General features: G+C 43.9%; 1 protein-coding gene across 1 annotated transcript; it reads right to left on the bottom strand.

The window, feature by feature from the left end:
* Window positions 1-3,381: 3,381 nt before the first annotated feature.
* LOC126418531 (serine protease inhibitor I/II-like) lies at window positions 3,382-17,067 on the bottom strand. Its single transcript, XM_050085340.1, has 5 exons — window positions 16,910-17,067; window positions 12,765-12,866; window positions 8,665-8,814; window positions 5,534-5,653; window positions 3,382-3,569 (listed from the first exon to the last, which is right to left on the bottom strand). Exons 1-4 carry the CDS (start codon window positions 16,980-16,982, stop codon window positions 5,538-5,540), a joined length of 441 nt encoding a protein of 146 aa, XP_049941297.1. The 5' UTR covers window positions 16,983-17,067; the 3' UTR covers window positions 3,382-3,569; window positions 5,534-5,537.
* Window positions 17,068-72,089: the final 55,022 nt, after the last annotated feature.

Below are 72,089 nucleotides of genomic sequence, written 5' to 3' on the forward strand. Positions count from 1 at the left end.
GTGAATAGCCGTTTGTCATCTGCATTTCTTCTTGGTGTAGCAATTTTAATGCCCAGTAGTGTATATCACATCTTTAGTTATCAGGACATTTTTTTTCCATGAAGAGCGTGCTAATTCAAGCACTGACAGTGAGGACGCACGTATGTGACACCTTACTTTTTATACGGGCATTCTGAAAATACTCTCCGCCCGAAACGGTTCAATATATAAGTAAATTTTTGAATAACGTGACCAGGTGATTTATAGAGAACCTTGTAGTTCAGACATGAGAAGTACTCTCAGTCTGAGTGTGATAACATACAATTACACGTTGACAAAATGTCGGTCCCATAGAAAGACGAAAAGTGCAAGTTTCAGCTTGTAACTGCACAGTTTATAACTAGTCAGTCATGCGAAGCAAACACCAGGAAGCAACAGTGTTTAGAGAACTTGAGTCCAACGATCGCACAAGACCAACTTCAGACAAAAAAAGTGGCATCGTTCATTAGGTAGTGGGATACAGTGCAACTATGGTTAGGGCACAACAGAGATTATTCACGTAATAATGCTGTAGAATTTTTTTGGGCCTTTGTCACGTCAGACTACCAGGGGACATCGAGTATCCACAAAGAACGACAGATTTCACATGCAGTAGTGACAAATGTAGAATAATCGTTATTTACTGGTTGGGCATTTACAAAGGCATTCATTACATAATGTGTTATCTAAAATATTCTAATAGCTCTATACTGAGTTAGAATATTCCTTACATGTTTTATTATAATATTATAAAATATTACGAACGTTCTTGAGCCACTCTGTGACTCACCCAGAGAGCCTGTGTCTGTCTTCCAGATCACCATCATGGCCGTGCACTTCACACAAGTAAATGGTCCACTGATTGTGTATCCCACACTCACATTCAGGTCTGTCCGATAGGCACCATTTGTTGGGTTCAAACGGATCTGAGCACTATGGGACTTACCTTGTGAGGTCATCAGTCCCATAGAACTTAGAACCACTTAAACCTAACTAACCTAAGGACATCACACACATCCATGCCGGGGGCAGGATTCGAACCTGCGACCGTAGCGGTCGCGCGGTTCCAGACTGTAGAGCCTAGAACCGCTTGACCACTCCGGCCAGCCCCCATTTGTTCATCAATTTCTTACACCTAACAACACTCTTCATGACACGGTTCAAAGTTGTCCGTAATTTCCTTGGGAGGTTGAATACATGGATCTTCTTGTGGAGTCGTCCCTCAAGTTTCGATTCTTATGTCGACTTACAGCCCACAGTTCTTTCCAAACTGTCTTCGAGTCGAAGCCTTGCAATTCTTCGTTGATTTTGAATAAAGGTGGCCTGGATTTAAGTCGGTTTAGAGGTGTGAGATCTCTGGATTGTCCAGGAATTTTCTATATGATCTTGTGGCTAACTATGTTCGAATAGATTTGATGGGGCTCTATGTTTGCTAGGATAGGCAGCCGGGCACGCGAGGTAACCCGAAGTGTTCTGGAGATTATCCACATTGTTTCCTTAAGTTGTACGTCCACGTAGGCTATGAATGCACTTCTCATCATGACTGGCGAGCAATACTCAGCCACGCTGTAGGCAAGCGATAGTGGTGAAGTCCTCAATGTGCTGCCTTCGCAGCCGCATGTCGTTCCAGTTAGTTCCGACAGGCTATCATTACGGCATTTCTGTTTTGTACCTCGTAGATGTGCCGTATAAGCTAGAGTGCAATCTAATTTCATTCCCAAGTACTTAGGCTTATCCTCATGCCTGATACTTTGCCCATTCATAGAGCGTTGTCGTTTTCTACTTCTGTCCTTATTGTTAGGGTGCACTATGGTGCTGGTGGTATTGTTAGGGTTTGGATGCAAAAGCCACTTGAGGTAGTAGGTGTTCAGTAGTTCCATGTCTGCATTAAATATTTTGTCGTGGTCGTTAATATGTTTATCTCCATACGCGATGGCCAGGTCGTCCACATATGTAAAATTACGTATTTTGTATCTGGCATGTCGGCAATATACAGAATGAAAAGAATAGGCGCTAGTGCCGAACCCTGTGGCAGTCCATTATTCAGAACCATGTCGTTGGTACTGAGACATGAATTGGAGGAAAACCAGAACAGAAAGAATCGAAGCCATTGAAATGTGGTGTTACAGACAAATGTTGACAGTTAGGTAGACTAATAAGGTAAGGAAGGAAATTTTCCTCAGAATGGACGAGGACGGCAACATATGGCAAGCACTGCCAAGGGGAGGGTACAGGACGGTAGGACATGTGTCAAGACAATAGGGAATAAGGAATTACTGCCATCGTACTAGAGACTGCAGAAAAGCTTTGCAGGAAGGCAAGGATTGGAATACAGCCAGAAAATAGTTGAGTACGTAGGCTGAGTTGCTACTGTCCAATGGAGAGAGACGTAGGTGTACGTTTTGTGCACCATTCATCCAATACGTGATCATCGGACAACCGTGAACACGAACAGTTACGAATAGCTTGCGGTATAATTGTTAAAAGATGGCATAAAAATATAGTCGATCGGTTTATGGTTGTGTGTGTGTGTGTGTGTGTGTGTGTGTGTGTGTGTGCGCTACTTTTGTTTATTTAAAAACTAGTTTGCTAACTTCAATTACAGATAATTTCTCGGCACTCTACTTAATGACGTGTTATCGTTAATGTCAGTGTAATTTGGTGTATTAAGTTACTTATCAATTTGTGGAAGGGAAGCGCTACCTGTTTTGGTGTACCCAGGAGCCAATAAAATAATATTACGAAAAGTAATGTTCAGAGTAATGCCGAGAGTCCAGTTCACTACTCATTATCATTTACAGTTGTTCATCACCCTTTCGATTTATTTAATACTATTTAAGCATTATGTTTGTCCTCTTAAGATGTATTGGCCATAGCCACTACATAATGCAATACTGTCCACTTTAGGTGGATACATTTCATCAGGACAAGAATCACCTTATCCTAAGATGGAATGAAAAGTCTTGTATACCATCTGACGACGAATAGTACAAATTTTGATTTATTTGGATCCATGATGTAACTGTTCATACTACTGAGACAAAGATAGTGAGGAAGCTCTACAAATGTGAAATACTGCAAACATATCATTCACTCTCTGTTTCACTCGATACGTCTTGGTGTGTAGTACAATGGATGCAAATTAGGTGTCCAACACTACTGCTGACGCAAGTAGCAGAAGGGTGTGGAAGTCGTCGAGCATATGTATTAGCATACATAACTACATCATTGTGTTAGTTCATGATTGTAAAAAGAAACATAATAACTTTACGAGGAAGTGAACAGAAAAAGAAAATTAAAACACAGAAATACTAAATTTAAATGAAATGTAGGTAAAGTGGAGTATGTGAAACAAACTCTATATTTGATGGATTACAACCATTGCGTTTATTTTTTATGCTTGAAGACGATAAGGAAATTACAAATGACGAATTGGAAGTAGATGAAAATAATTCGCCGCCGAGATTAAAGACGGAGGTCCACATCACAGAAATGGCGTTGTTTCTCTTGACTGCAGAGAACTTATCACACGTCACCTTCACGAAGGAACGCTGAAAAGAAAAATCAAAACATTCACATGCCAGTATGAGTATTTAATTTAGATAAAGTAAACAATACTTCGAGTTTCTCATGTTAGGATCTGTTAGTAATTTTCACCAATACTATTAATATCTACACTACATGAAAAATAAAGGTAGTGGGGGGAGGACGGACAGGGAAGGGAAGTGATTACTAATGTCAGCTGCATTGGCACATAACGCGGAATCAGCGACGACGAGTGAAAATGTCTTCCAGACCGTGATTAGAATCCGGGATCTCGTACTTACTAGGAAGTGCGTTAACCCCTGCGCCATCCGGGACGCAATGTTAATGCTACTGCGCAGACTATCTCTGCACGTCTCACGGCCGACCCCCGTTCCCAGCGAACGCAACCTACCCGCAGTCCCTGTCCATTCCCTGCACCCTCGCTGCTCTGAGATTTACAAATGAGGCGACGTTATATTTAAGTAGGGAAGTACAGCACAGTGTCATGTTTGTGAAAGTATCAACTATTTAAAAAGGCATTAAATAAACTAATAAAGATTGAGGAGTGCACAGAAGGAATCGTTATGATGTTAGTGAGACATCCTCTCAGTAGCTGAATTTTTAAAGCCTTTTTCACAATAGTGACACCCACAACGATGTTTATTGAGTTTAGACGTCATTAGTTTCATCTTCCACGGCTTCTAAACCGGAAATAACAGTCAAGGTTTTACAGTTGTTAATGCATAGTTCTAACATTTAAAAAAGTTACACTTGTTATTACAATGGATTTGAAAATATCAGTATGAAGAACGAACAACTAAGATGTTTAATAGATTTATCTTTCCTCTGTTGCTGTGATTGTGCAGTGATTTTGAGGCAAAGATGCATCTACGACTGAATAAATGGAATTTATATTTTGCCATTTTCAGTTTGTCACAGTATGGTTAGGAACATCTCCTTTGTCCTTAAAAATACACACAAGTACAATATGAGACTATCAAAATGAAATGTGCTGTATGTGAGTATAAATACATATTTCTATATTTTAGACCACTGTAAATTCTTATTAATAATTTGAGGTGAATGGTCTAAGACAATATTTAAATTGCTTACTTACTCTCACTCACTCATTCACACCCACACTCACACACTCACTCACTCAGTCATTCATACCCACACTCACACACACTCACTCATTCATATCCACACTCGCACACTCACTCACTCACTCATTCACACCACACTTACTCGCTCACTCATGTACTCTCACTCTCTCTCTCTCTCTCTCTCTCTCTCTCTCTCTCTCTTTCTCTCACTCTCTCTTTCTCTCTCTCTCTCTCTCTCTCTCTCTCTCTGTCACACACACACACACACACACACACACACACACACACACCACACACACACACACACACACACACTTATTCTACAGTTACTTGGTATTTAGAGTTTTTGTCGTTAAAACAGGGGCCTCAGAACTTGCTGCACTGTAAGTAGCCCAGCGTTTTCTACAGAAATTTCCAGCATAAAAAAAAACCGTTGAAACATCATGATTCAGAGGACATGGTCGATGTATAAAACTGTGTATTAACGTTCTATCCCCATCTGAGGGAGGTATATTCAGAGACAAAAATTTCTCAAGGTGCTCCGAGATTATAAATGTACTACGAGTTGTGTGTAACCCACAACCATACATCATGTGACGCCTAATGGTTGATTATCTTTGGCTGTTGATATCATTGCCAGTTAAAAGTAAATCAATCGCTATTCTCTTACTGAAAATTCAGCATTTATATTTCACCTCGATTAACTCGAATCTCCCATAGATGGATATGAAGCATCAGTAGTCTCATATACCGACCGCGGCATCTCAGTCTGGAAGATGTGCTGACATAAACATTGGACATGAAGCGCTCACTGCAGCATTAAAACAAAACTTGTTCAGATCTGAAATTCACAAAGCCGAACGTCAAACAGAGTGGATACATACCTGGTTAATACGTGCCAGGAGGACACGCCTTCAATGTGCAGCTGGCACTCCTACCGTTGGAACCGCAGCGGCAAGTGTTACACTTGTTCTTGAAGGTCGTTCCAGGAGTGCAGTTTACCTCTGCAACACAATATCAAAAGAGACTCAGATAATCGGCCGCGATCTTTTGAAAGGAAACCATCCCAGATTTAGTCTTAAGATGACGCAGATAACCATCAAAAAACATAAACTTTCCTGGCCAGACGTGTCTTTGGAAATAACTATTCAAGAATGCAAGTCTATACTACAGAAATAATTCTTGATAAATTCTTTGGATTAAATACTCGTCGTATTCCTCCACTTTCACTGTTGAAGCGGTTTAGTATCCTGGAGGTAGGGAATGCAGGTGAACCACCTACGGTGACTCAGCTGGTTATTCTACAATCTGGCTCACGCATTTTCCCCTCTTTCCCTCTTTCTGTCCATTCCCTTCACCCCATCACTTTGTCCACCTCATCTATCCATTTCCGCCTGACCATAGTCAAGCTCGTTGGCATGTATAGCACCTGCTGTACAGGTCAATAAAGCAAGCTAATACTACTCCCACGACATGCATTTCGTACAGGGCAGGCTCATATCAGGGGCTTGAAAATAATGTATTTGTCCTTGATGTACAGGCTGCTGTGCAACGCAGGTCGATAAAACAGGCCAATACAACTCAACACAATAGGGCAGCCTACACGTTGGGACCCAGAAAACTGTTTCTTGCCCCTGACATGTACACTGTCCTGCAAAGCAAGTTGGATTGGCTGTCTGATACTGTTCCCACACAATTGGCCTTTCATGCAGGGAGTCTATACTCCAGGGGCTGAAAAAATCACGTTTTTGCCTGTATCTCCACTACCATCAGAGCTAGGATATTATAAACCACATCACACTGATATTCTGGTGCCTTGTGTTTTTCGGCCACATTTGGTCGAAATCGATCAAGTCGGTTTGAAGGAGATAACTGAGATACTCATGTACACTCTGATTACACAACAATTTTGTTCGTGAACAACAGCCGGCCGGAGTAGCCGAGCGGTTCTAGGCGGTACAGTCTGGAACCGCGCGACCGCAACGGTCGCAGGTTCGAATCCTGCCTCGGGCATGAATGTGTGTGATGTCCTTAGGTTAGTTAGGTTTAAGTAGTTCTACGTTCTAGGGGACTGATGACCACAGCAGTTAAGTCCCATAGTGCTCAGAGCCATTTGAACCATTTGTACGTGAACACTACTATGTTTACACTTAAAAAATTTGTGGCTTCTGATTTGTTTCACTTCCGTTTTCACTGTTTGTTTGCAAATGACTATGCAATTTACAAAACAGCATGAGTGTTACTACTCACACAAAAGATCACTGCAGGTGTGATCTACATTTCCTTGCACATTCGCTTACACTGCCAGATATTGCCAGATATTGACTGTATTACATGTTTTACAGTTGAACTTCTGTTTCCATTTCAAACTATGCTAATCCTGTCAAATCGCTTCTGCTGGAGCTTGGATATTTATAGGCAATTTTCTTGGTCACCATTCATTTAACTCAAAAATACTCAAGATAGCGTAAACCTACAAAGTTCCAGTCTCCGTTAGTTTCAGAATCAAATCAAGGCAACAGCAGTGCAGAGGGACACTAACCATAACCTTGTTCACAGAGAGCTGGCGCCACCTCAGAACCATCAACTGCCCCTCTGCAGAAGGCCTAAGCGACGAATTTCATCTCTGGCCACAGTTAAGGTGGCTACAGTGACCTCTCGCTATCGCGGGAAGCACACGGCTGTGCAGCTTTCGAGGTTACTGCTGAGAGACGACGTCTTGGCCTCCGTTCGCTGCTGCTCATGGTAGGCATCACTCTGTGACTACCACTAGTGTTGTGGTTGCTGACTTTTTCACGATACAATTTCGTTCACCAGAATGAGATTTTCACTCTGCAGCGGAGTGTGCGCTGATATGATCTTCCAGGCAATTTCGTTCACCTTTTGTCAGGACATTCGAAATAAAATGTTCATAGCACATTCATCCACGGTTAAGCTGCAAATACACCACGAGGAAGTAGTTGCATGGAATCAAAATTACTAGGGAGGTGACTTTCTCTTTGGATTACAAATTATCAAGCACGTGGAGCCCTGCACGGTTCAAATTGTGGGCTGGCAAAATCCCACTCTATGTAACGAGACTGCCTCGCATTTTTGTGCTCCATTGTGAATATATGAAGTTTAATTAATATTGCCCGTCTGGTACTGGTCTATAGTCTACCCCTAGTCCTTTCATTAAGCAGTTTATTTTCCTCGGCAACTGAGCCCCTGCTGTAGGAGAACAGATCCACTACCTCCATGGCCCAGGGGAAATATGATTTTCAGCTGAGGTCACTTTAATCTGTTAGTAGAGAAAACAATGGCAGACAGAATTTATTTATTGCTTGCGGTTCAATTCTACCAAGTTCGGCGGTCAACAACGTTGCTAAAAAAAAAAAAAAATTAAAAAAAAGACAATAAATTGTTCAGATGGCTCTAAGCAGTGTGGGACTTAACATCTGAGGTCATCAGTCTCCTAGACTTAGAACTACTTAAACCTAACTAACCTAATGACATCACACACCTCCATGCCTGAGGCAGGATTCGAACCTGCGACCGTAGCAGCAGCGCGGTTCCGGACTGAAGCGCCTAGAACCGCACGGCCACAGTGGCCGGAACAACGTTGCGAATTATTTACTTTTGAGTCGCTCTACATTCCTGTCGTCTGCGGAGTGCTGTTCAACTACACAGCTGTAGATTCGCAATCCACCAGTTATCACGCTACGTCGTTAATTAGTTTCATTTGACCTGCTCTGTGAGGGTTGTGTCTTAGGTCAGAATTCTGAATAAGCGGAAGCAACAAAAGCTAGTGAAAGTCTGCTTGTTATTTCTTCTGATGACATTGGAAACAAAAGTACGTGAATGTACGGCAGCACAGTTATCGTTGCTACACTGATGTGTAAAACTCAGGGACGGAAGTAAAATTCGCTTGATGTGTCACTGCCAAGTAGCACAGTTCAGTGAAGAACTGCTATAACTCAAAGAAATACGCAGTGAGACGAACAGAAATGAGAGATAGAGAGAGAGATGGACTCACGTCTACGGCCGCGGCTGAGACATCCCAGCTGGGTGCAGATGGCGGACGTTCCACTGCTGTTACACGTGCACGTGTTGCAGTCCTTCTTGAAGGTCGAGTTGGGTGTACAGCTCTGGGCTTCCCGTTTCACGATGGGCGACTCCTCTGCCTCTGTGAAGCGACAATACATTAAGCTCATGTTCAGGGAACCGGGAAGCCTCTACCAAATGTGGCTGAATACTTCGACAGACAAGCCACTCAGTTTTCCTTCTTCATTAACATTATCCTATATTTACGATACACAATTTCTTCTTTAATTTACCTGTATTTCTTTCCAGTTTGTACTGAAACTATGTGCAAGAGACCTACAAAAAGAAATTTTACCTGGGACAAACAGAATGAAAATATACGTACAAGGAAACATATGTCGCGACAAAATGGTTTAAATGGCTCTGAGCACTATGGGACTTTAGCTTCTGAGGTCATCAGTCCCCTAGAATTTAGAACTACTTAAACCTAACTAACCTAAGGACATCACACACATCCATGCCCGAGGCAGGATTCGAACCTGCGACCGTAGCAGTTGCGCGGTTCCGGACTAAAGCGCCTAGAACCGCTCGGCCACCACGGCCGGCCTATGTCGCGACAGATCCAACACTCTTCGTGTTATCAAATTTACCAGTTGCGTTCTTTTAGCTTAACAGTATTCAGAAAATTTAGAGAACCAGCATTTGCAGCTGACTGGATAGTGATTCCAGTGCCGCCTTCGTACATTTAGTGAAGAGAGCATAAGGAGCCATAGAGGCCGTCGATTTTTCCTTGCTTTATTTTCGAAAGGAAGAGGAATGGAAGTGACTAGCAGTGGTAAAAAGTACCCTCTGCAATGCACCATACGATGGCTAGCGAGTAAATAAGCAGATGTAGACATAGATGATTGAGACGCTCTTGATGCTGGCGGATCAACTTCCTCTGTTATAGAAGTAGCCCGCCTGAGACTAGAACCCGTGTTTGAGAGCTGCCTATACCCGTTCGTTATTTTCAAAATACTGATCACAGAATAACTTCTTAAGTGTAAAACACTCAGAAGTGGGAACAGTATCGGTACTGTAGGATGTGTGTCGTCGTCCACAGAACCGGCTGCCAAATAGAGGTTGGCACCTCGCAGCGAAAGCACAGAAATCGGTAGTCGCAGGACGCCACACCGACAAATGAAAACGCAGGCGTACCCATGCGTCCCAGTGCTTCGCTAGACTACCGTAGTCGCTGGTCTAGTGACGGGTGTGCAGAGAAACGTTTCCCAGTTCGCAGTCAACGATCAAGACGACAGCACTGTCTTAGATATGCCGCCGGTTTATTAAATGCATTAGGCAGACCTTAATGTGATCTTTGTGTCAGTAATACTTCAAGTAAAAGAGTCTTGTAAAATTGTCGGATTCAAGTGATACCTTAATATTCAAAGAGTTGTAAATACTCAGAACATTCCTGTGGAGATGGACTATACCAAGATAAGTAAATCTTCTTGTAATAAAATGAACTAATACGAGTGTTTTGAGTGTTAAAGGTTATCAGTGTTGAAGTTCCACTCGATTTCTTCTCGGAGCAAACCGAAGAACCCACCGTTCCACGGGCGAGTGTGTTATCGTCCGGAACAACAGGGTGGATGGGCAAACTCCCAACTTCTAGTGGTGAAAGGAAACACAGCTGACATATAGGGAAGGCCCTACAGAAAAGACGATGTCATCGTTTTTTTACATTCTCTGTTCCGAAAAACGTTGAGGGGTGTTTGAAGGTGCGACTTGGTGGAAAAAATCAAGTTGGCCTGGAAAATATTTACGACATGGCTGACGTGAAACTGACCCTTCCTAACGAAGGTCACACAAGGTGCTGGAAATGGCCACCGCTGCCTTCGATTCAGCGCTGAGCTTGATTTTTATCTAACTATGAGCCAGGCATGCCAGATCTTCGTCACGCAGCAATAGCGTCTTCAGTGTCTTGCTGTAGCTCTTTCAGGGCTTTCTGTGATTTTCCAAAATCGCTTCAGCCAAATGCCGAGATGGTTCATTTGAAAAGGCACGGCCGATTTGCCTATACATGCTTCCCCACTCCGAGTTTGTGATCCGTTTCTAATGACCTCTGTCTCGACGAGACGTTAAATACTAATATTCTCCGTCTCCCTCTCCTGCTCCGCCTCTTTAAGGGTATATGAATACACCTGACCCTTCCATTATCCCTAGAGGTAAAAATCACAGGGAGGGAGAGATAAGGCGATTTACGTAACGAGGAGACTCCACTGCCTCTGCTAATAATGCTCTCCTCGCCTAGCATCGTGCATCGCACCTCGCGTGCACTCGTAGTACCGTTGTCAATGCGGTGTTTTTTGTTGCCCCATATTGTTGGAAATATCCATGCAGCTTTCCAGCTTCTGTGAGTATAGTCAGATATAGGTTCTATAGTTTCTGGAAATAACGATTAACATTAACAGCTCGGGGAACGCGTCTTGTTACGATGCGAATATTAGACTTTTGTACCAAACTGCCAAACATGTGATTATGCAGCTGCTCTTCATAGTTCTGTGATCCGTAATGGCACATATTCTGTGAGTTCCCATACACTGACAAGCTGAAAATGGCCTTACGTGAAGAAATGAAAACTGAGGGTCTAAAAGTTTCTTCACTCAGGAACCACCAGCAGAACCAAAACTCGAAAATTCGTCTGGCTCCAAAACTTGGAAGAATACAGTTGCAGCTCCTTTTTGATACTGTTTCGACACGACGATTGGTTAGTTCCCACTTGCACAGATAAACGGCGATGAGATTAAGTCGGACTTGGTTACAGGTTTCCCTTCTTCTGAGCAATGTTTTTTGGTGTTCGAATTCTTTTCGGATCGTTACAGCTTTTATTCGCTAGGTAGCCTGTTTCACGCCATTTTATCACTACACTTTGCATTTCTGACTTTGCTGGAGGTTTTGCAAAACACCTCCTCTCTTAAACTCTTCCTGGAAGACTTTCAGCCGGCCGCGGTGGTCTCGCGGTTCTAGGCGCTCAGTCCGGAGCCGCGCGACTGCTACGGTCAAATGGTTCAAATGGCTCTGAGCACTATGGGACTTAACTTCTGTGGTCATCAGTCCCCTAGAACTTAAAACTACTTAAACCTAACTAACCTAAGGACATCACACACATCCATGCCCGGGGCAGGATTCGAACCTGCGACCGTAGCAGTCGCGCGGTTCCGGACTGAGCGCCTTAACCACGAGACCACCGCGGCCGGCTTGCTACGGTCGCAGTTTCGAATCCTGCCTCGGGCATGGATGTGTGTGATGTCATTAGGTTAGTTAGGTTTAAGTAGTTCTAAGTTCTAGGAGACTGATGATCTGAGATGTTAAGTCCCATAGTGCTCAGAGCCATTTTTTTGAAGACTTTCACATAGGTTTTCCACAAATTGTGCTTTGCATAACACTCGACAATTAACATGCGTCGTTTTATAACGAGTACCGTTTATGTTCATATGGTCAGTAAGCGTGTCTGCTCCTCTCACCCAGTCATACTTGACGACAGTGTCAAGTACTCGCGACAGAGCATGGGGGAGATGCGCATTCGCAGACGTGTGACAGCAACTGACTGGCGTACCTAAATAGCGTTTCCAGAATCCTCTGTGTTGGGCACAGAGGCATTAAGAACCGTCAGTTGAGCGTTAGTCTTAGAAATATTTTCAGCGTCAGTTTCATTTTGCTCACCCTGTATTTGAAAAAAAGTATTAATAAAATCCCGTGTGTGGAAGTGTCATTCAATGACACTACAGACCGCTGAAAATGTAGGGACCAGTAGTTATCTATGCAGCATTCACCTGTGTTTTATCCATTTTACTTTGTGGTAGTCATTCGTCAACATTAAATAACAAGCAACAGTTCTACTGTTACTCAAGAGACCCTCTGCAACCCTTTGATGTTTGTCCGTATCGTTTCATTACTTCTTGGATACTACACTATATGTTTTATTACACCTCGCATACTACACTATAATAGACGAAAAATTATTGAACAGTGTCAACATATTTTTTTCTCGACATCAGTATTTTGTGAAAGTACAAAGGAAACTCTGAAATGAAGCAGACAGCCTCTTACCTCTCTTCGTAACACACCCTTTGCGCGTGCAGACCCAGACGCCTGTTGGAGTGCACCTACAAGTGTTGCAGTCTTCCTTTTTCGTGGTTCCTGGAGTACACTCTAGAACAAAAACCAACGAGCAAATGAAAATGTGTTTACTGTCTCAGTCGGAGTTTATTTTAACTTTTTTTGTCATCACTAAGCGTTCCGTGTGTTCGTCTTAAACATTACATTATGAAACTTCCTGGCAGATTAAAACGAAGTGCCGGACCGAGACTCGAACTCGGGACCTTTACCTTTCGCGAGCAAGTGATCTACCAACTGAGCTACCCAAGCACGACTCACGCCCCGTCCTCACAGCTTTAATTCCGCCAGTACCTCGTCTCCTACCTTCCAAACTTCACAGAAGCTCTCCTGCGAACCTTGCAGAACTCCGCTGTAGAATGAAAATTTCATTCTGTCATTGCATTATGTTTCCTTACTAACGTTTTATAGAGCAATATGACACTTTCGGTCATGCGTATGCATTCGGCATGCAACTATTCAGACAAAGAAACTTGGTGAGAAATCCGCCACCGGTAGCTGAGTGGTCAGCGCGACGGAATGTCTATCGTAAAGGCCCGGGTTCGATTCCCGGCTGGGTCGGAGATTTTCTCCGCTCAGGGACTGGGAGTTGTGTTGTCCTAATCATCATCATCATTTCATCTCCATCGACGCGCAAGTCGCCGAAGTGGCGCCAAATCTAAAGACTTGCATCCAGCGAACGGTCTACCCGACGGGAGACCTTAGTCACACGACATTTACTTGGTGAGAACCACTGTAAATATCTCTACTGAAGAACATGCTTCATTTATAACTGAATATTACGATCAAATGTTATTCTAACGACTGGGGTTTACATAAATCCAAACATTTTTTCGTAAGTAGGTGTTTTTTAATTATTTCTGTAATATGTTAACACGAAGTAAGTGATAATTATTCCTACGAAATTGGGCCCAAAAGAGTTTATTAAAACGTTAACTTAATTTTTGTACATTATCGGATATTGGTACTTTGTCATCTGCAATAAAATGATGTTCCCGTGAATTTGGTTGACGACTTAATAAGTCAATCTACAGACGCTCCTACATAAACCAATAACGTAGAAAAATTAGGGTAACGACAGTGACAGACCTGTTCTTAGGCATGATTTCGTTAGAATAATTACTACTTAAAATGTGTTTATATTTTACAGAAATGAATAAATAACACCCAACAACGACGTAGCAAAGGCCGTGCAAAGTGCCTGGGTGTATATAAAAAGCAACAAGTGGACCAGATATTTATTAATTTCGTCAGCATGCATTGCATATGCAAGAAGCGCAAAATCAAACGATCAATGACCTCTCATTTAGCTTAGCAATTATACATGAAAACGGCTCTTTGGGGAACAGATGACCATCGAACTTTTCATTTTGGTATCAGTACAGGATTTAAGCATCAGGAATACGAATTTCCAAAAAAAAAAAAAAAATACGAATACAGTAATTGGATTTCCATGCACATGAACGTACATTCACAGACTTGTCTCCATAAATAAGATCAAGATAAAAAATGTTTAAGTTGACTAGTTGTAAAATATACTGTACAAATAAATTAGCGCTGGATAAGTACGTGGATTCCCGTACTGCCTTACTCGACGTTTCTTGAACTACTCGTCTTAGCCCGACTGGTAACATTTCCACTGATGTAGCAAATGAGACCTCTCTAAATACAGAGGTGGTACGTAACAGAAATGAGTATCTTTTTTAAATCCATTTATCGTGAACACTGTTTTGAAAATATTGTAGACGTATATAATACGGAATGATTTCTTTGACCATCACCTGTAGCGAGCACTCGGTTCTTTGGTGGCGGTTTTGCCGAACGAAGTGGTACGCAGTGAACTTTGCTTCGAGTGTAGCGTTGGTTGATTTCTTGTTATAATGACGCTCCATGCTAATTAGTTCATATCAGTTTCAGTGTCATTCGCACGCAGCATGGCAGTACGAATCTGTGTTACGACCTCTGATTTAAAAAAATAAAAACAAAAAAGAAGCGTTAAGCTTCCTACTAATGCTACATTTAGTCACTCTCCTTTTAAATCTTTGACTACACGACGACCTGATCAACAAAACATTTGGGAACAATATTTAGAGTCTACAGGCCACTCGGGTAAGATGAAAAGTTGTAAGAGCATCTACGTAAAAGGCCATTCGCAAATATCCTGACTCATCCTTTTTTGCTGCGTAAAATATTACCGAGACAAGAGATAGGGGAGTTTGCTGTACGTTCCCGTTTGGTTCTTGTGTGTACCGCATACCAAAGAAATATAAGAAAAGAATGATCCCTGGATGTTTGTCTGATGATTTTGTTTCTTCGGAAAACATTTTAAGAATCGTTCATTTTCTCGCACATGTTATGGAGAAAGTAGTCGTGTTTGTAGTGTTACACGATGACCTAGAATCCACGCATTAAGTGCGGAAATTCCAGATTACTTAAGAACTACCATTACTTCTGTTAGGAAATCCCGAAATGTACCACGAAGAATGAGTAAAAACGTAAAATATTTCCTATAACAAGAAAGATTTCATGGCATTCTAAACTGATGACATTTAAATCACATGGGGGCGTGTAACTTCAGCGGAAACGGTCCTATAGGATTTCATAACGCTCTAATGTGAGCAATACCCTCTAGCGGTGGTTTTTAAAATGCATCCCAAACAGCACGTCACCTTTATCGTTACGTTCGAATAGCATGTTACAATTATCGTTACGTTATGTAAGATTTTGTTATGTGTATTTTCGAATCCGTCATTTCAATTAAAGGTGTCTTATTTGCGTTTCCTACATAATCTTGGACCCTGGATGATACCATAAAAAGTAGAAGCATATACGCATATTCCACTTATACTTGGAGGTATGAAAATTTTTTCATCTTAGTTTCTGCGAAGCACGTCTTATCTACTGAATAAGCGCTCACAGTTCGTTGGGTATGCCCTTTAGAGCACTTGTTTACCGGACATATTATTTCTTGTTTAGGTTCCTACTACCGCCTCCCAAAATATGGAAAGCGAAGAGCCTGTGGTAGACGAGGTTTCGCACCATCGAAGAGGAAGAAGTGCGCATAGCTCTAAAGGTATGCATTCTAGACTCAACGTTTATTAGCCATTTTTCTAATTTTTGTTAATACTATCATCTCTGAAAGTTTTTCGGTGGAATTCTGATTCTTCCTACTTGTGCCGTGGGATATGAATTTTGAATCAACCTGTACAGTCGCGATGAAATATCAAACGTAAGAGTACACGCATATAAGAAAAATGCATAACACGCATACAGTACGAATTCGTCGCACAGAAATATGGAGCTCCTAAGTTATCGACGTATTTCATGTTTTTGTGGTTTTAATCATCATTTCATGAGTATTTGTGTGAAAGTTAAAAAGACAAAATCTCTCTTAAGTTTACCAAATTATGAACGAAATTTTTTTGTTTATCTTAGTGCTTCAGCCGAGTAACGAGTACAAAACAAGGACCCTGCAGGAAAGGAAACATATCTGTGAGAGGCATCTGAACATGAATTTACAATAAATCCTATACTGGTAACCGCCTGATTTAAATTAATTTATTTAAACCATATTTATGGCTTGTTGTGTTTCGAATTATGAATTTTATGATCTTCTTAACAACTTCATAAAAATAGTTTGAGAAGGAAAAATACTGGGTAATGAGTATCAAAAGGCAGGCCCAGACCATCCATCTATGAACTGTTATGAGTGGAATGAACCGCAACAGTTACAGCCAAATATTAAAGTTGGCGAGGGAGAGGTGGATCGCTACATTGCCAAGGCGTTGCTGTAGTGTGATGATGATGAGATGTTGTTTTTGGACCCAATCCGGGCCCTTCATAAACTGATTTATGAAGAGGTGAAGCGTGGTTTTAATCAGGATACGCAGAAGCTCTACTGCTTCAGTCATTGCCCACCTCTCTTAGTGAGATACGACTATACAGCGGGAGGTGTCGTTCGCATCTGTTTCTCTGTGGAAACAGCAGGAGCAGCACTGCTTAAATTGTATCAGAATGGAAATACTGAATGATTAATTGTCCTGGCGGCTCCGAAATGCCACAATCGCAGTGAGACTCACCCGATGCGGCGTCCACTGTGGTTGCCATGGCGACGAACAAGGCCGCCGCTGCTATCGCTAGTGTGACCTTCATCTCTGCTGGTGCTGCTTCTGCCTGCTGCCGCTAATGCTGTGCGAATATGACTGCCGACCGGACGTCCCACGCGTGTTTATATACCACTCCAGTCCACTCCCTGGTCCCCACCACCCGAACCCCTACGCTTATTTTTCGCGAGCCAGCGGGGTTTCAGTTCTGGGAATTCCAGCGTCCTGTTGCGCTGGTCAGCTTCCGAGAATGATCACCGAGCACTGTACTCCTTCATATTATCTGTATTGAGTGCGAGACAGTCAGGAGTGGTGGTTCCCCGCATCAGCTTGACGTCAGAAACTTTCCACGTTTCAAAAAGGTAATGGGAATATTTGTGTACTATTCGACAAAGGCCCTATTCCAATTAATGCTCTTAATTCTGTGTTTTACCAGTGAAGTGATTCGGTCCATGAATTCTGTTTAAGAGACGATGATATAAATCTCCGACATACTTGCAAAGATTTAAAGATCAGTAATGCAGCCAGTTTCAGTTAGAAAATAGAAGTTTTGCAGGTACCTATAAATAAAAGAAAAATGTTATTCCTAGAAAAATTTATGCAGTAGGTACAAGACGTATGTATCAGTCATAATAACCAACTAGCACAAAGTTAATACATGCAGAGAGACCTTTGTGTCCACACATGATACATGAAGCTAAATATTCTGTTGATAATGTTGCATAGGATAAACTCTCTTGAAAGTCTGGAGGTGTCAGGAGTAAAAAATAGGGAGGGGAATGTTCTCTACAACTTGCACAGAAACCAGACAAGTTATATGAGTCGAAAGTCATCGAAGGGAAACGTTAGTTGAGATGGGAGTAAGACAGGATTGCAACTTATACCCGACCTTCTTTAACCTCAGCACTGAGCAAGCATTAAAGGAAACTAAAGAAACATTCTGGAGTGAAATTACTGTTCAGGGAGAAGAAATAAAATTTTTAATATTTGGTGAAGTCATTATAACATAAATCTTTCTTGTCAGGACATACGCAACTCTTTATATCATCATCAGTCATAAGATTCGCTATAATCGTAAACTTTACTATTTCCTAATAAAAATTTCCTTTAAAGAAATAAAAAAAATTGCTACTATAGCAGGTCTTACAACAATGATGAATTTCATTACAGTTTTGACACAAGCAGTGTGCTTAGATAATATGAACAGAGTCTTGAAAAAGATAAATGCTAATAAAAATAAAATACTGGTAATGGGTTGTAGTCGAATTAAATCAGGTTATGTTAAGAGAATTAGGTTAAAAAACTGTGATATGAGTCGCTGAAGATAGTAGCTGAGTTTTGCTATTTGATGTGCAAAATAATTAATCATGGCTGAATTAAAGCGGATATAAAATATAGATTGGCAACACGAAGAGAAGTGTTTCTAAGATATGAGAAATACACTCCTGGAAATGGAAAAAAGAACACATTGACACCGGTGTGTCAGACCCACCATACTTGCTCCGGACACTGCGAGAGGGCTGTACAAGCAATGATCACACGCACGGCACAGCGGAGACACCAGGAACCGCGGTGTTGGCCGTCGAATGGCGCTAGCTGCGCAGCATTTGTGCACCGCCGCCGTCAGTGTCAGCCAGTTTTCCGTGGCATACGGAGCTCCATCGCAGTCTTTAACACTGGTAGCATGCCGCGACAGCGTGGACGTGAACCGTATGTGCAGTTGACGGACTTTGAGCGAGGGCGTATAGTGGGCATGCGAGAGGCCGGGTTGACGTACCGCCGAATTGCTCAACACGTGGGGCGTGAGGTCTCGACAGTACATCGATGTTGTCGCCAGTGGTCGGCGGAAGGTGCACGTGCCCGTCGACCTGGGACCGGACCGCAGCGACGCACGGATGCACGCCAAGACCGTAGGATCCTACGCAGTGCCGTAGGGGACCGCACCGCCACTTCCCAGCAAATTAGGGACACTGTTGCTCCTGGGGTATCGGCGAGGACCATTCGCAACCGTCTCCATGAAGCTGGGCTACGGTCCCGCACACCGTTAGGCCGTCTTCCGCTCACGCCCCAACATCGTGCAGCCCGCCTCCAGTGGTGTCGCGACAGGCGTGAATGGAGGGACGAATGGAGACGTGTCGTCTTCAGCGATGAGAGTCGCTTCTGCCTTGGTGCCAATGATGGTCGTATGCGTGTTTGGCGCCGTGCAGGTGAGCGCCACAATTAGGACTGCATACGACCGAGGCACACAGGGCCAACACCCGGCATCATGGTGTGGGGAGCGATCTCCTACACTGGCCGTACACCACTGGTGATCGTCGAGGGGACACTGAATAGTGCACGGTACATCCAAACCGTCATCGAACCCATCGTTCTACCATTCCTAGACTGGCAAGGGAACTTGCTGTTCCAGCAGGACAATGCACGTCCGCATGTATCCCGTGCCACCCAACGTGCTCTAGAAGGTGTAAGTCAACTACCCTGGCCAGCAAGATCTCCGGATCTGTCCCCCATTGAGCATGTTTGGGACTGGATGAAGCGTCGTCTCACGCGGTCTGCACGTCCAGCACGAACGCTGGTCCAACTGAGGCGCCAGGTGGAAATGGCATGGCAAGCCGTTCCACAGGACTACATCCAGCATCTCTACGATCGTCTCCATGGGAGAATAGCAGCCTGCATTGCTGCGAAAGGTGGATATACACTGTACTAGTGCCGACATTGTGCATGCTCTGTTGCCTGTGCCTATGCGCCTGTGGTTCTGTCAGTGTGATCATGTGATGTATCTGACCCCAGGAATGTGTCAATAAAGTTTCCCCTTCCTGGGACAATGAATTCACGGTGTTCTTATTTCAATTTCCAGGAGTGTATTTTAACGTGTAATATAAAATGAAACGTTAGGTAAGTATTTGCCTGGACAGTTTCGTAAACACAGGTGCTACACAGTGCAGATAAGGAGAGAAATACAATCTTCTGAAAACTGGTGCTACATAAGAATGCGGGAGACTGGACAGGTAGATCGGATAACCAAAGAAGAGGTACTGAATCAAACTGAGGCGAAAAGAAAATTACGGTACTAAACGAAGATATCGATCGATAGAACATATCCTGAACCATGAAAGAATAGTGTATTTGGTAATGGAGGGTCGTGTAACAACCCACACATTGAGGAAATTCAAGGACTGTCTAAAGAAAGCGGGTTCAACAGGAGGTGGATTACAGAAGTTAACGTGGAGATGCCTATATAGGGGAGCGTAGTTTGGAAAGGCGTGTCTCATCAGTCTTCGGATTGAAGACCACAACAGCATTGTGATTCTCGTTCCAAATACCAGACATCTACTAAACTAGGTTATACAAGCCATCTGCAGAAATAAACACGAAAATATAAAATATGACGTCAAATACTAAGCAATTATAACTGTGCGGGCAAATACAGCATTTTCTGGTAAACCTTCTGGGATGTAAGGTCGTGGTCCATGAAACTTTTCAGCTCCTAACGTTTCGTCCAGAGCTGCGCTGGACATCTTCAGAGGGGTGTTTCTCCTCCGGTGAGTCTTGCCGGAAATGTTAGGAGCTGAAGAGTTTCATGGACCACGACCTTACATCCCGGAAGTTTTACCGGAAGATATGTCATCCGGTCGTGAAAGCCTTCATACTATAAATACAGCATTACTGCTGATAACATTCTCCCAAGAGATTTAAATTGGTCGTAAAATATCAGTTTCAATGTTTCACATACGATACACGAATCGGATTCTGTAAATGTTTACGAGGGCATTCTTTTTGCGTGAAATGTCTTAAAGCTTTTTAAGTAGAGGGAACGTTATTAACATTCTACGTCTTTATTCTTCGTAACTATATATTTATTTCTGAATATAGTCACCCTGGCCCCGAACACATTTCTCCCAACGAGAGACGGGTTGGTTAACACCGTCACTGTAGAATGAGTGAAGTACGAGGTGCATTCAAGTTCTAAGGCCTCCGATTTTTTTCTCCGGACTGGAAAGAGATAGAAACATGCGCATTGTTTTAAAATGAGGCTGCGTTGTTTGTCAATACGTCCCAGAGATGGCAGCACCGTATGGCAGATGGAATTTTACCGCCAGCGGCGAGAATGAGAACTGTTTTAAATACTTAAAATGGCGACGTTTTCCTTACTTGAACAGCGTGCAATCATTCGTTTTCTGAATTTGCGTGGTGTGAAACCAATTGAAATTCATCGACAGTTGAAGGAGACATGTGGAGATGGAGTTATGGATGTGTCGAAAGTGCGTTCGTGGGTGCGACAGCTTAATGAAGGCAGAACATCGTGTGACAACAAACCGAAACAACCTCGGGCTCGCACAAGCCGGTCTGACGACATGATCGAAAAAGTGGAGAGAATTGTTTTGGGGGATCGCCGAATGACTGTTGAACAGATCGCCTCCAGAGTTAGCATTTTTGTGGGTTCTGTGCACACAATCCTGCATGACGACCTGAAAATGCGAAAGTGTCATCCAGGTGGGTGCCACGAATGCTGACGGACGACCACATGGCTGCCCGTGTGGCATGTTGCCAAGCAATGTTGACGCGCAACGACAGCATGAATGGGACTTTCTTTTCGTCGGTTGTGACAATGGATGAGACGTGGATGCCATTTTTCAATCCAGAAACAAAGCACCAGTCAGCTCAATGGAAGCACACAGATTCACCGCCACCAAAAAAATTTCGGGTAACCGCCAGTGCTGAAAAAATGATGGTGTCCATGTTCTGGGACAGCGAGGGCGTAATCCTTACCCATTGCGTTCCAAAAGGCACTATGGTAACAGGTGCATCCTACGAAAATGTTTTGAAGCGCAAATTCCTTCCTGCACTGCAACAAAAACGTCTGGGAAGGGCTGCGCGTGTGCTGTTTCACCAAGACAACGCACCCGCACATCGAGCTAACGTTACGCAACATTTTCTTCGTGATAACAACTTTGAAGTGATTCCTCATGCTCCCTACTCACCTGACCTGGCTCCTAGTGACTTTTGGCTTTTTCCAACAATGAAAGACACTCTCCGTGGCCGCACATTCACCAGCCGTGCTGCTATTGCCTCAGCGATTTTCCAGTGGTCAAAACAGACTCCTAAACAAGCCTTCGCCGCTGCCATGGAATCATGGCGTCAGCGTTGTGAAAAATGTGTACGACTGCAGGGCGATTACGTCGAGAAGTAACGCCAGTTTCATCGATTTCGGGTGAGTAGTTAATTAGAAAAAAAATCGGAGGCCTTAGAACTTGAATGCACCTCGTAATTGCCGAAGCCACGTCTATTTGCAACACTTCGTAGTTATCAGAATGAAACCCTCGAAGATATTCTGTTTTGGAAAGAGATGAAGGAATGGGCCGAGTCGACACTGTATGGAGGATGACCGATGACATTGAATCCAAGACGTAGGACTGTTGCAGATGACACAGCGCTCGTGTGGGGTCTGGCATTATCATACTGAAGGAGAGGATGCCGCATGTGTTGACGAACTGTTCGAATTCGAACAGCACGCTGTTTCTCACGCACCGACAGAGTTACGTTACACACCGACATGTTACACTATACAATTCTGTGTCCTCTATTGGCAGAGGGCTGCAAATATGTAGACATGAAGAATAAAGATGTAGAATGTTAATAACTTTTGTTTTATATAAAAAGAAGTAGTTGTATTTCATTGTTCTTTTGTTTGAGTCTAGCAAAATATAAAAATTAAAAAAAAAACCGACGATCGATTTTCTATAGAAGAAACTTCTCTAAATTCATACTCAAATGACGTAAAACCACACTGACATGACAAGTATGGGATACCTCCTACTATCGTGTGGAACCTTCTCCTGCCCGACGTAGTACAGCAACTGGACGTGGCATATACTCAGAAACTCGTTGAAAATCCCCTGCAGAAACCTGTCTGCTCTGCTACCCCACAGCGTCCATAACTGTGGAAGTGTTGCCGGTGCAGGAATTTGTGCACGAACTGACCTTCGATTATTTCCCATAAGTGTTCGATGGAGATCATGTGGGTGATCTGCAAGACCAAATCATTCACTAGAATTGTTCACAATGCTCTTCAAACCAACTGCGAACAGTTGTGGCCCAGAGACATACGCATTGTGATCCATAAAATATTCCATCTGTGTTTGGGAACTTGAAGACCATGAATGGTTGCAGATGGTTTCCAAGAAGCCAAACATAACCATTTACAATCAATGATCACTTCAGTTGCACCAGAGGACCCAGTCCATTCCATGTAAACATAGCCCACACGATTATGGAGCAATCATCATCTTGCACAGTGCCTTGTTGACAACCATTGTCCATGGCTTCATGGGGTCTGCCTCACACTCGAACCCTACCATCATCTCTCACCAACTGAAATCGGGGGACCAGCCACGATTTTCCAGCCGTCCAGTAGTCCAACCGACATGCTAACGAGTCCAGAAAAGGCGCTGAGGGCGATGTCGTGTTGTTAGCAAAGGCACTTGCGTCGGTCGTCTGCTGCCATAGCTCATTGACGCCAAATTTTGCTTAACGGTTACGTTAGTCGCGCGTCCCACATTGATTTCTGCGGTTATTCTACGCACTGTTGCTAGTCTGTTAGCACTGACTACGCAAACAGCGTTGCTTTCGGACGTTAAGTGAAGACCATCGACCACTGCGTTGTCCCTTGTGAGAGATAATGTCTGAAATCTGGTATTCTCGGAAAGCTCTTGACACTGTGGATCCCGGAATACTGAGTTCTCTAGTGATTTTCGAAGTGGAAAGTCCCATGTGTCTAGCACCAACTATGATTCTTCGTTCAAAGCATGTTAATTCCAGTTTTGCGGCCATAGTCAGGTCGGAAACCTTTCCAAGTTAGTCACCTGAGTACAGAGAAGTGCCTTTGATACCTAGTCTACATGATACAACTGTCTTTTTTATGTGTGCATGTCGCTATGCCATGATTTTTGTCACCTCAGTGTTTTTCGGTCGGTTCTCCGTCACTCCTGTCTGCTCTGAATGCATTAGTTGCCATGCTATTTGTCAGAGCTCCTGTAAGAAAGGATACTACCAGAAAATAGCGCACAGGAGAGAGGTATAGGCCGAACTGAACTTGTGAGCATGGATCCTGAATCATCACTGATAGCGCAGTCGATAAGAGCATTTGCTGGTGGAAGTCAAGGTCCCGGCGTTGAGTGTCGATGTAGCGATTGTTGATCTGTTTAGAAGTTACAGGATTAATATTCCCAGGCAAAACCAGCTTGTGAGATTGAAGTAATATCGTCATCGACAAGGGATCCACCAGGAGTGCCACAGGAAAGTGTGATATGAACGTTCTTTTTCTCTGTACTAATAAACTATCCGACGGACAATGTAAAGAGCACTCTGCGACTGTTTTCTGATGACGCAGTAGCGGGGTAGGGGAAGGCGTCCAAGATGAGTGAGAGGAGGACGATAAGGGGTGACTCAGACGGATTTTTTTTTTTTTGTATGATTCATGGCAGCTTGCTCTAAATGCAGGAAAAAGTAAGCTTAAGCAGATCAGTAGAAAAAACAATCCTGTAACGTTCGAAGACAGTATTTGTAGTATTGGTTGTGCGCTGCTTAACAAAGCGACGTCAGTTAAATATCTAGGCATAACGTAGCAAAGTGGTGTGCAAATGGAAATGAGCGTTTAGCGTCATTGGCCGGGAAGCCCCTTGGTGCAGGTCTTATTACATTCGACGCCACATTGCGCGACCTGCGCGCCGGATGGGGATGATGAAGACAGCCCATCACCCAGTCCCTGAGGGGAAAAAATCCCCAACCCAGCCGGGCATCGAACCCGGGCCAGTAGAACGGCAATCCGTCACGCTGACCACTTTTTTAATTTTTTTAATTTATTTTTTTTTGTTAGTAACAATAATATTTTATTTATTCATTTAATTTTAATGTCCCAAAAGAAAAATCATATATAAAAAAGAAAGAAAAGAAATATAGGGCCGAAGTGACATCCTCGACACTTCACTGGGAGTAAATCCTATCCCTCGAAACAACGTAAACCTGGGACTCCCCACCGCTTCGGGGGGTTATAAAACATGCTGCCTAGAAAGTTCGCAAATTGCGTTTTATATTTAATATGGCGTAGAATGATTTCGTGTTGTTCTAGTAGATAATGCCAATAGTCCATGCCCGATATCAAGGTCCGCGAGAGCACGTAGAGCGATGCGTGTCCTCCAATCCATCGGATTGCCGATGTTTTTTGTGAGGGGAAAAAGAGAGCGTCAGGGAAAAATAAAGCGTCCGTCGTGATCGTGGATTCGTCGGTGCGTCGGAGGAGGGCCATGATCCGTTGCGTCAGCTGCCAAACGTCCTTTGCCTCACCGCACTGCAGAGAATGTTCGTCGGTGTCCTGCATGCCACATATAAGGCAGAGCGGGATATCTACCATGCGACTGTCGTACAATCGTTGGCGGGTGACTGTCTTGCGGTTGATTAATGTATACCATGACGATCGCGCTGCTGTGGTGAGGACAGGTGTATGGACAGCTCGCCAAATCTGTAGCCAGTCTCACGTTGGGTATTTAAGTTCGACAACATTGCTGCCATGATGACGCCGCAAGTATCGATATATCTCACGGGTAGTGGGAATTCAACAAAAAATCGCGCGAAGTGAGAAAAAGAGGGCGAGATTGTGCCTACCGCCACCGGTGGTTCAAAGGACCTCGGAAGAAGCACATCCAGGATGGCCGACGTGATGGCGTGTTGCCGTTGGTTCCAAGTTCGTAGCGTCGCTCGCAGGTATAGAGCTAGAGCCTTGTTCCGCACATCCGTGAGGTTAAGTCCTCCAGAATGGTGTGGGAGAGTTAAAGTCTCGTATTTGATCTTAAACAACATTCCTTGGCTGACATAGTATCCAAAGGCCGCCATTAATCTGTCAGCAATACCATGTGGCATTGGCAGTACCTGTGCCAGGTGCGGCAGTCGCGAGGCCAGGTGAACACTAGTGTAGTCTACCCTTTGGAGCAGGTCGTGCGTTCGGAGTGAATTGTTGCGTATGTGCAGTCGGACGTGCTGGAGGAGACGTCGATAGCTCGCCGCCGCTGATTGCCGTAGCGATCGGGTGAACAATACACCTAAGCATCGCAAGATGTCCACAGTCGTAAACGGACTGTGCAGAGCGTCCAGCCCTCGACCGATGTGCATGATTTTGGTTTTATTCATGTTGACCCTGATTCCCGCAGCTACTCCGTACATAGTAAGAAGTGTAACCATCTTACTTACTTCTTTCTCCGACCGGACGAGTATCATCAAGTCGTCGGCATATGCACGACACGTGAAGGAGCTCGCACGGAGTCGGACGCCTGTTAGAGTTCGTCTAAGAGTCTTCATCAATAGTTCGAGCGCTATTGTAAACAGTATCATCGACAAGGGACATCCTTGCCTAACTGAGCTACAAACAGGAATCGTTCCTGCCATTGACTCTCACCGTCGAAGAAGCGCCGCGAAGGAGGCGCATGAGGACGGTAATAAAATCCTGTGGTATTGCCATGCGTCGCATTGTCGAGTCAAGGAAATCATGGTTGATCCTGTCAAAGGCACGATCAAAATCCACCGATACGAACGCCGCTCGCATGCGACAGGCTTCCGTCAGGGAAATTACGTCACGGTATTCGCCGAGGATAGAACGTATGTTGCACCGAACCCCAAGACAAGCCTGGTCTGGGGGTATTGTCTTGGATATTACAGTCTTGAGCCTTGAGCCAACATTCGCGCAAAGATCTTATAGTCAGTATTGAGCATCGTGAGTGGTCTAAATTGATGGGCGCTGACACTCGCTGTCGATTTCGGTATTGGTATAAGAAGTCCCGCCATGAACTGCGACGGAACGTCCTTGTCTGGGCTCAATAACTCATTATACATCAATATCAACTGGGACATCATTAAATCCGCAAATGCGCGATAAAATCCGAGTGTCAACCCATATGGTCCAGGGGATTTATGCACCGCACCCTTCGGAGTGCGCCTCGGATGTCATCTTCCGTTAGGGGTTCCAATAGCGCATCTGCATCCGGACCATCCACTTACGTTTGCATCTGTCGCAAAATTTCTTCTCCTGTCCGATTGTCCGTCGGCGTCCCAGTGAAAAGGAGGCGGTAATGCTCCAGAAACTCAGCAGCAATGCCCTGTTGTGACGTTAAGGGCCGACCATCGTCATCATGGAGCACTGTGATTAGGGATAGGCGATTACGCTCATGTCCCTTGGACACATGATGCATGCTAATACGTTCTCTATCGATGTTAAGCACCGAGCACGGATCGAAAGCCGCTTCAGTCGACGCCTCGTGATCGATAAAATGCAGGCCTGAATGCAATGGACTTCTGCTTGACGCTCGGGCGATGGGGCCCTGGAGGACAGGTCGCGGAGCACCATGTAGTAATAATCAAGTGTATCTCGGAGCCATTTCGCTTTTTCCTTGCCATACGTTATGAGAGCTCTTCGTATCGCCGGTTTTGCACACTGCAGCCACCATGAAAGAGCCGTACGGTGCAGCGGCAGACGGCGAGTGCAGGTCTGCCATGTTTCTTCGATCCGCTGGCGACATTCGAGATCATCCAATAAGGATGAATTAAGTTTCCAGGAACTACGACTCCGCCAGACCCGCTGCCGTGGGAGGGTTAACGTGCATAAATATGCAAGGTGATCCGTAAAAGCTGTGGGCCAACGTTCAGCAGCCAGCACGTGATCTCTTCATCCGTCAGAAACGTAAATCCGATCCATCCTGCTCGCCGAGTGGCTAGTAAAATACGTGTAGTCCTCTCACTGCCCATGGATCTTTTCCCACGTGTCCATTAGGGCCATGTCCCGGCAGATCGTGTTCAATACGTGGCAGGAGCTCAAATTAAGGGGTTGATCCTTCGGTGTGAGTACACAGTTAAAATCCCCCCCTTCCAAGATGTGGTCATACCTCCCATGGAACAGGGGGGCAATCTCCTCAGAGTAGAATCGTGCACGCGCATGTCGATTGTCAGATCTGGAGGGTGCATAGATGTTGACGATACGAATGCCGTTCACGGTCATAGCCAAACCCTGAGCCGAAGGAAGGTACTCGAGGTCACACATCGGAATCCCTTCCCGGACTAGTATCGCTGTGCCACGTCCTCAATCTGGAGTCGGCGCTAGATAAGTGTTGTATCCATGCACGTCGGGAAAAGCAGCATTGCAGGTTTCCTGCATCAGCAGAATATCAACGTCTGTGGCGTATATCATGTCCCGGAGAAGTTGCATCTTTGCAAGCGAACGTGCGGTGTTAATGTTCACTGTGCCCACCTTATTTGCTTGCTTCGTTGTCGTTGTCATGCTCGTGTCATGTCACTGAGAACTCCAAGGGCTTTAGTCCACTATTCGTGCTCATAGGGGTGCCCGCCAACGGGTTGCCCTCCTTTGTCGTTGTTCCGTGGTGTGCATCCTGTAAGTGAGTGGTCATCATTTGGGGGTGGCAATTCCTGTATTTCTTCGACTGGTTCCGCCCAGTTGCAGTGGTCATCAATCCGAGAAACGTCCTCTGATGTATTTCGACGTGGCTACCGGGACATTGGTGTCCCTGAATCCTTCGTCGGCAGCGCTGGGTCAGTCGGTGTCAATGAAAAGGGACCATCTGAAAGGCAGGACATCCGGCCACCATCTGACGGAATCCTGTCAGCGTCCTCTAAAGGCACGTGTTCTGTGTCAGACAGTTCTTCGGCTAGGATACCTTTCGTGTCCCCTAGGCTAGGGGGCGACGTGTCGCCCGAACTATGGCGACGCTTTTTGCGACGCTTCGGCGATCGCTGTTTGCGTGCCCTGCCCTCTGCTGCCTCACTGTGTTCGTCGATCGTTCGTTGGTCCGTTGCCGGCGCCACTGTCTCGACCTCTACTTCCACGCCGCGTGCTACATGTGAGTTTTCGGAAGGTTCCTCCCTCAACTGACGTGACGTGGGTGTAGGGACATTCCCCAAGTCACCTCCATGCTCCCTAACTCGGTCTGCTCGTGCATAAACACCTCCTTGTCACGCTCCGAACTTGGCAACACCTCCCGGAGGGGTCACCGACACGTACGTCATCGGCAGTTGCGTGGGAACTTCTCGCTGTGACGCTTCTCCACGTGGCAGTTGCACGAAGCGGCGTTGTATGCACTCCGAGCGGATATGTACTTGTCCACCACAGCCAGAACAGGTGCGTAGCTGGCCATCATAAATCACAATAGCTCGACATCCTCCAATGTATAAATAAGAAGGGATATGTTTAGTAAGGACGATCCGCACCTGTCAGACGCCGTTTAGCACAGGATAGGTGCTAAAACTTGCCCAGCGTTCACGCGTATGACTAAGTACCGTTCCATATGGTCGCAGCGATTCAGTATGATCTGAATGACCCTCACACCCAATCCTGAAGGAGCTACTGTTAAATCGCTGATATGGCCATCAGAGTGTCGAAATTTGAATCCTCTCTGAGCAGCGGAGAGAGTTCTTTCACACGCAGCTTCATCGGTCATCTTTACGTACATTGTACTGCTTACAATGGACAGGTGTATTCCAATTATGTCTGCAGTAGGTAAACGAACTTCTTCCCCCAAAAAACGCTCTATTTCGAAAGCTTTGAGTCTGGCAAATTCGTTGTCGAACGTAAATTGGAGCGTAGTCTTTCGAAAATTGTGTGCCATGGCGATCGAGTCAGACAACAACACACGCGAGTACCGGCGGTGTAAACACTACCTCGTCCACGAGCGCCCGCGGCCGGGACAGCAGGTCCGTGCCGCGCCACCGCCTAAAGCAGACTACCACCACTCAGCTATCGGGGTGATCAGCGAAGTGGTGTCGTATGTAACGAGCACGAAACGTCGGTAGTAGGGAAGAAAAATGTTAGAATTCATGAACCATGGACCTTGCCGTTGGTGGGGAGGCTTGCGTGCCTCAGCGATACAGATAGCCGTACCGTAGGTGCAACCACAACCGAGGGGTATCTGTTGAGAGGCCAGAGAAACGTGTGGTTCCTGAAGAAGGGCAGCAGCCTTTTCAGTAGTTGCAAGGGCAACAGTCTGGCTGATTGACTGATCTGGCCTTGTAGCAATAACCAAAACGGCCTTGCTGTGCTGGTACTGCGAACGGCTGAAAGCAAGGGGAAACTACAGCCGTAATTCTTCCCGAGTGCATGCAGCTTTACTGTATGATTAAATGATGATGGCGTCCTCTTGGGTAAAATATTCCGGAGGTAAAATAGTCCCCCATTCGGATCTCCGGGCGGGGACTACTCAGGAGGATGTCGTTATCAGGAGAAAGAAAACTGGCGTTCTACGGATCGGAGCGTGGAATGTCAGATCCCTTAATCGGGCAGGTAGGTTAGAAAATTTAAAAAGGGAAATGGATAGGTTGAAGTTAGATCTAGTGGGAATTAGTGAAGTTCGGTGGCAGGAGGAACAAGACTTCTGGTCAGGTGACTACAGGGTTATAAACACAAAATCAAATAGGGGTAATGCAGGAGTAGGTTTAATAATGAATAGGAAAATAGGAATGCGGGTAAGCTACTACAAACAGCACAGTGAACGCATTATTGTGGCCAAGATAGATACGAAGCCCACACCTACTACAGTAGTACAAGTTTATATGCCAACTAGCTCTGCAGATGACGAAGAAGTTGAAGAAATGTATGATGAAATAAAAGAAATTGTTCAGATAGTGAAGGGAGACGAAAATTTAATAGTCATGGGTGACTGGAATTCGAGTGTAGGAAAAGCGAGAGAAGGAAACATAGTCGGTGAATATGGATTGGGGCTAAGAAATGAAAGAGGAAGCCGCCTGGTAGAATTTTGCACAGAGCACAACTTAATCATAGCTAACACTTGGTTTAAGAATCATGAAAGAAGGTTGTATACATGGAAGAACCCTGGAGATACTAAAAGGTATCAAATAGATTATATAAAGATAAGACAGAGATTTAGGAACCAGGTTTTAAATTGTAAGACATTTCCAGGGGCAGATGTGGACTCTGAACACAATATATTGGTTATGACCTGTAGATTAAAACTGAAGAAACTGCAAAAAGGTGGGAATTTAAGTAGATGGGACTTGGATAAACTGAAAGAACCAGAGGTTGTTCAGAGTTTCAGGGAGAGCATTAGGGAGCAATTGACAGGAATGGGGGAAATAAATACAGTAGAAGAAGAATGGGTAGCTTTGACGGATGAAGTAGTGAAGGCAGCAGAGGATCAAGTAGGTAAAAAGACGGGGGCTAGTAGAAATCCTTGGGTAACAGAAGAAATATTGAATTTACTTGATGAAAGGAGAAAATATAAAAATGCAGTAAATGAAGCAGGCAAAAAGGAATACAAACGTCTCAAAAATGAGATCGACAGGAAGTGCAAAATGACTAAGCAGGGATGGCTAGAGGACAAATGTAAGGATGTAGAGGCTTATCTCACTAGGGGTAAGATAGATACTGCCTACAGGAAAATTAAAGAGAGCTTTGGAGATAACGACTTGTATGAATATCAAGAGCTCAGATGGAAACCCAGTTCTAAGCAAAGAAGGGAAAGAAGAAAGGTGGAAGGAGGATATAGAGGGTCTATACAAGGGCGATGTGCTTGAGGAGAATGTTGTGTAAATGGAAGAGGATGTAGATGAAGATGAAATGGGAGATACGATACTGCGTGAAGAGTTTGACAGAGCACTGAAAGACCTGAGTCGTAACAAGGCCCCCGGAGTAGACAACATTCCATTGGAACTACTGACGGCCTTGGGAAAGCCAGTCCTGACAAAACTCTACCATCTGGTGAGCAAGATGTATGAAACAGGCGAAATACCCTCAGATTTCAAGAAGAATATAATAATTCCAAGCCCAAAGAAAGCAGGTGTTGACAGATGTGAAAATTACCGAACTATCAGTTTAATAAGTCACAGCTGCAAAATACTAACACGAATTCTTTACAGACAAATGGAAAAACTAGTAGACGCCAACCTCGGGGAAGATCAGTTTGGATTCCGTAGAAACACTGGAACACGTGAGGCAATACTGACCTTACGACTTATCTTAGAAGAAAGATTAAGGAAAGACAAACCTACGTTTCTAGCATTTGTAGACTTAGAGAAAGCTTTTGACAATGTTGACTGGAATATTCTCTTTCAAATTCTGAGGGGTAAAATACAGTGAGCGAAAGGCTACTAACAATTTTTACAGAAACTAGACGGCAGTTATAAGAGTCTATGGGGCTTGAAAGGGACGCAATGGTTGGGAAGGTAGTGAGACAGGGTTGTAGCCTATCCCCGATGTCATTCAATCTGTATAGTGAGAAAGCAGTAAAGGAAACAAAAGAAAAATTCGGAGTAGGAATTAAAATCCATGGAGAAGAAATAAAAACTTTGAGGTTCGCCGATGACATTGTAATTCTGTCAGAGACAGCAAAGGACCTGGAAGAGTTGTTGAACGAAGTGGGCAGTGTCCTGAAAGGAGGATATAAGATGAACATCAACAAATGCAAAACGAGGATGATGGAATGTAGTCGAATTAAGTCTGGTGATGCTGAGGGAATTAGATTAGGAAATGAAACACTTAAAGTAGTAAAGGAGTTTTGCTATTTGGGGAGCAAAATAACTGATGATGGTCGAAGTAGAGAGGATATAAAATGTAGACTGGCAATGGCAAGGAAAGCTTTTCTGAAGAAGAGACATTTGTTAACATCGAGTAGAGATTTAAGTGTCAGGAAGTCATTTCTGAAAGTATTTGTATGGAGTGTAGCCATGTATGGAAGTGAAACTTGGACGATAAATAGTTTGGACAAGAAGAGAATAGAAGCATTCGAAATGTGGTGCTACAGAAGAATGCTGAAGATTAGATGGGTAGATCACATAACTAATGAGGAAGTATTGAACAGGATTGGGGAGAAGAGAAGTTTGTGGCACAACTTGACCAGAAGACGGGATCGGTTGGTAGGACATGTTCTGAGGCATCAAGGGATCACCAATTTAGTACTGGAGGGCAGCGTGGAGGGTAAAAATCGTAGAGGGAGACCAAGAGATGAATACACTAAGCAGATTCAGAAGGATGTAGATTGCAGTAGGTACTGGGAGATGAAAAAGCTTGCACAGGATAGAGTAGCATGGAGAGCTCCATCAAACCAGTCTCAGGGCTGAAGACCACAACAACAACAACACAGGGGAGTTTTAGGTAAGTGTAGTTCATCTACAAAGGAGATGGCTGTTATAACATTAGAGTGACCCATTCTTGACCACAGATGGACTACTTGGGGTCGCCACCAGGCCGTATTAAAGTAAGACACCGAAGCAATTCAGAAGCGTGCTGCTAGATTTTTTACCGGTTTGCTCGTTCAACACGCGAGTGCTAACTGAACCGCCTTTTTTTTTTTTTTTGTCATCAGTATATCAGTCTACTGACTGGTTTGATAGAGTAGCACTTGCAACCTACGTCCTCAATTATTTGCTTGACGTATTCCAATCTCTGTCTTCCTCTACAGTTTTTGCCCTCTACAGCTCCCTCTAGTACCATGGAAGTCATTCCCTCACGTCTTAGCAGATGTCCTATCATCCTGTCCCTTCTCCTTATCAGTGTTTTCCACATATTCCTTTCCTCTCCGATTCTGCGTAGAACCTCCTCTTTCCTTACCTTATCAGTCCACCTAATTTTCAATAATCGTCTATAGCACCACATCTCAAATGCTTCGATTCTCTTCTGTTCCGGTTTTCCCACAGTCCATGTTTCGCTACCATACAATGCTGTACTCCAGACGTACATCCTCAGAAATTTCTTCCTCAAATTAAGGCCGGTATTTGATATTAGTAGATTTCTCTTGGCCAGAAATGCCTTTTTAGCCATAGCGAGTCTGCTTAGTGAATTCAAATGGAGGGAAGGTGATATTCTTTTCGCGAAATACTATTGAGAGAATTTAGAAAATAAGCATTCGTCACTCGCTGCAGAACATTTATACTCCCGCCAACGTACACTGCGGGTAAGGAACGTGAAAACCAGAGAAATTAGGGCTCGTACGGGGGAATAGAGACAATCGTTCTTCCTTCACACCATTTGCGAGTGGAACAGCAAAGCAAATGTACCCTCCGCCATACATCGTAGGGTGGCCTCCGGATCCTGTATGTGGGTGCACGTGAAACAGCTTGGTGCCGACTCTTGACTGCACATTCCACTATAAATGTATTAGAATTTTATGGTAGTGGCAAAGAATTACGTATAAACCTCAGAGTTTTTGAGAAGAAAACGTAGCTGTATTCACTGCAACCCACGAGCATCACAAAATCTCTGCTTAGAATACGTGGTACAATAAATCACTGTCAATCGAAGAGTTAAACAAACACGTTTCCAAATGATAAGCAAGTATTGGAAAAAAGCTCGCTAAGTGAGTATGTGATGAATTCAGCTGCTTAAATACTCGGACGGACTAATGTAAACCCGATTCTCCGCTGTGCTTCCCAAATTATCAGGCTCACTCAATAGCGAAGGCGCTGTCTCAATAGAGATAAGTGACTGTTCTATAAATGCTGTAAATACCTCTACATCAAGCCTTTTAATACGAACTGGGAAATAGGCAAACGTATATAGCAGGAGATCTGTAAATTAATAACGTAAACTGACTCCTATTTTACTTAACGTCTTACAAAGGAGCGGCTCAGGATACCAAATTACGTCCACCGACAGCGTCCAACCAGCACTCTCTTTGTACATCAAACTAAACGTTCCCCGTGCACCAAGTGGCACGTTTGCTCTTGATATGCCTGCTTTAACCGCCTCGTCGAACTGCTTCTCAAAGACTCCTACCAACTGCGTGAATGACGGTCAAATGTTCATAGATCGATTGCTATGCGAAAAAAAAAACCATCACCACTGAAAAATGTGAGTATGACATTATCACTGAAAGCTACGACTGTGACAGACAGCTTTCAGCAGTGATAGGTACCTTGTGTAAATATTTTTATTTAATTCCATATTAAGTTTCAGAGATGTTGTCATTATTTTGTTTCTTTACTGCGGTATAAATTTAGGACAGCAGAATGAGATTTTAGACTATGTTTGTCATAATTCAACGACTAAGAACAAATTTTATGTATTTCCCATACCATGTGAAGGACGGAAGAAAGACTGCATTTCAATGGCCCGTCGACATCGAGGTCATTAGAGAGGGAGCACACGTTCATAAGGATTGAAGGTTCAAATGGTTCAAATGGCTCTGAGCACTATGGGACTTAACTGCTGTGGTCATCAGTCCCCTAGAACTTAGAACTACTTAAACCAAACTAACCTAAGGACATCACACACATCCATGCCCGAGGCAGGATTCGAACCTGCGACCGTAGCGGTCATGCGGTTCCAGACTGTAGGATTGAAGGGTGCGGAAGGAAATCTGCCGTGCCCTTTCAAATGAATCATCCCGACGTTTCCCTGGGGCGATTTAGAGAAATCACGGAAAACGTAAATGTCGATTATTACCAGGAATTTTTACCGAGGAATATCGCCGAACCGCCGTATGTTTTCAGAAGTTATTTTATTTAGACAACCAGTTTCGGCATCTCAGTAATGCCATGATTAGGCCCCTGCTAATTAAAAACGACTATACATGTAGCCTATACCAAGGTATACCACAGCTGACCGTACAGAACATGAATGTCCTTAAAACCTACAAAATCCCATTTGCAGCGTTAAGACAAGTATCTATGCACATACTGTACACCAAAGCTCATCATACGTAGGCGATATATATGTATACTGTTGTGAACTTCACGGGTTATACCACGACGTTTTACTTTGATTGCGGTTAGCTCTTCCTAAAAACTAAGGTGTTGCTCATCAATAAGAATTACGTAGGTTTGTTATAATTTAAAAATACATAAAAATAAAAAACTAGACTTGCTTTATCCGTGTGTACTCCTGAATGTGTATTGCGCACTTTTGTTTTTTGTAATGTCTGGGATGTTCTATTACAACTCTGCGACATGGTAATAGTTTCAATGCTAACTAGTATTGAAACGTCGCCTTTGAACAATTATACATGACTGTGCTTAAATTGACACACAATATTTTTAGCTCAACGCAATCTGACTTTCAAAAATCCCTACAAAAGAATGGCCCTGACTAACATTAACCTATACCTTTCACAAATCACTTACCTCACAAAAATCTTCGTTCCTCGAACTACTGCAATACAGCGAGCGCCACTACTGCCAGCTAAATAAAAGATTCAAACTACGGAAGCACTAACTACTGATAGGCATAGTTAGCAAATGAAACATTTTAATAGAGAACAAACAATGTATTTGCCTTAGTAGTGTTGAAAAATCATAATATACATAGCAGTTCATGACATCCAGTCTTACAAATTTCAAAACTCCGCCATTTCTCTCCCCACATCCACCACTGCTGGCGGCTCACCTCCAACTGCGCAACGCTACGAGCTGTTCACATCCAGCTGCCCAACACTACAATGGCAGACAACAATGCAAACTAGCCACAGACTGCACACAGCACAGCCAGTGATTTTCATACAGAGCGCTACGTAACGTTGCCAATAAGAAAACATAAACAGCTTACTTACAGTATGTGTACATGTTCTGCTTTGTTGTCCTGTATGTGCATGTGTACTTTTCTTAACGCTGGAAATAGCATTTTGTAGGTTTTATGTTCTTTTATTATTATGCTTCATTTTCTGCAAGGTCATCTGTGGTATCCCTAATATACACTACCCATTTACTCGTTCTTCAAATCCAGGAGCCTGAAGATGACATTATTGAGATGCCGAAACTGGTTGTCTAAATGAAATAACTTCTCAAAACATACAGCTGTTCCACGATTTTCCGTGGTAAATATTTGAACGGTCACTGTCCCTTTTCCACAATGGATCAACAGAGTAAATCAGGATGGCCTGACGTGGAACTGAACCTCCGTCTTCCAGAACTCGAGTCCAATGTGCTGACAACTGTCTCCCTCACTCAATCATGTCACGCAGTCGCACATGACAGTAAGTATGAGCTACTTAGTTACGACATTACAAAGAAATGTTCAGATGCCTATATTCGCCTTCTTGTAAATCGACGACACACTTTTCATCTTATTAATGCATACGTATAATGTTAATGTAGTATGACAAATCTATCCCAGAAACACTGAATATGTAAATTCATATATGTCAAGACAACGTTGTTGTCAGCTCTTGGATATACACTGAGGAGAGAGAAGTCATGGTAGGGACATGAACATAAACACGTGACGGTAATATCGCGAACACGAGGTATTAAAGGGCTGTGCAATAGCGGAGCTATTTGTGCTCATGTGATTCATGGGAAAATGTTTCCGAAGTGATTATGGCCGCTCAACGGGAACTAACAGGCTTCGAACGCGGCATAGTGGTTGAATTTAGACACTTGGGATATGCCATTTCGGAAATCAGTAGCGAATTCAGTATTCCGGGACCAACAGTGTCAAGAACTTGGCGAGAATACCAAATTTCAGACATTACCTCTCACAACGGACAACGCAGTGGCCCCCTGGCCATCACTTAACGACCAAAGGCTTAGCGCTTACGTAGAGTTGTCAGTGCTAACAAACTGGCAACACTGCGTGAAATAACCTCAGAAATGAATGTGGGACATGCGACGAACGTATCCGTTAGGAGAGAATGAGAGAAGCATTCAACGAATTCGAACATAAAACATTGGCAAACAATCTAAACAAGAACCCTAAAAAGTTTTGGTCATATGTAAAATCGGTAAGCGGATCTAAATCCCCTATTCAGTCACTCGTTGACCACGATGGCACCGAAACAGAGGACGACCGAAGAAAGGCAGAAATACTGAATTCAGTGTTCCGAAACTGTTTCACTGCGGAAAATCGTAACACGGTCCCTGACTTCAGCCGTCGCACGGACGCCAAAATGGAAAATATTGAAATAAACGATATCGGAATTGAAAAACAACTGCTATCACTTAGTAGCGGAAAAGCATCCGGACCAGACGAGATACCCTTAAGATTCTACAGTGATTATGCTAAAGAACTTGCCCCCTTTCTATCAGCAATTTATCGTAGATCGCTGGAAGAACGTAAAGTACCTAGCGACTGGAAGAAAGCGCAGGTCGTTCCCATTTTCAAGAAGGGTCATAAATCAGATGCGAATAATTATAGGCCTATTTCGCTTACGTCAATCTGTTGTAGAATAATGGAACATGTTTTGTGTTCTCGTATTATGACGTTCTTAGATAATACAAATCTCCTTCATCATAACCAACATGGATTCCGCAAACAGAGATCATGTGAAACTCAGCTCGCCCTATTTGCCCAAGAAATTCACAGTGCCGTAGACACTGGCGAGCAGATTGATGCCGTATTCCTGGACTTCAGGAAGGCATTTGATACGGTTCCGCACTTACGTTTAGTGAAAAAAATACGAGCTTACGGAATATCGGACCAGGTTTGTGATTGGATTCAGGATTTCCTAGAAGAAAGAACACAACATGTCATTCTTAACGGTTCAAAATCTGCAGATGTAGAGGTAATTTCGGGAGTACCGCAGGGAAGCGTGATAGGACCTTTATTGTTTACAATATACATAAATGACTTAGTTGACAACATCGGTAGCTCCGTGAGGCTATTTGCAGACGACACGGTTGTCTACAAGAAAGTAGCAACATCAGAAGACTCGTACGTACTCCAGGAGAACCTGCAGAGGATTAATGCATGGTGCGACAGCTGGCAGCTTTCCCTAAACGTAGATAAATGTAATATAATGCGCATACATAGGGGCAGAAATCCATTCCAGTACGATTATGCCATAGGTGGTAAATCATTGGAAGCGGTAACGACCGTAAAATACTTAGGAGTTACTATCCGGAGCGATCTGAAGTGGAATGATCACATAAAACAAATAGTGGGAAAAGCAGGCGCCAGGTTGAGATTCATAGGAAGAATTCTAAGAAAATGTGACTCATCGACGAAAGAAGGTGCTTACAAAACGCTTGTTCGTCCGATTCTTGAGTATTGCTCATCAGTATGGGACCCTTACCAGGTTGGATTAATAGAAGAGATAGACATGATCCAGCGAAAAGCAGCGCGATTCGTCATGGGGACATTTAGTCAGCGCGAGAGCGTTACGGAGATGCTGAACAAGCTCCAGTGGCGGACACTTCAAGAAAGGCGTTACGCAATACGGAGAGGTTTATTATCGAAATTACGAGAGAGCACATTCCGGGAAGAGATGGGCAACATATTACTACCGCCCACATATATCTCGCGTAATGATCACAACGAAAAGATCCGAGAAATTAGAGCAAATACGGAGACTTACAAGCAGTCGTTCTTCCCACGCACAATTCGTGAATGGAACAGGGAAAGGGGGATCAGATAGTGGTACAATAAGTACCCTCCGCCACACACCGTAAGGTGGCTCGCGGAGTATGGATGTAGATGTAGATGTAGATGTAGGAGGTGATAATGGGCTATGGCAGCAGTCGACTGACGCGATTGCCTTTGCTAACAGCACATCACTTGCAGTGCCTCTCCTCGGCTTGTGACCCTGTGGCCTGGTTTCACGAGTTCCTATTTCAGCCAGCAAGATCTGATGGTAACCATGGACCCAAGTTGTTGACAAGGAACTGTGCAAGCTGGTGGTATTTCCATAATGGTGTACGCTGCTTTTGTATGGAATCGACTGCATCTTCTGGTCCAACAGAACCGATTATTGACCGGGAGTGGTTATTTTCGGCTACTTGGAAAACATTTGTAGCTATTCACGGACTTCATATTCACCCGGCCACAATTATTCGAGTCTGGTTTGAAGAATATTCTGAAAGATTCGAGCGACTGTTTTGGCCACCTAGATCTCGAGGTACGAATCCCATCGCACATTTATGGAATGTAATCGGGTGATCAGTTCATGCACAAAATCCTACACTGGCAACACTTTCGCAATTATGGGTGGCTATAAGGGCAGCATGACTCTTTATTCCTGCAGGGGACTTCCAACGACTTGAGTCCATGACACGTCGAGTTGCTGCTGTAAGCCGGGCAAAAGGAGCACCAATGCGGTACTGGGAGCTGCGCCGTGACTTCTGTCACGCCAGGATGCTGCGCTGAGCCTTTTGCACAGACGTCCGAAACTCGCAATGTGTACAGCCAGAGTCAGTTGTGAAACTAAGTGGCGTTCTGTGGTGTTGAGCGACGTGTGCGTTAGATCGATGGCAACGCGTCTACAGACGACGTAGTGAATGTTCACATCAGTCGGCGATTATCGAGATACATGGCCTCCCTTCCAGAATCATGCTCCGGAGAGCTATTGGCTGTGACAACGCAACTAATTTGGTAACTGATAAACGGAGAGTGACTGCTTGCTAGTATGTGACAACAATGGCAAACCCTATTGTCTTGCCCTTGATGACTAGGGTAACAAATTCCACATTCCAGCAGTGTAATGGAATACTTTACAGTGTAGCTCGAATCACAAGCGTGTTGATGGATTTTCGTATCCTTAATTGACCTAGTCATTCCAGTAATTTGCCACCCATAGGTAATCTGTAACTTGCAATGGGAACATGTTTATTTTCATATAAACCTCCACCCAGCAAATAACGAACTGACACGGAACGTTACTTGCAAGAGATGAAATTGCTCAAGTCCACATTCAGAAGCTGTTTTCTTCCGTATCAAAACCAATACCAATGCGTGTCCGCGTCTCTGAGGGTCATGTATCAAACTCTTACTGATGATGGGCATTAGTTCAGACTGGAGCGAAAGTTGAATCATTGAAGTCCCGTTGTGTAATGAACATCGTTACACAGTTTGTTAAATATCGGAATGCTACTTCATGGTGTAACACTTTCCATTTCCGATAGTGTATAAAAAGTGTCACTGTAGATTTATTTCCTTAACGGTGGAAGTATATATTATATCAAAACACGAGCTCTTAGCAATCTTTATCACGAATATTGACACTACGCAAGAAACCAGTGGTCTAAGGCTGGATGTAACTTTAAGGCACAAACAGCATGTACCAGCTCAGCTGGAGGAATCACATCAATCAAATGGAAATGATACAGCTTATACACACAAATATGTTTCTGAGAAGTCTATAAGTTACTAGTAAACGGGTGCTATAAGGTTTCAATAAACTCCAACAATTTCCAGTTTTTTTTGTGCTCTTTAGTCCAGAGACTGGTTTGATGCAGCTCTCCATGCTACTCTATCCTGTGCAAGCTTCGTCATCTCCCAGTACCTACTGAAACCTACATCCTTCTGAATCTGCTTAGTGTATTCATCTTTTGGACTCCCTCTACGATTTTTACTCTCCACGCTGCCTTCCAGTACTAAATTGGTGATCCCTTGATGTCTCAGAACACGTCCTACCAACCGATCCCTTATTCTAGTCAAGTTGAGCCACAAATTTGTCTTCCCCCCAATTCCATTCAATGCCTCCTCATTAGTTATGTGATCTACCCATCTAATCTTCAGCATTCTTCTGTAGCACCACGTTTCGAGAGCTTCTACTCTCTTCTTGCATAAACTATTTATCGTCCACGTTTCACTTCCAAACTTGGCTACATTCCATACAAATACTTTCAGAAACGACATCCTGACACTCAAATCTCTACTCGATGTTAACAAATTTCTCTTCTTCAGAAACGCTTTCCTTGCCATTGCCAGTCTACATTTGATGTCCTATCTACTTCGACCATCATCAGTTATTTTGCTTCCCAAATAGCAAAACTCATTTACTACTTTAAGTGTCTCATTTCTTAATCTAATTCCCTCAGCATCACCCGATTTAATTCGACTACATTCCATCATCCTCGTTTTGCATTTGTTGATGTTCATCTTATATCCTCCTTTCAGGACACTGCCCACTTCGTTCAACAACTCTTCCAGGTCCTTTGCTGTCTCTGACAGAATTACAATGTCATCGGCGAACCTCAAAGTTTTTATTTCTTCTCCATGGATTTTAATTCCTACTCCGAATTTTTCTTTTGTTTCCTTTACTGCTTTCTCACTATACAGATTGAATGACATCGGGGATAGGCTACAACCCTGTCTCACTACCTTCCCAACCATTGCGTCCCTTTCAAGCCCCATAGACTCTTATAACTGCCGTCTAGTTTCTGTAAAAATTGTTAGTAGCCTTTCGCTCACTGTATTTTACCCCTCAGAATTTGAAAGAGAATATTCCAGTCAACATTGTCAAAAGCTTTCTCCAAATCTACAAATACTAGAAACATAGGTTTGTCTTTCCTTAATCTAAGATAAGTCGTAGGGTGAGTATTGCCTCAACATTTCTACGGAATACAAATTAATCTTCCCCGAGGTCGGTTTCTACCAGTTTTTCCATTCGTCTGTAAAGAATTGTGTTAGTGTTTTGCAGTTGTGACTTATTAAACTGAAAGTTCGGTAATTTTCACATCTGTCAACACCTGCTTTCTTTGGGATTGGAATTATTATATTCTTCTTGAAGTCTGAGGGTATTTCGCCTGTCTCGGAAATCTTGCTCACCAGATAGTAGAGTTTTGTCAGGGCTGGCTCTTTCAAGGCTATCAGTAGTTCTAATGGAATGTTGTCTACTCCCAGGGTCTTGTTTCGACTTAGATCTTTCAGTGCTCTGTCAAACTGTTCACGCAGTGTCATATCTCCCATTTCATCTTCATCTGTATGCTGTTCCGTTTCCATAATATTGTCCTCAAGTACCTCGCCCTTGTGTAGACCCTCTATGCACTCCTTCTACCTTTCTGCTTACCCTCCTTTGCTTAGAACTGGGTTTCCATCTGAGCTCTTGATATTCCTACAAGTGGTTCTCTTTTCTCCAAAGGTCTCTAATTTTCCTGTAGGCAGTATCTATCTTACCCCTAGTGATATATGCCTCTACATCCTTACGTTTGTCCTCTAGCCATCCCTGTTTAGCCATTTTGCACTTTCTGTCGATCTCATTTTTTTTTTTGTATTCCTCTTTGCCTGCTTCATTTACTGCATTTATATATTTTCTCCTTTCATCAATTAAATTCGATATTTCTTGTGTTACCCAAAGATTTCTATTAGCCCTCGTCTTTTTACCTATTTGATCCTCTGCTGCCTTCACTATTTCATCTCTCAAAGCTAGCCATTCTCCATGTATTGTATTTCTTTACCCCATTCTTGTCTATCATTCCCTAACGCTCTCCCTGAAACTCTCTACAACCTCTGGTTCTGTCAGTTTATCCAGGTCCCATCTACTTAAATTCCCACCTTTTTGCAGTTTCTTCAGTTTTAATATACAGTTCATAACCAACAGATTGTTGTCAGAGTCGACATCTGCCCCTGGAAATATCTTACAATTCAAAACCTGGTTCCTAAATCTCTGTCTTATCTTTATATAATCTATATACCTTCCTGCATCTCCAGGCTTCTTCCATGTATACAACCTCCTTTCATGATTCTTGAACCAAGTGTTAGCTATGATTAAGTTATGCTCTGTGCAAAATTCTACCAGGCGGCTTCCTCTTTCATTCCTTACCCCCCTTCCATATTCACCCACTACGCTTCCTTCTCTTCCTTTTCCTACTATCGAATTCCAGTCATCCATGACTATTAAATTTTCGTCTCCCTTGACTATCTGAATAATTTCTTTTATCTCATAATACATTTCATCAATCTCTTCGTCATCTGTGGAGCTAGTTGGCATGTAAACTTGTACTAGAATGGTGGGCGTGAGCTTCGTGTCTATCTTGGCCACAATAAAGCGTTCACTATGCTGTTTGTAGTAGCTTACCCGCACTCCTATTTTTTTTATTCATTATTAAACCTACTTCTGCATTACCCCTACTTGATTTTGTATTTATAACCCTGTAGTCACCTGACCAGAAGTCTTGTTCCTCCTGCCACCGAACTTCACTAATTCCCACTATATCTAACTTTAACCTATCCATTTCCCTTTTTAAGTTTTCTAATCTACCTGCCCGATTAAGTGATCTGACATTCCACGCGCCGGTTCGTAGAACTCCAGTTTTCTTTCTCCTGATAACGACGTCCTCCTGAGTAGTCCCCAACCGGAGATCGGAATGGGAGACTATTTTACCTCCGGAATATTTCACCCACGAGGACACCAACATCATTTAACCATACAGTAAAGCTGCATGCCCTCGGGAAAAATTACAGCTGTAGTTTCCCCTTGCTTTCAGCCGTTCGCAATACCAGCACAGCAGGGCCGTTTTGGTTCGTGTTACAAGGCCAGATCAGTCAAATGGTTCAAATGGCTCTGAGCACTGTGGGACTTAACATCTGTAGACATCAGTCCCCTAGAACTTAGAACTACTTAAACCTAACTAACCTAAGGCCATCACACACATCCATGCCCGAGGCAGGATTCGAACCTGCGACCGTAGCGGTCACGCGGTTCCAGACTGAAGCGCCTAGAACCGCACGGCCACATCGGCCGGCGCCAGATCAGTCAATCATCCAGACTGTTGCCCCTGCAACTACTGAAAAGGCTGCTGCCCCTCTTCAGGAACCACACGTTTGTCTGGCCTCTCAACAGATACCCCTCCGTTGTGGTTGCACCTACGGCACGGCTATCTGTATCGCTGAGGCACGCAAGCCTCCCCACCAACGGCAAGGCCCATGGTTCGTGAGGGGGGGAGTTACAATTCTCAAATCAACTTTCCTTCTCCTCAAGATATACTAATCGTACAGGGGTGAATGAGGTACCGTTGGAAAAGTTTTCTAACCGGGGTCTGACATTGCATATCGATTTTGTGCTGAAACGTACTATTTGTGTAAAATTTTGACATAAAAGAGGCTTCTAACTGTAATAGACGAAAGGTCATCATGGATGCCCAGCTTCATACCTACATTTTGCGAAGCTATCTTATTAAACACTAATTAGAGGCTCCCTTTTCATATTATCTTATTACAAGCACCATCTTATTTGTTTTAAAGTACTTACTAACTGGATAATTTGTATACGGCATTTTTATAGATCGTTACCGTCAGCAGTGGTGTAATCTTTTCTCCGCCCGTCGTATAACTACTTTCCGAAACGACAAACATATTTGTCATTGTTTTCTTGAATTGTGGTTTACCTTTTGATACTACAGAATAATGTGCTTACTGTAACTGGGATGTTTGTCCAATTAAAGTTATACGTCATATAGCCCTAGGGACAGTCTCTAACCTCTGCCCATCGTACAAGCCGGACGAAGATTACGAATGCGAAACGTACTTCTGGACGTACGGAAGTGTATACACAACGATGTGTCATATATTCATGATTATTATTACACGGTGTTCGGTTCATTTTTAAAGACGTTTTATGTTCATTCCCAGAACTACCCTAATTCCAACTACTAATCTTATTCTAAATACTGTCATTACTTAGAACTGTGAAAGCGCGGAAGTTTCGTCCAGGTCCGGTGGGGCTTTAGAGTTTGGACTAGCTGAAATCTAGGGAGTGAAGATTCTGTTGAACAGAGTGGTTGTACCAAAATTTAAAATTCCTCAGTTTCCCCAAAATAAACGCACCTTCAAGGGATGGTGCAACGTCTGGCTTTTCTACAGTAATTTGTGATGCAGATAGTATACATGATTCCTGTTATCACTTTAGCCTTATTTCAGTTAATCAATAACAATAGCTCCTATTGTATCTAAAAACATACTGTCCACCAGTGTACCGGCATATCAAACATAATTTTGAAGGACAACATTTTCTGTTTTGACTGTCGATTTAATTTGAGTCGCAAAGAGACCATTTCTCAAGAAGAAGCTCTGAATTACAGTGAATCACATCCTCTCAACGGTATATCGTTCCAACATGAAATATAGGTCACAATGACACGTAATACCAGGCACAGTTACCTACATTTAAGGCAGAAAATTTAAAGGTCTTCTGTCATACCGAAACATCTCTTGTCTGGACTGTTTCGCTACGGGATGGTTCAGAATGACACATTTTCAGGGGTAGTTTCAAATTGTCTCTGTTGAGTTCTACTATTTTCTGATGGACTCTGTGTGAGAGCGATAAGACCTGAAGTTATGGTGAATTTGGTGACAGAAGGGAGAGTGGAAGGCAAAAATTGTAGACAGAGACCAAAGCTTGGTCACAGAAAGCAGGTTTAATTACATATATATTACTTAAAGAAATGTAGCTTTATATGCGTTAGAAAGCGTTTCGGCCTTTCAGTCGTCTCCGAGTGGTGTAATCTTTGTCTGCATAATGTTTGTTTCTTTGCATTTTGAACGTAACGGATGCCTTGTTTTCTGGTATTAGAAGCACCCGTTTCATGTGCGTAGCACAAATAATTTCAGGTTGACTAAGGCACTGTTGCAGTACGGCATTCGCCATTTGGCTGTCTAATCGGTCATTTGGTTTCGAGACTGAGTAGTGAAGACTGGGTTAAATGATGAGACCTCCTGTCCTTTACTTCAGTCTCATGATGAAGGGTTGTACGTATAGGATGCTCAGTTGTTTGCTACTTTTGTAATCCGAAAGTGTAGAATAAACAAACGGGATACTTGGCTGTCATATAACGTATCAGCAAAAATTCCTGACGGCTGTAAAACACCTCGTATTTCTGCGTAAATTAATGTAAGCGTCACAGAAATTGTATTGAGTCAAATTATCGAGGAACATTGTTTTTTAGTCTGGTACCCAAAAGTATGAACGTCGTTTGTGCATTCAACGGTTGACTGTCGAAATATTCATTGTAGTTACAGTACATAATGTTGAAGTGAACTGTACATATTTACGGTAGTAAAGCGTAACAAGCTAGCTAACTAGAGGGAGTATGAAGAATATGGTTGAGGTGGCAGTGAGAACGCGACCTCGTGGCAGAACTTCTGCTGTGAACCTGGACAATTATGCTGATGCAGGATTAATGTGGACTCATCTCCTCGTCAAGCGGCCTCATACAAAAACGTGACGCTGCAAGCCGAGAAACTCCAGTGCGCAGCGGCTGCGAGAACAGGGATTCCCGGCGGGCGAGGTCGTGCTTCTGTGCGTCTGACGTCACAGCCGCTTCCACTCTGCGAATGGAGACTGTGAGGCCGCACGACCGACCAGCGCGTCCAAAACAACACCGACGCTGACGTAACTCTTCGAGTAGTCGGTATGTCCGCCGCAAACTATCGGTTCCTTCTCCGCAATCTTTCACAGGCATCGTGCGACTGAGTACACTGTAAAGGATGGAAGGATCTTCGCCGATTTAAAGAATCCCAAGTTTCGTTGTGAGAAATTACGTTTCTTTCAAGGAGTAAAATTCGTTAATTTATGCATGCCATTCATTACTATCACTTCTGTGTCTAAAGAAGAAGCAATATTTTAAATCGCGGGAAATGGGGAACGGGTGGATTGAGAATGTATGAAATACTGTACCTTAAAGGACCGATCTGATATCTCTTCAAATCATTTTGGAGAACCACAGGGACCTAAATCAATGTTATTCAACTCCTCCCTTTTAGCAAACCCACAGTGAGATCGACTGTAGGCTGGCTAGGATTGAAGAAGCTATCACATTTCAAAAGGTTAGACTTGGGCACTCAGAAACAGCATACTACCACGATTCCAACAATGCAATTGATGGTTCGCATGGTTCTGTGTCTGAACAACGCGCCGACGAAAATTTTGAAACTAGCAGACCTTTGCAGACAGGCGATAAAGTTTTGTCTTCCAACAAATATACGGCCGAGCAGTTCTAGGCGCCACAGTCTGGAATCTCACGACCGCTACGGTCGCAGGTTCGAATCCTGCCTCGCGCATGGATGTGTGTGATGTCCTTAGGTTAGTTAGGTTTAAGTAGTTCTAAGTTCTAGGGGACTGATGACCACAGATGTTAAGTCCCATAGTGCTCAGAGCTATTTGAACCACTAGGTGTGATAAATAGTAACCTCAACATAATGTGGACTGCGTAGCTGTGCGGGCAGTACAGTATGGCAGTACAGTAAGGCCCTTCTGCGAAGAGTTTCTGTGAAGTTTGGAAGGTAGGAGACGAGGTACTGGCGGAATTAGAACTGTGGGGACATGTCGTGAGTCGTGCTGGGGTAGCTCAGTTGCAGTCTGCCGCCGGCAGTGCTGCGAGGCGGTCACGCGCCAGAGCGCTGCGGGCGAGGCGCGCACGGTGTGTTTGTGTTTACTTCGGCCGCCGTCAGTGCCGTTTTCCCTTCTAGACCACCATGGCGCACAACTATCGGAAGAAGACATTACATTTCAACTTTTGTTCCGACTTCGCAGGACCCAAGTCCCTGGAGGTAGGACGATTTATTCGCGATGAAGTGAAAATACCACCAACGGATCTAATTGGTATCCACTTGTCCATAGCAGTATCGTCTACGTCAAAATGATCAACGATGCGGCGTGCGACAGGTGCTTCAAGAGGCAAAACGTGGACTGCGCTTCTGTCATTCCGACGGCAACGTCGGACCCGTTACCGTCGATCACGCAGGTCTCGGCACAATGACGATAAGGATCTTCGAACTGCCGTTCGAACTACCTGCAGACATCTTCATCGAGGCGCTCCGTCCCTATGGCAACGTTCTGGAACATGTTGCCGAACGATGGGTACAATTTCAAACCTATCCCGTTCTAAACGGTGTTAGACAGGTCCGCATCGAGTTGCAGAAACACGTGCCTTCCTATCTACGTATCGGAGGCTGCCGTGCCATTATAATGTACGACGGCCAACCTCGGACCTGTTCCGGTTGCGGGAAAGAAGGTCACCTACGGTCTGAATGCATTCAACGACGTGTCGCGCAGCTCCCGTTGTCGGAAGCGTCCGTCACACCCACGGTGACCGCCCTACCGGTCACTTACGCAGCGGCTCTTGCCACGTCTACAGTTTCGTCCAGTCCGTCGCCCGGTCCTTCCGATCGGCACGTCCCACCGTCCCAGTCACCAACGGACGGTACAGACGCCCCACCTGACAACCTTGCCGCCGAACAGGCTCCCGCACCGGACGCTGAGGAGAACAGTACATCTTCACAACACCTGTTTGACAAATTCATTGTACCCACCGACGCCTTCGAAGCAGGTCGACGCTTCTCCTTGCCGTCGTCCGACACTGAGGAACACGTGCGCAAACAACGCTCGTCACGTAGGCGCAAACGCCGCCGCCGTTCACCCATGGGCCCTCAAAGCGTCGCCATCCGCGACGACGAAGACGACACCGAATCAGCCGACATTTCCACGCAGAGGTCGGCGGACAACTTTCACGATGAACAAGACGTTTCTCAGGACGGGACCACCATGGAGGTCGCCACGCACAATGTAACGATCGGCGCGCAGGTTGAGACGCCTGTCTCCCCGCCGACAACTCCAGATCTCTCTCACCACGACGCAATTACCATGGACATTGGACAGACCCACGGCACAGGAACATGGGCCGACGACATTGAGGAAGATACGTCCCCTCCTCCGGATGAATTGCCTCCGCCGGACAAGGCCGCCTGTTGACATCAAAAGCGAGGCACTGCAGCTGATGGAACGGGACTTCCTGTCGGTGCCCTCCTCATACTTCCCTTGGTGATGGTAGATGCGCGTCAACCACCACTGAAACAAACGTACCACCAGTCTACGGCTACGATTCATACACGTCCACGTGTGATCAATCAGGGCTTGGAGTGGCTTTCTACATACGCGAAGGAATCCCATTCAAGGACACGACAATCCTTCCATGTGGAATAGGCATGGCTGTTACCATCTTCGACACGCGCGTCATCAATATCTACGCTCCGTCTGGCTCCACGAACCGTCTGCAGCGGTCCACTTTCTTCGGACATGACGTGGCGCCCCTGTTTTCTGGACGCTATGATCGCCTTATCATGGGAGGCGATTTCAATTGCGTCCTCCATCCGCAGGACCAAATGCCTGTTTATTCGCGATGCCCGGCGCTGCTCACCTTAATCGAAGATTTTCATCTAGTGGACGTTTGGGAGAAAATTCATGGCAATACCCCCGGTTTTACCCATTACACAGCACATTCTGCGAGCAGACTGGACTGGTTTTATGTCTCTGCCCACCTTGGCAATGAAGTCGCCCAAGCTGAACGATGGCCCCCTTGCTTTTTCGGACCACTGCGCCGTCATTTGCTCCCTGGCTCTGCCACCACAGTCAGTGTGGCGCAGCAGAGGTTACTGGAAGCTGAATACCCCATTCCTTAATGATCCACACTGCCGACAATGTATTGCCACTACATGGACGTCTTGCGAAAGACGCGTCCCGCAGTACACATCCACGTTCCATTGGTGGCTCAAATGTGCCAAACCTGCGATCAGAAAGGTCTTCACACAATGTGGCAAGGAAGCAGCAGCATGGCATCGAGACACCACAAATTTTCACTACGCCGTCCTCCGTGAGCTCGATACGCTCCCTCCATCACCTGACACCCATAGGGAACGACATCGTACTAAAGCTCGTCTCCTCTCTCTCCAACGTGCACGACTGCATGGTGTCGTGGTGCGTTCCCGACGACAAGACCTCCTCCACGACCCCATCCACAATCCATGCCGCATCCGATCATAGTCGTCGACGTCGACTTTTCGACCCCAGCATCACGACCTCCGATGGTGTTCACCACACAACACAGGCGGCAGTGGTGTCTGCTTTTGCTGAACATTATCGCCAATTTTATGATGATGAACCGATGGCAACACCAATTCCTGATGATCTCCGTCCTTCCCCTGATCGGACCCTCACCGTAGCGGAGTCAACGTCTATGATGTCTGCAATCACCGCAGAAGAGGTGGTGGATGCGATCAACAAAGGGGCCAAGAACAAATCACCAGGACCAGATGGTCTCGCAGTGGAGTTTTACCGGGCGTTCACCACGTTAATGGTTCCTCGCTGGACGGAAATGATTCAGGAACTCTTTACTCCGTTCTTCCCAGTTCCACCTGAATTCGTCACTGGCGTTCTTCTTCCTGTGCCTAAACCGAAGGGAGGGTCTCACGTCTCTGCATATCGCCCCCTTACACTACTGAATCTATGCACGCCTCTTAGCAGCGCGCATACGCACCGTCTTACCTGCGGTCCTTTGACCTGAGCAGACTGCACGTGGTTGTGGGACCACCTTACAAACAGCCCTAGGAGAATGCCGTGACCTCATCGCACTGGCATCGGTTTGTCGCCTTCGCGCAGCACTGGTATCCGTCGATTTCACGAGTGCCTTTGATCGCGTTCGACACGCATTCCGCCTCATGGTGGCGACGCGTATGGGGTTCCCATTACTTTTTATCGATGCCATTCGCCGGTTACTAGTTCCCGCGGTCTCGATGGTACAAGTCAATGGGAGGCTTGTAGGACCGATTCCTAAACGCCGCTCTGTGCGTCAAGGATGCCCTATGTCTACTTTACTGTATGCCATTGCACTTGAGCCTTTCATCACTGTCTTACCTCTAGACTGCAGGGTCTCACTTTGCGTGACTACACCTTTCACTGTAGGGCTTATGCGGACGACCTCCTCTTTCTCACCTGCTCCTCCACGGAACTCAATGACGCCATCCAATGGATCCACCAGTATGGACGTCTTTCTGGTAGCATTCTTAATGTCCGTAAACCGACGATGATGCACATTGGGCGCGGCCTCCCGGCTATGGTGCCGACCCCACTCCCAGTCAGTACCACCCTTCGTTACTTGGGTATCGAATTTACAAGCTCCACACACCGCACAGTGGCCCTCGCTTACCGGCGGCTTTTGCAGTCGATTCGGCACCATGTCCACGGTCAAGTGCACCGTAACTTAAAACAACTCCAACGTGTGTCCTATGTCAACATGTATGTCGCCCCTAAACTGGTACATGTCCCCCAGATCCTCCCAATGCCGTTACTCCTTGGCCGCCGCATCCAATTAGCCTTTGGATATTTCGTGTCAGCAGGGGCATTTTTCAAAGTCCGCTACAACACTCTAACACTGCCTCCTGCAAAAGGTGGCCTCGGACTAGTCAACGTGCGGGGACGATCTTCTGCACTCTTTGTCCCCACTCTGTTGCGGCACTGGCAGGGCCAAGTCCCGTCCTTAACACGCAGTCTCTTAGATATCCTCCGACCAGCGTCTCTCGATCCACCAATCAATGTGGTACCTATTTCTCCATTATTGTACCAAGTCGCCAATTGTTTCATAGAACTCAGCTACGTTCGGGCCGATCTTCCAGTCACCCGTCCTCCCCGTACAAAAGATTATTATCGTTTGTTTATGCTGTTCAACCCTTGCGACCCCATGGTGCTACAACATCCTGACATTAACTGGCGAACGATTTGGGGGTGTGTGCATGCACCCTTTTTACTGTCGTCTGTGTCTGCACTCTGGTATGTTCTAGTCTATGGGAAATTCCCGACTAATAGTCGACTTTATCGCATAGGACTGGCCACCTCCCCACTCTGCCCTGACTGTCAGGTCGAAGACACCGACGAGCACCGTCTTACTTGCCCCCTGAAACAAAACGTGTGGCTCCTCATCCAACGAATCGTGGGCTTTTACCTCCGTGCCCCGCCAACGACGGTAACCCCGGATTTCCTGTTGTTGCCCCAGACATTTCACTACCCTCTTGCTAAGCACCATACCCTAATCTGGTTTCGAGGACAGGCTTTAGAATACCTCTTTCAGAGTGGTCCGCATACAGTCCTTGACTTCTGGTACAAAGTTGTGACCGCGCGTAGCACCCTCGCCCGAAAACCATCTTACCGACACACTTTTGCCAGTTATCTCCGCAGCGTCTTCCTTGACCCTCCTCAAAGTTGGGGTGTGCCATGCATACCTGTCACATGATGCAACACCCTTACCCACGTTCTCATGCATCGAAAAAAAAAATTAAAAAAAAGGAAGAAAACAGAATATGTTATATTTTGTTGTATTCAATGTTCTTTTAATATTTTTTGTTTAACTAACAGTCATTTGTATATGATTCAATGGTATCTTGAAGAACTCTTGCATAGTGAATATATATGTACTTTTAGTTTGTTCAATAAAAATTATTAAAAAAATAAAAAAAAGAAGAAAACAGGATATGTTATATTTTGTTGTATTTAATGTTATTCTAATAATTTGTTTACCTAACACTCATTTGTATATGTTTAACTGGTACCTTGAAGAACTGTTGCTTTGAGTATATATATGTACTGTCCGTTTGTTCAATAAAGATTAAAAAAAAAAAAAAAAAGGTTGCTAGAGCACTTGCCCGCGAAAGGCAAAGTTCCCGAGTTCGAGTCTCGGGCCGGCACACAGTTTTAATCTGCCAGGACGTTTCAGCGAAAGGTTAATAGTAACCACGCTGTACTATTATCCATGATTATTTTTCGTTTTATTTTAGTTACTGCACATTTAAAGACTTGCTGTCTGATATTTTTAGTAAAAAAGGTCGTACATTATACAATTTTTCACTTTAGTGGCACTTTGTTCGATATTATAAGCAAAATTTGTTGTGAGCAATAACACAACGTTAGGAACAACGCGTTGCAAAGAAAATTAAATTAGTTGTAGGAAACAGAGTGTCAGGGAATCGAATGGAGCACGAGCACACAGGAGCTGGTCTGCTGTTTTGAACTGTGGGCGCCAAGCCGCACTGTTCTGGTACGATGAGGCTTCCGACATTAGTGACGCTAACTCCCTGGATCAAAGATACACAAGGGGGAGATTCGATCTGTCCGGGAGAGAATCGATATCTGTACCCTTACACCCTCTCGCTAAATGTCTCCAAAAGCCGCAACATTTTGCATTTTTGGAAACATAGGAAAAGCCCCTCGATTGAATGTTAAGAAGGAGAAGAAAGAAAAGAGCCGAAAATCTAATGGATATATTCCAGAAATAGACATGTAATACGGATTACAACGGTACGCTTGTTTCCACATTAATGGTCTGAATGCTAGTACCTTAAAAGAGCATACACATCGCATCCATCCACCCCTGCTTTTTTTTTTTTTTTTTTTGAGTCATCAGTCTTCTGGCTGGTTTGATGGTGCCAGCCACGAATTCCTGAATTCCTCTGCTGTTCCAACCTCTTCATCTCAAAGGAGCACTTGCAACCTACGTCGTCAATTGTTTGCTGGATACATTCCACTCTTTGTCTTCCTCTACAGTTGTCCCCGTCCACAGCTCTTTCTACGAGGGCAGTTCGATAAGTAATGCAACACATTTTTTTTTCTGAAACAGGGGTTGTTTTATTCAGCATTGAAATACACCAGGTTATTCCCCAATCTTTCAGCTACACAACACTATTTTTCAACGTAATCTCCTTTCAATGCTACGGCCTTACGCCACCTTGAAATGAGGGCCTGTATGCCTGCACGGTACCATTCCACTGGTCGATGTCGGAGCCAACGTCGTACTGCATCAATAACTTCATCATCCACGTAGTGCCTCCCACGGATTGCGTCCTTCATTGGGCCAAACATATGGAAATCCGACGGTGCGAGATCGGGGCTGTAGGGTGCATGAGGAAGAACAGTCCACTGAAGTTTTGTGAGCTCCTCTCGGGTGTAAAGACTTGTGTGAGGTCTTGCGTTGTCATGAAGAAGGAGAAGTTCGTTCAGATTTTTGTGCCTACGAACACGCTGAAGTCGTTTCTTCAATTTCTGAAGAGTAGCACAATACACTTCAGAGTTGATCGTTTGACCATGGGGTAGGACATCGAACAGAATAACCCCTTCAGCGTCCCAGAAGACTGTAACCATGACTTTACCGGCTGAGGGTATGGCTTTAAACTTTTTCTTGGTAGGGGAGTGAGTGTGGCGCCACTCCATTGATTGCCGTTTTGTTTCAGGTTCGAAGTGATGAACCCATGTTTCATCGCCTGTAACAATCTTTGACAAGAAATTGTCACCCTCAGCCACATGACGAGCAAGCAGTTCCGCACAGATGGTTCTCCTTTGCTCTTTATGGTGTTCGGTTAGACAACGAGGGACCCAGCGGGAACAAACCTTTGAATATCCCAACTGGTGAACAATTGTGACAGCACTACCAACAGAGATGTCAAGTTGAGCACTGAGTTGTTTGATGGTGATCCGTCGATCATCTCGAACGAGTATGTTCGCACGCTCCGCCATTGCAGGAGTCACAGCTGTGCACAGCCGGCCCGCACGCGGGAGATCAGACAGTCTTGCTTGACCTTGCGGCGATGATGACACAGGCTTTGCCCAACGACTCACCGTCCTTTTGTCCACTGCCAGATCACCGTAGACATTCTGCAAGCGCCTATGAATATCTGAGATGCCCTGGTTTTCCGCCAAAAGAAACTCGATCACTGCCCGTTGTTTGCAACGCACATCCGTTACAGACGCCATTTTAACAGCTCCGTAAAGCGCTGCCACCTGTCGGAAGTCAATGAAACTATACGAGACGAAGCGGGAATGTTTGAAAATATTCCACAAGAAATTTCCGGTGTTTTCAACCAAAATTGGCCGAGAAAAAAAATGTGTTGCATTACTTATTGAACTGCCCTCGTAGTACCATGGAAGTCTCAACAGATGTCTGAACAGATGTCCTGTCATCCTGTCCCTCCTTGTCAGTGCTTTCCCCATATTCCTTTCCTCTCCGATTCGGCGCAGAAATTCCTTATTTTTCCGTGGTTGCTGGCTGTGAGGGTACTCGTTTTGGTATAGCCGTGCTGCCTCTCGACCGTTTCCATGTGCTTGAATGTACGCGAGCACCATCTCGGCTTGTTTCCGATATGAATACCGGGCCATTCTGCTGCTTACAGTACGCCGCAACAGTCAAACAGCCTGCAACACAAAAGGAACACACGGCACGTGTTCAGAGGAACTTTCATTCGTCAGGGCCACCTACCGAGGCAACGATGAATATCGGGACACTTGTGCATAGGACTTTTTTTTTTTTCAACTATTTCCATCGAGGCGCGCAGTCCGGAACCGTGCGACTGCTACGGTCGCAGGTTCGAATCCTGCCTCGGGCATGGATGTGTGTGATGTCCTTAGGTTAGTTAGGTTTACGTAGTTCTAAGTTCTAGGGGACTGATTACCACAGCAGTTGAGTCCCATAGTGCTCAGAGCCATTTGAACCATTTTTCAACTATTTCCAGTCAGGAATCCGCCCCGGTTGTTTGTCGGTTTTACTAACGTTCACCCCGCATTTCCATCATACTTTCTTGTCATCTTTTTCCATTCGTGCATCTTAGTGTGCGTCGTCCTGTCTTCCTGTACGTCTTTCATTGCTTGTTGTTGTGAATGTGTAGGTATATAATAAGGTTACGATGTTTCGTTTTACTGTCTTCTCGTCGGTTCTCTTATGACTCCCAGTTATCTGATAAAACTCCTTATAAAACTTCCTAGTCTTCCTACGTCCTTCTTTTACAGACTTCTAAAATCACTTTTTTATGTCACATTTGATCTCTGAAAGTTCACCTTCTTTTGATTCTTCTACATAGACCTAAATTCGATTGTCTCGGTTCGTGTTCGTCATTGCACGCAAGGCTACTGCTTGCCTTCGATAAAACATATTTGCTATGTATCTTCCTACATTGCACAAATTCGTGTCATTTCTTCTGAAAACATCGTATTTCTTTTCCCCTCGTTTCTTCGTAATATTTCTTAATAATTCTTCGTAAAATTGAGTCAATATTATCACTGTTTTTCATATAAATACGGAACGATGATATTCATGCGGTATATTTCTCTTGAAATTTGCAAATGAGGCAAGTGATCACGTAACGCATTATGTTTCTAAGTGCTTGTGACACAAGACGTGCAACCCCTCTCCAAGTTTCTACGTTTCCTGTACTTCTCCACAGCGCCATTTTCTCTTTAACTCCACTAACTAGAACAATCTGTATTTCTATTCTTTTTGTTAGTACTTTCTTATAGAAATTACCAGCTTCGACCTAAAGCCGACCTCCAAAATCGATTACTAATTTTATCGTTCGTCCAAATTGTAATCTTAATAATTGTATAATTACTGCCTTATTCTTTAAATACACTTAATACCTCTGATCAACATTGTTGTTTTCCATATTAGACTTTTCTTCATACGACCCGCTTACTACTTCCGTGCCACTAGCTGGTGATTTACCGGCAGTAGATTTCGTATCTCCACAATAGCGGGCGACCCATTGCCCTCTCATCAGCTGGCTGGTGCGTGCCCATTCTCGGCCTCTCCGCTTCTTACCCTCCTCCGCTCTTCTACTATTTTCGTTTCGCTGTTGCATCCGTAATGACGTTCACCACAGTCACCCCAACTTCTTCTTTTTTTGTGTCACTGTTTCTTCACTTTTGCCTATTAGGGGGCGGCATACATCGCTTTCGATTAGCACGCATATTACTGGTTCTTATTTCTGTTGTCATTTCTACTGTTACTGTTGCTGTTCCCGTTTGAAAACTGTGTACTTTGCACGGAAATTCTTGTACTTTTCAGCGTATTTCCTGTTGTTTCTCACCTAGCGCCTGGAGAAACTGATTTCTTGTGAGCGCTCTTTCTAATAATGCGCTCTCTTTCGATGGAATATTTTTAATGTTGCTGCTACGCACAAGTTCTACCGGCCGGTCGGTTCTAGCATTTTTTACCGTCTTCTTTTTAATATAAATCGAGGACTATAATTCACCCTCTAGTATCTGTTGTTCTCTCTTCCCCGCATTTTGCACTAGTTGTCGTACGTCCTGTATCACTTAGGTTTCGTTGACTACATCCACATCTACATCATACTCCACAAGCCACCTAATGGTGTGTGGTGGAGGGTACTTTCGGTACCACTATCTGATTCCGCCAATCCTCTTCCACTCGCGAATAATGCTTCGGGAGAATGATTGTTGGTAAACCCCTGTATTGGCTTTAATTTCTCGAATTTTCTCCTCGTGGTCAATACGCGAGCTATATATGGGGGGAAGTAATATTTTGTATGAATCTGAAAAGTGCTGTCCCAAAATTTCTATAGTAAATCTCTCCATGATGCACAGCGCCTCTCTTGTAACGTCTGCCAGTGGAGTTTTTTTAGCATCTCTCACCAGCTAAAAGATCCCTTCACGAAACTCGCCGCTCTTCATTGGATCTTGTCTATTAGTCCTACCTGATAGGGATCCCAGATAGATGAAAAACACTTAAGAATCGGGCGAGCAAGCGCCTGATAAGCAACTTCTTTTGTGGACGAGTTACATTTCCTTAAGATTCTTCCGATGAATCTGTGTCTGGTGTCTGCTTTTCCCACTATCTGTTTTATATGGTCTGCTTCTCTTTCTAACTCAGCCACATTCTGCAACGTATCTTCAGGTTTTTGTTCCTGATATTGAGTATTTTACATTTTGTTCTCTTTAATTATCTTTTCCATCCTCATCGTCTTTTCTTCAATAGTACGCCTTACTTCTTTCAGATCTATTTTTAATTTATGGAACATTTCGTCCATTCTCTTTGCTGCCTATCATTTGACAAGTTATTTCTATTTTCATGTCTTTGATAGCTGATGTAAATATTTCCATCATTGGTTGAAATCCAACCAATTTCCTTACCTTGTTACTGGTGTTACTGCGAACGCGTCATAGCCACTATCTGTGCTTGCCGCTGCGACTTCCCGCTTTACGGTTATGGGTATGCTCTTGTTTCCCGCGCTCTCCTTTCGGGATGTGGTCAGATATCCGATGCTTTCTCGCCGCACGTAGTTCTCACAGTTGAATGCTGTCAAGTTATAGATCGGATACACCCCATCGGGCCAGTTTTCGTGTTTAATTTCACTCCCATAACAATTGTTCCGTTTTCCCTAAATTCATCTCACATTCATCCCTCAGCTGATACATATCTTACTTAAAATTCGTGAATACCACTTTGTCACACATAATTTAGCTTATTGCCGCAACTATCATTGTCGCACACTGCGGTACTGTCAGACTATTTTTCTACTGTCGTTAATTTTTTTTTTTTTTTGTTAATGGCTTAAAGCAACTTGCAACTCTTACATTCAGCGCTTCCTGGTACTGCTGTTTACTGTGTGCTGACTCTCATGTTTTGACTATCTCAGTTATAACAGCCAGTCGGATTTGAGGGTTATAAGAGGATGGAGGGCGATATTACTTCTAAGCTACATGCGCCATTTCGAGAAAGTTTTTACCTGTGTGCCTGCTGACATGTGACCTCTCTACAATTCTAAACATACTATCAATAATATGACCAGTAAAATGAAGTTCACACTGATTAAGCAGCGCTCTGTTTATTGTCCTTTAATCACAATCAAGATTATTCCTACGTGCATTATCACACTCGCTCTACAACCGCTTTTTTGTACTCAACACTTTTTGACTCGAGTTTGCCATTGATATTACCTCCCTTGTGGTCGTTGGTAATTTAAAGTTATATCCTAACTAAATAATTTCAATTCCACTAATAAATGTCTTCATTCCATCTCGCGTACTGTGCACACACTTGGGGTCCTCTGTTTAAGAAGTTGCAGATGGGAATCTCAAATATTCCGCAGGAGCATTCGAGACCTGCCCTGTAGACTAGATCAGTTTCGACTCAGCAACTTCCGCGCTAAACAGAACGGCTGGCGCCAAGCCATACCCTTCTGCTACAATTGGGCTTCCCCATCAATGACGCTAACTCGCTAAGGCGCTTAAGGTAGATCCGATACAACCGGGAATGGATCGATGTGTGTACCCTTACAACGTTAAGAAAATGCAATTCTTTATACTGGAAATACTGTTTGTCTAATACGCTCTATGCCTCAATCTACACTCCTAGACTAGGATTATGGAGCCACTACCAATCCTTTTTTCCCAGCTCAGTATTAGATTTCCTCTTTCAGTGGTCACATCTGGTATCCTGGAGACTTGCAGGCACTATATGAATCCACAGTAATCAGTAGGTGTCTGACCTGGAGGTATGTGAAACAGAGGTTAGCTCTGAAGCACAAAAGGTGCGACAGAAGACAACCAAACAAGTAACATATTTATATACAAAAAGACTGATCTCACTTGTACTCAACACACGAGACAGTAACTCGTCTGAATACAGTTACCAAATTCGTCATCTCACGTACACTCGACAGCAAAAAAAGTGAGTCACCCCTGAATTCCAACGTGTAGGCTACACCTGAATGTATGCAACCAAGATAGCATACCTGTGTTGCACATAGTCGCAACCCTCCACAGTACAGTCGTCGTAAGGTACACAATGGGTACCGCTAGAGACTACTAGAGAACACCAGTCTTTATGACAGTCCGTCCAGATGTAAAATAACACCACAATAATACAGAAGAGATCAGACAGTCCTTAACGTTTGTAAACTAAACTTAATTACAATAAGTGACATTTCAAATGTTATGGGACAACTAGTTTTGTCACATAAATCGTTCAGTAATCCTTAGGCACAATTAAATATTTGCGACAGTATATGGATTTATAAAGTTGTATGGCAATTGGAAACAAGTTCTTTGCTGTCTAAAAGGTTTACCCAACACATGCTGAACGTCGTTCAACGTTCAATGGGGAGTGGTTTCGCATCAACTTTATGTAATACTAAACATTTAAAAGAAAACGTGAATAACGGCGGCAACCACTCTACGGAAATCCAAACATTAACAGCGAATCACAAGTAATATCATTGTTCACATTACTCATCAACAGTTACTTGTACACGAAGTTGTACTTTAAATGACACGACCAACGTCTTCGTTCTGAATCCAGATGCAAACCCAGAGCAGGCCGTGGTGGTCTAGCGGTTCTAGGCGCTCAGTCCGGAACCGCGCGACTGCTATGGTCGCAGGTTCGAATCCTGCCTCGGGCATGGATGTGTGTGATGTCCTTAGGTTAGTTAGGTTTAAGTAGTTCTACGTTCTAGGGGACTGATGACCACAGATGTTAAGTCCCATAGTGCTCAGAGCCATTTGAACCATTTTTTTTTTTTTTTTTTTTTTGCAAACCCAGAACGTAAAGCCATTGTTAACCAAGCAAAGCTTTGTGCCTTATCGAGACTCGATCACTAGGCAGAAAGAGACGTCAAATATTGACGTTTGCACCAATATCAGTTATCAATTCTCAACTTGAACGTAAATGACGATAATGTTTGTACGAAAGTAGGAACCGTAACATGACAATTACCTTCTTGGTAATTAACCTCGAAAGACGTTGTATAGTGTTGCATTGTCAAGGAATTAAGGGTGCATATGTTTAAAATTGAAATGCCATCATGTAATGCTGGGGACAAGGATGCGAACCCAGTACCTAATCGGATTGTTGAATAAGTACGTAAAATCAGAATGTAGATACCACAGTTTGTCACCAGTAGTGGGATTGGAACCTTAAATGACGACTGAAGTTGTATTGCCTGACCGTGATACGAACCCGGCGCCTACCACCGTCGTTGTCTAACCAGGAACCGACGAGAAATGTCCAATGTTTGTCCACCATCAGCTAGATGTGCACACGTTTAACTAAAAATAAGGTGACGAAATCGTCTATGCTGACTGAGAGTCGAACGCCGCACACATGGTTATGAAGACACGTTAATAATCAACTTCATATTCAGTAGTAGCTAGGAGTAGCATGTTTACTTGCAAACCTTAAGGCCTTACTCATCCCTAGTAACGTGTTGCCTGATATCTGCGATGTCATGATGTTAGTTTACAAGTGGATTGACTGCCGTAAAGAGCAATGTTCTCTAGTAGTCGTGTATCATTGAGATGTAAATGAAGTGCTTCAGCAGAAAGTAATTTCCGTCGTGCAGCACGTATTGTTTCAGACACACTGAGTACATGTTATAAGTGCACTAAACGTGTATTATATACTAAGTATATACTATTATTTGGAGAAGCTGCCGCCAAACCTGTTTACTTTTACATTCCGCTTAGTTGTCGTGGTTGAATACAGATTTTCTTAAGGCTACATCTAATGCACAGCGCTTACATGAAAGTATAGTTTTCTGCGTCATGCTATTGCTAGCTAGGTGAAATATTTTGTGGTAGCTATGTTTAAAATGAATATATTTTTGAAAGTATTGTTCGTCAAATATTTGAATAAATCGTCAACTGTAGGTTTGACTGCACATGCTATAGCATAATAGCTGTAGCTGCGTTAGTTTGTACTACAGACTTGGGTAGGTTAGGAGTAACTTTTGATCCTTCAAGGGGTGGTCGTGGCCATGCGGCCCGGGTCTGTACTAGCCGCGGCTCGCGAGCTACGGGCCAGCCAGGCTCGCCTAGGCGAGACGCGAGTGAACGAGCTGGCGGTGGCGTTGGTGGGCCAACAGCCCGGGACGAGCCAGCACGGCTGCGCCGCGTGCCTCTGCCTCTGCCGCTCCGTTTGACGTAAATATGTTTACCTCCTCTCCTGGAATCAGCATAAGAGCGGCAAGCAGAAATACGCATCAGGCTGTCTGCCGTAATGGCTCACTGGGAGAGGTCTATTCGATGTAGTCAAAAAATGGTTCAAATGACTCTGAGTTTAGAACTACTTAAACCTAACTAACCTAAGGACATCACACACATCCATGCCCAAGGCAGGATTCGAACCTGCGACCGTAGCGGTCGCGCGGTTCCAGACTGAAGCGCCTAGAACCGCTCGGCGACTCCGGCCGGCCGAGGTAGAGTCGTCGCTCTCATTGAGGAAGGAGGATGTTCCATCAGAGAAGCTGGCAGGCGGTATGGCGTACCACATACCACTGCAACGAGATGGTGGAGAATCTGCCTTGAAAGAGGCACCGCCAACAGGGCTCCTGCCTCAGGCAGGAAGAGAGTGATCTCACAGCAGGAAGACAGGGACCTAGTGTCTAGGAGCAGAGAAAATCCCTTTCTGAACGCGAAGTAGTTGCGGCGGGAGACCAACTTCCCCGGCTCCAGTGACACGATTCGCCGAAGACTGAGGGATGCTGGACTGCATGCACGACGATCCGCCGTGAAACAAGAGCTCAGTGAAGACAACGTTTTATAACGGCTTGCATTTGCGGAGCTCTATCTGAGGGCGTCATGGGACAACGTCACTTTCACTGATGAGAAGGTGTTTTACACCAATAACGACGGTCCACGAATCGTTTACAGGCCGCAAGGGACTCGCCATCGACGCGAATATGTAACCACGACGAGAAGAAGTGGCCGGCTATCTGTTACCTGCTGGGGTTGGAATTATGCGAGAGGGGTGGGATTCTTCACAGGATAGAAGGAACTCTGGACAACGCGCAGTATGCCCACATATTGGAAAATGTGACGCTTCCGTCAGTGCGAATGCTGTACGCAGAAGGGGACGTCACATTGGAAGAGGACCATTCTCCCATTCACAAGTCTGCATTTGTTCAGCAGCGGCTCTCCACGATTGGCGTCAACTTCATGGACTGGCCGCCACGGGCGGCTGATATGAACTCCATGGAAATCATGTGGGCTGAGATCGCCAGAACATTAGCAGAGAACTGGCCACGAAACCAACCAACTACTGCGGACGCTCTTTGGGACTGCGTCCTGGAAGCCTGGGAGGAAGTTGCTTCTTCAGGCTGTTACGTCCAACGGCTTATACATTCTATGCCAAGACGAGTGATAGAAGTACAAAATAAAGAAGGATTCTGGATAAAATATTAGAGTTCTTAAAATGTTTTGTTATGTCTTCTTTTTCGTCATTTTTCCTCATTGGGAGCTAGTGGAAGATCGCGTGGCAACAGAAAAGATACAATATAGGTTAGCTTTCCTTTGAGTTGCCCTTTTAATTCAAGTGGGTTTCTTTTGAATATACAGTTTGTTAAGTATTCTATTTTGATTTCATTTATACCCTGTCTACATACTTACAAACTAATCAGCGTAGATGGACTCTGTCACAGTAGTTTTTGTTATTTCAGATACGTCTCTCTCTTCCCCTCCATCCATGAATAAACCCTCCGTCCTCCACAGAATACGCCAACGATTTCATATTATGTTTACTCGCCGCGCGGGATTAGCCGAGCGGTCTGGGGGCGCTGCAGTCATGGACTGTGAGGCTGGCCCCGGCGGAGGTTCGAGACCTCCCTCGAGCATGGGTGTGTATGTTTGTCCTTAGGATAATGTAGGTTAAGTAGTGTGTAAGATTAGGCACTGATGACCTTAGCAGTTAAGTCCCATAAGATTTCACACACATTTGAACATTTATGTTTACTCGTTGTTAATATCTCTTCTATTCTCTCTCACACTCTCTCTCTCTCTCTCTCTCTCTGCGACACTATCGCCGCAAGTGCCCTTCTATTACACTCCCCCAAAACGTTTTAAACAAATCTAGCGGTTTCCAATGACGCTACATTTTCTCTTTTAATTGCTGCTGTCTTTACTCTCTATCATTCCTCTCACCACCTATGAAACCGTATTCTTTGATCTCCCCTTCTATATAACCCATTCTTCGTTCTGAGAACAGTCCTTCCTTATCTCTCGGTCCTAAGATAAAACGAACTGTGGCACACATCTAAGTAAGCAATACTTTGCAAGCATTTCACGCTTATATTTTGCACTTCTATCCATTCCCAGATCCCGCCCTCCTTATTGTTACGCGTCCCTTGACATCTGCATCTACATCTAAATGAATACTCTGCAATTCATAATTATGTGCTTGGCAGGGAGTTTTGTGGTCTGGTGAGTTCTGTGGTCTGGTGGATTAATCTTGTATTGATGGCCGGCCGAAGTGGCCGTGCGGTTAAAGGCGCTGCAGTCTGGAACCGCAAGACCGCTACGGTCGCAGGTTCGAATCCTGCCTCGGGCATGGATGTTTGTGATATCCTTAGGTTAGTTAGGTTTAACTAGTTCTTAGTTCTAGGGGACTAATGACCTCAGCAGTTGAGTCCCATAGTGCTCAGAGCCATTTGAACCATTTTGTATTGATGTGTAAAATGTGTAGGTTCACATCTCACGTCAGGCGCAGATTTTTAACACACACAAGTAGCTCTCCTTCACCCCTGGTAACGCCAAGTGCAGAACGCCAGTAGGCTCCGTAGTTCAGTATCCGCAGTAATGATAACATCCCTTCGCTGCCGACTGGGCATTCGTTTGAGCTGTGACAGATGGAGAAACCCCGTAAGGCAGAGACTCTGTCACCAGAAAGCCGTCGTAAACTATAAAACGTATTTCATTTAATGAACCAATGGCCATGTAAGTTCACAAGCCTCTTACTTTATTTGAAACTGAGGCGTTGAAAATTGTGGTGCTGGACTGGGATTAGAATTCGATTTCACTGTGTTCCCGAAGATTGCAAACTGTTCTAGGCGTCCTCGAAAGGCACCTATCTGGTTTCGAATCCTGATCAACACAAAATATTCATTATTTCATTTCATGCCCTAGCATGTGCACTCCGAACTACTAGTGAAAAATAGTTGCATTTTCAACGTCTCTTCGTGCGTTGTCAGCTGTAACGTGTTCATTTAAACTCACAGCCACATGATGAGCTTTTTATCACAACATTACAGGATCAAACGTTTCCTTACATCTTTTCAAGTTCAAACATTCCTCTCCATCCTACTGGTGAAAACGGATTTGGGTTTGACGTTGTGTTCGTTGTGATCAACAACGACGACATGTTGTGGATTCAACTTCTAGCCAGCAGAGTATTATCCATCACAACATTGAAAGTACAAACATGCCATTCCTAGCTATTATTGGAAAAGAATTTGATAGTTAAAGTTTCTTCATGACCACGTGTGCGGGGTTTGAATTCCATTCAGCACAGAACTTTTCATCGCCTGATGTCTAGCTAAACATGCGCCCATCTCGCTACTAGTGAACCAACAATAGCTATTTATCGTCAGTTCCTGGCTAGAAAACGACCGTGCTAAATGCTGGGTTCGAATCCCAGTCAGGCAAAAACAATTCTATCGTCAATTAAGGTTCCAGCATTTCACTATTAGTGAAAACATTTCATATTTAACTTCTGATTTTATGTACAGTCGTGCTCAAAAGTATCCGAACGAACTGAATTTCATTTCAACTGATTCCCATGCGACCTACATAACGCAGCTGTCTAGCAGGTCCTCTAATCGCTCCTTGGTACAGTCGTTTGACTACTGAAAATGATTCCAAAAAGTCACCACTAGAAAACACTGCTCTGTATCGCAATAATTCAGGATGTAAAGTAATACCACGATGCTAAAAATATCAGGAAACACCTCATCATAGATAAGACTGTCCTTGAGGCTCGTAAGCTCGCATTTATTGCAATAAATGATATACCTGAAATGTTAGCACTCTCATTATTACGTCAGATAGGTAATGCACGTAGTAAGTTCGTCGTATTCATGGTTTCCTCTTCAAAGTAACATACCATACTTGTTATTTAACACAAAATGTCATTAAAAATTTACGTTATTCACGAGCAGCTAATTGAGAATATGTATGAACTTCAAATGACACGACGAACCGCCTCGTTCTGGATATAGATTCAAACACAGGTCATGCAGGCTATGCCGCGGTGACCGGGAGGTTCTAGGCACTTCCGTCAGGAACCGCGTGACTGCTACGGTCGCTGGATCGAGTCCTGCCTCGGGCATGGATGTGTGTGATGTCCTTAGGTTAGTTAGGTTTAAGTACTTCTAGGTTCTAGGGGACTGATGACCTCAGATAGTCCCATAGTGCTCAGAACCATTTGAACCAATCATGCAGGCTAAGATTTCGTGGCTGACGGAAATTAACAGTCATTCCTGACTAGACATAAAGAGAGTGATATACCTCATTTTTGTACAGTATCAGTTAGCAAATATCAACTTTAAATTACATAACGTAACATTTTTAACGGACGCGAATTCCTACCCAGCACCTATTATCCCTGTTAACGAACTACGAGAGATGTTAAATATTGCTACTTCACAAGTAACTTACTTGAAATGCAGTGAGGTAAAGCTTTGTGTTGGACAGGGATACGAACCCAGAACCTAATCGGATTGTTATCGAAGCACAATCAACTTTGACATATCGGATTTTCTCGGCAGTAGCTAGATGTATTAAATGAAATGACGAGACGAAACATCATTTTTTTCCTTCCCAGGACTCCAACCCGGCACGTATCGCTGTTATATTCTAGAGAAAAGGAACGTTAAGTATGGGTTTGTTACACCAGCAGCGACATGTGACTATGTTTGAACTAGAAATAATATGACGAAGTGTTCAGTGCTGACTGACAATCGAACCCCAAACATATCGTTATTGACTACACACAAAGAGACGACACTTACCGAATTTTTCTCCACCGGCAGCACGGAATAACATCCTTGAACTTACAGTGATCTCGCAAATAGTTCTGTGTCTCACTGGGAGTCAAAAACGTTAGATATCGTTAGTGTTGACAACGAATGAAAATACATTAAAAATAAAAATTATTATCCACCAGCAGATAGGTGTTCTCATGCTAGAGCTTGATAATACCTAGTGAAAAGTTTATGTGCTGGGCCAGGATTCCAACCCATTCATGCGCAATATGTGGAAATGTTGAGGAATCTGCAGCTTTGAACAAACAACAAGTTGTAGTCGACCTGTATTGTCACGAAGGGATAAAATTCCGCGTGTTCTATTACATTCGCTACAACATTTTTTTTAAAACGCAATTCTGCTGTCTACTGAAGTTAACAATTTAATGGAACTTTGAACATAATTCTCTTCACTTCTCAACCCAAAATAGTCGCATGTGGAAAGAAGGCTAACTTCTGCGTCATTTTGTTCTTTTCAGGTTTAATAGATGGCCAGGCAGCAGATGCGCTCGAAGCTTTTGTATTATGTATGGGGAGAGTGCATCGTGCCAAAATAGAAAAGTATTTTCTACATTAGCTGTCGTCTGGTAGTGGCATTTTATTCTACTTCAAACCTTGTTTGACAGCTTTAACTCAGAACAAGTTTTCTACATACATGTAATCAATAAACTGCACGTGCATTGTCAGACTATTATAGATAACATCAGAGAATTCGCATATATCGTTGATGATTAATTTCTCTCTCATGTTTAGTATTGTTTTAACAACACTAAAAGAAACCTTACGAAAACTGTGCACTGTATTGTAAGAAATGAAATAAAACTACCCACGATAACCTTACGACGAATGTAAGTCTGTTTTAACAAAACTGAATATCTGTACACAAGCGTGCCTCTATCTGCACGAATTAGTAAAGTACTACTCACTTAGATTTCGATTGGGTCTGTGTTTAAATGGTATGCTGTGTCATACTCAACAGGTATGCAAATGTGGCATTTCATATATAAAGTTACGTATTCCTAGAAACCCAAAATTTGCTTGTCAGCAGCGGAAAGAGGCGTTACCTGTTGTTCAGCATTGTAAGTTTTTCACCGTTGCACTTTGAGCTGAAAGTATTTTCTTGCGATTTGCTAATAATTTATTTCCTTCATACTTATCACCCTGGCATGGGACATTATTGAATTTCGTATCGTTGACGGTCGATTTGAATTTCTTCAGAGACGCTTGTATTGTATAGCAGCTTGGCAGTCAGAAAGTCGAGATCTACGACCATTAACGCAACTTACTGAGTCGAACTGCCAAGAGGTTTTGATGTGTAAAGGTTTTCTTCTGATTTTGTTACAGAATTTTTTCTGAGAATTCGCTGCTCCATGAAATAATACACAAAAAAAAGCTCGCATGCGCTGCCTCTACCACGGTTAGAACTGAAGATTTTCTTAACCGTTTGAACACGAGACACGGGCGGTATCACGGGGCTACGGACACACTGCTGCCAGCACGCCACTCTCGTCATGTTATTGGTCGCTCAGCCTCATAACGCTTCGTGAAAGATTTTAAAAGTTGTCACTTATGTGAAGAATAGCATTTCTTTAGCCAAAAAATTGAAATTTATGTTTCAGTGTCTTAGTTTACGTGAGGATTATATACCACGAGTCATTCAAATGGAAAGGGAATATCAAGTGAATTTAGCGAGTCAGTTCAGTACCATACGCGGAAGTGATTGCACTGTCATAGTGTTGCCAAATGTTTGTGACGATGTTGCCAATTCTCAGCTGTGCTAGGAACAGCTCTGTAGCGTTATAGGAGGAGAATCCTGTGCTCGTGTCATAGGAGGATACGGAGAGGAGGCGCAGGGTTTGGTTAATATGCAGCGTTTTCTCCTACCAGCTGTGTCAAACATTCAGGTGTGTAATCTTCCATCACGATTACAGTTTCCCACAAAACATATAGGGATAAAACACTTACCTTGTTACTTTATTACAAAAGATTATTTCAGTACAATAAAAAGTCTTTGGAAATCAACTTTGCCAAGCTGTCACGAAAAGTAAGATAACAAAGACTTTGCACCTCGAAATCGATTGCATCTATGTGCAATCTTGTGATCATACAAGTAGAATTTCATGAATTGCACGAGAATGTAGAAAAATGTTGGAGCGAATGGAAGCTGTAAGAAACACAGTTACCTAATTATTCTGTACCACGTAATAATCAATTAATTTGATAATTCAGAAGAGAAGAAACTAAAAATTATGCCCATTAAAACAGAAACTAAAGTACAGATGCGGGTACTGTGCAGATCTGCGCTTTTTCATCTTCAGATCTATACAAATAATGTATACTAACCAGCTTATTCATTGCTTTCGTAATGTTTCCCTCTTGTTTAGTCTTCTTATGATGAACTGGATCCACACCCATGAGTCTGATCTTTTCTTTGTATCCTTCCATCTACTAATTTTGTGTGTTATTGTTCGGTGTTCAAAAAGCAAAATATTATGTCTGCTCCCATGAGGTATTAAAATGAGGTCGCAAAAAGGCTAACGAATTATAATCAAAATACAGTGAGACGCCAATTTGTGTGTCGTCATGGTGTTAAGTGGACAGAAATAGTTGGGTGTTATTGTCGTCTTTTCTTATTGAGATTTTCATATTACCCTGACACAAGACGCCGAGATAAGTGTGTATATTCTCCGTGACGAAACATCCCACATTCCATTCATCCTGATCCATTCGTTACGTGCATCGGCGGCAATAAGTGATAGGAAAGCTGTTGTGAAGTGACGAATAACAATAGCAATGGTAGTAATTACAAATCAATAATCAAGGATGTTTACTGCATTACAGACGATTAACAAAATAACCAAGAATGGTTGAGTGTTTAATTGGCGCACTGAGTAGATGTTCTTACCACTTTGTTACTGAATTCTATTCTAGTTGTTTGCAGAGAGAAAACAAAGAACCATGTAGCCATACATATCGCTAGTACAACGAGATATTACCTATCAACTATCCTTGCTTTACATCAGGAGACGAACGTGGCGTCACTGAGCTGATATTTGAAATACATTTATGTTTTCTCTCTCTGTCTCTCTCTCTCTCTTTTTATTTTTATTTTAACTTTTTGAGGAAAGCATCGAGAAGCGCGATAATAAGCAAGCAGGCATATAACCTGTTTACAGTTATTTTCATCGGGATACATAATGCAAAAATACAACTTTTAAGTGTGTTATTGCGTAATTCCAGTTATTGACAGTCTATTCGTGGGCTTGCTCGCATTCAGTGGGGTGAAACCTATCACAGAAGCAAGCAAAACACAAATATTTCTTGCACCATGCGCAACACATAAACGAAATCTCGCTGCACTGACGTGTTGTCCGATATATTGCACGGAAAACATATCTGATTCATGTTGCTAAATAAAGCTCTATCAGATATCAATTTGGAAGCGTACCAAGTGTATAAAAGTATATCTTGAAATACGCAGAAAGGCCCATATTGGTATTCGACTGAAACATAGCCATGACCAAAATTGTAACTGGGGTCGACAGCATCGTCGTCTACCACCTTGACAACTCGAACGGTGACAGTGCTCGGCCGGTTACTTACGTTTACTGGATTCAAAGCTACAGCATGAAAACACAAAAATGTTAATAACCCGAAGATCATTAGTTTTTGAACACATAGAAAGTAAAGCAGCCATCAGTCGCAAGAGTGGTTTGAACACCACAGTGCTTTAATAGGCACGGACCTGTTGGAGGTGGTAGGCTGTTGCTTTCATCCGACCTTTGAGTTGACTTACCTAGCCTGTTAATAGGGAAACCTACAGTTTTACGTGGCTTTCGGATCACAGTGCAACTCGGCATTTTTCACATCAACAAACACTGCCCCAGGGGAAATATGTGTAAAACGGCACATAAAAATCGTGGGACAGGTGAGGGATCGAACCTTAGCCCTTCGTATCCATAGTCTTGCTCTTTATCACCTTGCCACCATGCAGCCAACACTGTGGTTTCTGCTTGCCATTAAAATGAAGGATCTCTCGTTTGTGCCTGCGTTGGCACTTGCGTGTCCTTTAGGAGACCTTACCTTTGGGATTACCCTCGTATACGTGTGTGTAAACGCCTTCCAATGCCCACTCAAGGAAGACAAGGATACCTAGTCTAGCTTCAGTATTACAAATACGCCTCTGTTTGTGGATGAACGCAGACTTAGGTTAATAATCATTTTGAATATTTATCGGTACTGTACCCATTGGTGTGAAACTCGTTTTCTACCAATGATTTCCACAGCTACAGGAACACTAATTTAATACCTCTTACAGAAAATACTTACGCAGTGCTATCAGACGAAACGATCAACCTGACACAAACTGTGGGAAGTCTGTTTTACAACCTTCGTACCTGGATAAAGAGCTTTTCCTATTTGAGATATCTGTGAACGTTGCTGCATTAGACGATTTAAGAAGAAACTAAATTCCTTCAGCTACGCCAATGTTTAAAGAAATCGTGTTAACGGCACTAAATCGTGGTTTGTAAATCGTTTACCACCCGTACTCTGCCGCATTTCGCTGGTTCGAAGGCAAAAAGCTTACTGACAAATTTCACAAGAGGAAAATGGGGACGAAATGTGTCCCACTCGAAGGTCATGTTGTTTTACTTAAATGATTACAAAATCGGGTAAAACGAACAATGAGGTTGTCAGTATAAGCACATTACTGTTGTCAATATGATGTTGCACCGCCCATGGGCTGTAATGATAAAGGGCCCGTTTAGGTCAGGCATATTGTACACAGAAGTGGAAGAGAGAGCACCACTAAATTCTACAATCCGTATGCATTACATACACACAGAAATTACTGTTACAGTGTACTTATGGAGCCCAATGAGTGAATTGCATATTTTCCGGTGAGAAAGAGCACTGGCAAACAGTCTTCGCTACATTAGGTTACTTAAACTGGCGTCACTTTGAGCTAGAATTTATGGCCAGCGACTAAGTGTAAGGACAGTGAGTCGGATGCGGGTTTTGCAACTGTGAAATACTTTCCTTACATTATGGAAGCGAATATTAAATTTGAACTAATATTGCGAAAATTTTGGACTTGGATAGCTT

This window comes from Schistocerca serialis, chromosome 9 (assembly GCF_023864345.2).
Source record: "Schistocerca serialis cubense isolate TAMUIC-IGC-003099 chromosome 9, iqSchSeri2.2, whole genome shotgun sequence".
NCBI lineage: Eukaryota > Metazoa > Arthropoda > Insecta > Orthoptera > Acrididae > Schistocerca > Schistocerca serialis.

What these genes read in the sequence shown, in the direction of transcription:
- LOC126418531 (XM_050085340.1), bottom strand. Translation starts at nt 16,982, where the DNA reads ATGAAGGTCACACTAGCGATAGCAGCGGCGGCCTTGTTCGTCGCCATG. An exon ending in AGGGTGTGTTACGAAGAGAG is followed by an intron (nt 8,815 to 12,764) that starts GTAAGAGGCTGT and finishes GTCGCTTCACAG; the next exon opens with AGGCAGAGGAGTCGCCCATC. An exon ending in TCTCAGCCGCGGCCGTAGAC is followed by an intron (nt 5,654 to 8,664) that starts GTGAGTCCATCT and finishes ATTGTGTTGCAG; the next exon opens with AGGTAAACTGCACTCCTGGA.